Source organism: Euleptes europaea, chromosome 17, assembly GCF_029931775.1.
Source record: "Euleptes europaea isolate rEulEur1 chromosome 17, rEulEur1.hap1, whole genome shotgun sequence".
Classification (NCBI taxonomy): domain Eukaryota; kingdom Metazoa; phylum Chordata; class Lepidosauria; order Squamata; family Sphaerodactylidae; genus Euleptes; species Euleptes europaea.
In genome coordinates, this window is record NC_079328.1 from 47333016 (window position 1) to 47398950 (window position 65935).

The following is a 65935-nucleotide window of genomic DNA, read 5'->3' on the forward strand; positions in this document are numbered from 1 at the left end:
AATGGGTCAGACCCTGGGGATCGGTTCTGCTAGTGACGGTGCTTTTCTCCAGCACAAGGTGGCTTCCTCTGATGTATGCATCAAGGGAAGGATCTTTGCACCAAAAGGGGGAAAAAACAGCGCTGGAGGAGAACGTTCATGGGTGGAAACTCTACATAGATCACCTGAACATTGAGACATTCCGAGATTTACCTTAGAAGTGCTGGCAACGTGTGGGACACTCTTGCATATTTATCCAAAAATGCTATGGAAACCATAGAGGTTTTTTTGGGGGTTGGTGGTGCTGGAGCATCACCAGCACTTCTGGGGTAAACCCAGATGAGATTCCTCCCCACACACATACATTCACGTGAAGCTGCCTTATTCTGAATGAGACCACAGCCCTATCAACATCATCTTGTCTACTCTGAAAGGCAGTGCCTTTCCAGGGTATCCAGTAGATACCGTAGAATCATAGAACTATAGAGTTGGTAGGGACTATCAGGGTCATCTAGTCCAACCCCCTGCACACTGCAGGAAATTCACAACTACCTCCCCCACACACACCCAGTGACCCCTACTCCATACCCAGAAGATGGCCAAGATGCCCTCCCTCTCATAAGCTGCCTAAGGTCACAGAATCAGCATTACTGACAGATGGCCATCTAACTTCTTAAAAATCTCCAGGGAAGGAGAGCTTACCACCTCCCGAGGAAGCCTATTCTACTGAGGAACCAATCTAACTGTCAGAAAATTCTTCCTAATGTCTAGACGGAAACTCTTTTGATCTAATTTCAACCTGTTGATTCTGGTCTGACCTTCTGGGGCAACAGAAAAACAACTCGGCACCATCCTCTATATGACAGCCCTTCAAGTATTTGAAGATAGTTCTCATATCTCCTCTCAGTCTTCTCTCTTCAGGCTAAACATACTTAGCTCCTTCAACCTTTCCTCATAGGACTTGGTCTCCAGACCCCTCATCATCTTTGTTGCCCTCCAATAGGATGGCAAGGGGGAAATGGGAGGGGTGAAGCTGTGTCCTATGGTTTTACCATAGAGTTTTGTGTGAACCCTAGAGCGTCCTGCAGCATGGTGATGTCACTTCCAGTTACTCAACCAGAGGTGTTGACACGGTGTCAGTGAACGCTGTTTCAGTGAGCCCTGCCCTTCACAGTCTCCGGGGCAGGTTGAGCGCTTTCACGTCACCTACTACCTAACCCTTTCTTCAGTTTGGAGATACCAGGGGATGAAACATCTGCATGCAAAGCAGATGCTCTACCACCGAGCCACACCTCCAGTACAGTGCGTACAGAGCTAAGCTTTTGAGCAGATGCTACATGGCCCATGTAGGAAAGAAACGGGGTTATAAATGAAAAGATTTGTTAAAAACATCTCTATAACACAGAGATGCTTCTGCTAAGGAACAATCGTTGTATCGTGCTGGTCCAGAGAAATATTTCATCACCTCGCTCGGCTTATTGATTAATAGGCCTATGGGGAGAGGATATTCATCGACGAAAAATATTAACGCCTAGATGGTTCCAGAAATGGTTCCCTCCAGTACATCGTCAATCTAAAGAATCGCAACCTAGTCCTAATGTTCCACAGACGGCTGGAGGTACATATGGTTCCCATTGGTGAGATCAATCTATCCGTTCTTGGCCGGTAGAAACTGTTGATCTTTCGTGTTGCGTAAGGTTATTTGGTTGCTGGTTCAGTAAGTACCCTGAATTTTTTCCCCCATACAAAAAACCAGATGAATACCAAAACGTAAATAATAGATCTGCGATTTCTCAGAAATGACGTCAAACGTATTCCAATCTATAACCTACAGAGGGAAACAACACAAACTATCAACACCACCCAACATTTTATCATTTGCAACTTTCAGCACCACAACTTTCCAAGCAGTTACATAGCATGTTGACCATCCACAGGTGGTTGTGATGGTCACATCTAACCATATGAATAGGATTGTTAGCTTTGAGGTGGGAAATTCCTGGAGATTTGGGGTGGAGCTCGAGGAGGGCGGGGTTTGGGGAGGGGAGGGACTCATGACAGCCAGCGTGGTGTAGTGGTTAAGAGCATTGGTTTGGAGCGGTGGACTCTGATCTGGAGAACCGGGTTTGATTCCCCACTCCTCCACAAGAAGGGCAGAGGCTAATCTGGTGAACCAGGTTTGATTCCCCACTCCTCTCGATGAAGCCAGCTGGGTGACCTTGGGCTAGTCACACTCTCTCAGCCCACCACCTCACAGGGTGTCTTTTGTGGGGAAGGCAAGATGATTGTAAGCCAGTTTGGGTCTTCCTTAAGTGGTAGAGAAAGTCGGCATATAAAAACCAACTCCAACTCCTCCTCCTCTTCCTCTTCTCCTCCTCCTCCTCAATGCGGTATAATGCCACAGAGTCTACCTTCCAAAGCATCCATTTTCTCCAGGAGAACTGATCTCTGTCACCTGGAGATCAGCTATAATTCCAGGAGATCACCATCCACCACCTGGAGGTTGGCAACCCTACATATAAAGAAAGCCAGAAGGAGCTGATGAGCTTAGGACTCTTAGGACTCATGCCAGTCATGCCCTGATGTCTTGGAATGTAGACTTAGATGGATCTGCTGGTGTCTTCATCAGCCCCTGCAAGAGAGAGAAAAAGGACGAGACAGTAGATCCCATATCAATGAAATTGTCTTATAAGGCTTATGGCTTCCTCTTTTGCATTGAAGCAGAAATTTTTTTAAAAAGTGATTTGTGCAGCCTCCTCTGTTCAAAAGCAACATCCTCAAAGGTTTGGTACCAAAGCTTGCTTTTTGGGTTTTTTAAATCAAGATTTCTAAACTGGACTGCAAACAGGGGAGGTGATAGTAAGTCGGTTTGATTCTTCCTTAAATGGTGGAGAAAGTCAGCATATAAAAACCAATTCTTCTTCTGCTGCTGCTGAGATCAGGCTAGCCTGGGCCATCCAGGTCAGTGCAAGAGACTAGGATGTTTGCCATTGCGTGCCTCTGCTTAGCGATCTTGGAATTCCTTGGTGGTTTGTTTAGGTTTTGGGGGTTTTGCCATCAAATCACAACCAACTTATGGTGACCTTGTCAGGTTTTTCAGGTAAGAGACGTTCAGAGATGGTTTGTTATTACTTGTCTTTGCTCAGCAACCCTGGACTTCCTTGGTGGTTTCCCATCTTAGTACTGACCAGAGCCAACCCTGCTTAGCTTCCAAGATCTGTCGAGATCAGGCTAGCCTGAGCTACCCAGGTCCAGGCTGGTACTCAGTACCATCCTCAAAAAAGCACTGGACATCCTGTTCCTTTTGCATTCTGGCAAGCCTCCACTTTCTAAAGAGTCCTGGATGTGAGCCCCACAAACTGGTGGGAAAAGATGAACAGGATGGTCATTAATGCTGCAGGCTGCGGTTGTAGCAAGAATTTTTTGTCAGTTATTAACTTTTGACCAAAGAGATGTAGACGTTTGTGGCAACTAGAGGAATTTCACAGGCAGCAGTAACTCCCATAGCAATCTCCCTTGCTTTTCTTCAATTGACGGTGACTGATTAAGTATCGCTGTCTCTTTGACTTCTGGTTTTCTCCCCCTCCACTGCACCCAGGGTGTCTTTTGATGAGTCCTCTCAGCAGACAAATTGTGGTGTAGTGGTTAGGTGTGGCGGACTCTAATCTGGCAAATTGGATTTGATTCCCCACTCCTCCACATGAGCGGAGGACTCTAATCTGGTGAACCGAGTTGGTTTCCCCATTCCTCCACATGAAGCCAGCTGCTGACCTTAGGCTAGTCACAGTTTTCTCCAAACTCTCTCAGCCCCATCTGTCTCACAAGGTGTCTGTTGTGGGGTGAGGAAGGGATTTCACCATGCGGGCACATGCAAAAGTGGATTGCAAGGCAGAAGGAAATTGAATTTGAAACATCCCAACTGCCACATAGCCACGAAGCTGTTCGGCAGCTGGTTAAGCCAGATGGTGGTGAGGAGGACTTCTGAGACCTGGCTCACGAGAGATCCCAGCTGTTGAACACAGTATGTTTCCTGGCTGAACCTGTATATCGTGACACTTGAGGTATTCCTAAATGTTAAGTCACCTCCCATGATGATAGATATAATCCCATCTATCCATTAAATTGAGAGCAAGTGCCAACAGAGGCCAAGCTGAATACCACTCAAAACCTTGTTTTGAATAATTGCGAAGAAATCATTAATGCAAACATATGGGATGCTCTGTTTTGAGATGAAATGGGAATGGCGAGCAGAGTAAGTTCAATTTTTGAAATGTGTCCTTTGTGAAAATTGAAGCGCCGCTACCAAAAACATTCACGAAATACTGCCTTGTTGGCAGTCTTAAATATGACTAAGTGTGGGAGTTATCCTCTCCTCTTATCTTCTCCAAATTAATTGCTTTTGGATTTAGAACAGTTTAGTTTGGGGAAAACAGAAACAGCGAGACGGACTTTATTCGCTGTGCCAGGTACATTCCTTCAAGTATTAATCTATTTTTTTGGCCTCTGAATGTGTCTTCTGGTGGGCATGATTGATGGATTTGAGGGCTTTCATGTTGCCAAGGGCAGATCGCTTGAGGACCCCAGAACTGATGAAGATCAACAAATTAAGCGATAGTTCAGTTGTTGCAGAATTGTATTAATGGTTAGAGAGAAAATATGGATTATACCTCGGAAATAACTATAAAATGCCTCTCATTCAAACTGAAGACTTCTCGAGTAAAGGCTACATCTTTTAGGCCATTTATGCAAGGCTGTTTCCTCATGGTCAGCCCACCTACTACTTCGGGGCTTGGCTTTGAATATGGTTGCATTTTCCCACTGTCAGAGGTCGTCTTGCTCTCCCCACGCATTTCCGAGCATTTCGCCCATGTTTTCTGGGTGCTGGCTAAACACGAATCCAGCAAATGTGGGGAAAACCCATGGGGAGAGCGAAGTGACCTCTGATGGTTGGAAAATGCAAGCATAATCAAAACAGAGCCCCAAAGTAGTCGGTGGGGAGACTGCGAGGAAACAGCCAGGCATAAATGGCCTTGGTTTGCTGGATTTAGTATGGAAATAGAACATGGCATCAGAGGTTATACCATAGTACCATCAGATTTACCAGCAAAATAGAAAGACTTGCTTAAATATGCCACAATGGCAGCGAGAGTAGTTCTTGTAAGGAGATGGAAACAAATGACTTTACCAGAAGTAGACAAATGGAAAGAAAAGATGTTGGAATATGCAAATATGGCTAAGGTGACTTACTTGATGAATTTAGACAACATGCAAAATGTCGAGCAATTTAATGAGAAATGGTTACCATGGTGTATATATATGTCTTCAAATATTTAATTCTAGCTTAATCTCTCTCCTTTTTATGTGAGTAAATGTTCTCTTTATGTATAAATATATTCGGTTCACCTTAACGATGATTACCTTTAGAGAAACTGACCACGGTTTATCTTCAATACTATCTTATTTTCTACTCTTTTTTTTCTCATGTTAGTGGTTGTCTAATATGTTCAAAAATATATCCGATTACTTTTTTATCAAGCAAAAATAGAATAGAAACCAATATTCTGAACCAGTTGTAGCAAGTATAATCCCTGTATTACGTGTGTATATTATTGATTGAAAAAATAGCGTTTATTGCAAACGGATGCAAATCTTCCCCCCTTCCCCTTCTTTCCCTTCTGTATTCCTTAAAATATAATAAAAACTTTTTTAAAAACAAAAGAAGAAGTGTGGTGCCTGCTGATAACAGACCGCCTTACAGACCCTTTACATTTATCACAGATCTCTTAGCCCCTTGTGCAAGGTTCTCTGGGAAGGTGACAGGAAAATGGCAGCAGCAGCAGCAGCAGCAGAAGAGTTGGTTTTATATGCCGACTTTCTCTACCACTTAAAGAAGAATCAAACCAGCTTACCATCACCTTCCCTTCCCCTCCCCACAACAGACACCCTGTGAGGTAGGTGGGGTTGAGAGAGAACTGCGACTAGCCCAAGGTCACCCAGCTGACTTCATGTGCAGGAGTGGGGAAATCAACCTGTTTCACCAGATTAGCATCCGCCGCTCATGTGGAGGAGTAGGGAATCAAACCCGGTTCTCCAGATTAGAGTCCACCACTCCAACCCACCGCTCTTAACCACTACACCACTCTGGCCCTCTTTAGACACACCAAAGTTACCAATTTAATTGATCCATGAGAACTTAAAATTTCTGTTAACCCAGGCCCTGGTCCAAAATCCCCCTATTCTTATTCATGGGACAATTTAAGGGAATAATCTTGGGAGCGCACAAGTTTGGGAGATAGACTTACAATCTCTGGAAAAAGTAAACGGGAAGTCCATTCTGTCATAACGTCTTGTCTGGGATAACAGGACAATTTGCAGAATTCTGTGGACATGATCACAAGAACATAAGAAAGGCCCTGCTGGATCAGACCAAGGCCCATCAAGTCCAGCAGTCTGTCCCCACAGTGGCCAACCAGGTGCCTCTAGGAAGCCCACAAGCAAGACGACTGCAGCAGCACCATCCTGCCTGTGTTCCACAGCACCTCATATAATAGGCATGCTCCTCTGATCCTGGAGAGAATAGGTTTCAACTGGTGTATCCCAAAAGGGGGAGCTACAACTGGCATGGGGAACTTCACATGTGCTGCTAAAACTAGAGTGTTCTATAGGTTCACAGAATACTGCAATAAATGTTGGGAGTGCCCATAGCTCTCCCAGAACTTTGCCTATCAGTTATTTCCTCTTCACTGTTTTGATCACCAGGAGTCCGTTCCAATTTTATTTCTCCCTTGTGTGAATGAAATCTGCGGCTCTTTATCTTTGCAACATTTTCTGTCTCCTCGGGCCAAACGTTTCCCGTAAAAGGTTTTTGTTATTTGTGCATCAATAAATCAGCATTTATTTATTTTTTTGCTGTCAAGTCGCAGCTGACTTATGGCAACCCCGCAGGGTTTTTCAAGGCAAGAGATGTTCAGAGGTGGTTTGCCGTTGCCTACCTCCACGTCACGCCCCTGGTATTCCTTGGAGGTCTCCCATCCAAATCTTTTTGTATATGTGTATAAACGATGTTCCCTTGTATGTATAACCATTATATACATGGTACAGAAAAAGCATATAACACGTACAGAAACAAATCTACCAAACCACCAACAAGAAGCAGAAAATGATAAATGAATGTAAAGAGCAATGAAATTTATTTATAGACATTTAAAAAAATAGTTTGCCTTTCTCGCTGAGACTAAAGGCAGATTACACACAATCCTATCAAATCTAATAAACAATTAGTATTGGGGGTGTGGGAAGGTATGGTATAGTTCAATCTTGTCAGATCTCGGAAGCTAAGCAAGGTCAACGTTTTGATGGGAGACCACCAAGGAAGGCACGGCAGAGGAAGAACTGCACAGATGGGTTGCACCAGCGAAGATGAGGGCAGAACACAACGAAATGTGTACAAAAATCTTCTAACATGTAAACAATGTTTATTCAGTGGTCAATATTCAATATTCTTTTCTGATTGCTCCGTTTTTTGTTTTTTGTTCTTGAAATGCTTTTTTATGCGGCAATTGGATTTGGGGGAGGGAACTTTTCTCTCACTACAGCCAATTACTAGCAGCATTTCAAGGGGCGGGCATTCAAATGCTTCTTGATTTGAGCTTGAAGACTGTTGGTGCATAGACTCCCAACAGGAAGTGTGGGTCCAGTGAGCAACAAACCTCAGGTAAAACTTCCATGCATAAATGACCATAGTGAATTGGGGAATACTGATTTTCCCTATGTGGCAGGAGTAGGGTTGCCAGGTCCCTCTTCTCAACCGGCAGGAGATTTTGGGGCAGAGCCTGAGGAGGGCAGGGTTTGGGGAGGGGAGAGACTTCAATGCCTTAGAGTTCAATTGCCAAAGTGGCCATTTTTCTCCAGGTGATCTGATCTCTATTGGCTGGAGATCATTTGAATTAGCAGGAGATTTCCTGCTACTACCTGGCAGTTGGCAACCCTAGGCAGGAGAGGGCAGAGAAACTCCTTTGCGCATTGAACTATTATGTATACATTGGAGCATCTGCAAGTGTATTGAGCTGCAGTATTGGGGCCAACATCTGATCAGAACTGGCTCTAAGTTCCTGTTTAGTCAAATGACTGTTATGATCGTCAGAGTATTTTGAATAAGTGATACTTTCTGTTTTCTTTTCACCCTGTCCCCTTCACAGACAGATTATACACATGCGTGCACAGAGAGAGCGATGTGCATACATCAACCACAGATTAAAACATGGTCTTTTTACAATTCACCACCCTTAACTTTAATGACAGCTTTGCTAGCAATGGGGGAGGCATAACCGACACCAGGGAGAGATCCTGGCCGCTTAAGCACATTCCAGGAATCCTTTCTGCAGAAAATACATCTCAAGCTGCTCAAAATGATATTGTTGCGGCAAGGCAATCATTGACGCGGCCATCTGGTTTGGGGTAAATTGATTCTGTCTGCAAGTTATAAAATTAGCGGCTAATGATTTGATTTCGCACCACTGAATACTGCAGCAGCCCACTGTTTCTAATTATATGCGCCTCCCCAAGACAGAATCTTTTATTGGCGTCTGCATTAACTCGATTGTTTCTATCCAACAATGAGCTATTTCATTTGAGACTATGGCAATTGTTGCCTCTGAGCCACCGATGGCAACATATCATTGGGGCGTGACATGGGGTGGGGTGGTGGTGGAGGGATTTCACCTACCTTTCCCCCCACCCCCAAATAATTTCATTTTTATATATGTACAGAAATATGTATATTTTATATGTATTTTTATATGTACAGAAAAAAGAAAACGGGGGGGGGGGGAGAAAGGGGGGAAGTCAGATGAAGGAATATGTCTGTGTCCAAACTTCAGTGTAATAATACATACATGCACCCATCATCAACTTTAAACTTAAATTGTTAGTTTCTAATGCTAATTATTGGTTTATCATTCTTCTAAATTGCCCACTGAAGAACAAAAAGGTTGGAAGCACTTCATTAATAGTTAATAATCAAATGATGGCTATTATGATACAATAAGTACATACACATTTCTATATCAATTAAACTAAAGCTACAAGCTTCAAATTCTACATAGTAGTTCGGCACTCTTACTTCTTTACAGACTAAAAAACAAAGGAGTTTGAGGCACTTAAATATTTATTGTATAGTGGCTGCCATTTCAACTTAAAATCATCTATTAAATTCATTTTTATCAAGTGTGTTAATTTTGATATCAAAGCAAAATTAAATAGTTTATTAATCCATTCAGCCATATCTGGAATCGTAGATGTTTTCCAATAAGTTGCATATAGAATTCTAGCAGCAGTAGTCACGTATTGAAAGAGTTCTCTGTAAGTTGAGCTCGCTTTAAGGATATTATACCCAACAGCATGTATTTAGGATTTAACTCAAAATTCACCTGTAACATGTCCTGAATTTCTTTGTGTATTGTCTTCCAAAATTGTTGACTTTTTTTACATGTCCACCATTGATGATAAAAGGTTCCCATTTCCAGCAATTAGCTTGATTTGTCTTATGCATCTTTTGAAACTCTCAAGGTAGGTGAAATCCTTTGCAAGTCCTCTTGGTAGATTTGCCAGTTGTGGATTGGGAAATTCCTGGATATTTGGGGGCAGTGCTTGGAGAGGGGGGAGTTTGGAAAAAGGAGGGGGCTCAGCAGGGATGTGATACTATAGAGTCTGTGTCCCCCCCCCCCCCGTCAAGAACTGTCATTTCCTCCAGGGAAAGTGATCTCTGTAGATCACTTGAAATTCAGCAGACTCTCCAGACCCCACCTGAAGGATGTCAGCCGGGTGTTCTCTTATTTATTTATTTATTTATTTATTGGTATGCTGCCTCTCCAGGTATCTGGTGAAGGGGACTGATAAGAGAAAGAGAATTAAAACCATAAAGAACACCAATTAAAACAACAGATCAATAAAACAGTAAGAAAAAAATTATGAAAACTAATTCCCCTGCAATAAAGCCATTGCCAACTACACCCATGAAACCCTCAGCCCATAAAACCAATAGCATCTCAATGGCATCAAACAATCTGAGGAGCATAAAACAAGGCCATAAAAACATCAAAGGGGAAACGCAGGCCAAGTTCACAAAAATGTAACAGCTAAAAGATGGGATAACATTTTAGTTCAAAGCCTGGTGAAGAGAAATGGCTTTATTTTGGAATCTCAATGCTAATGGGATAGGTGCCAGGTGCAAAGCAAAATATGTATTCAAATACATAGGTGAAGGTAGTTCCCTGTGCAAGCACCAGGTCATTACTGACCCATGGGGTGACATCACATCCCGATGTTTACTAGGCAGGCTATGTTTATGGGGTGGTTTGCCATTGCATCCCCAGTTGTCTACACTTTACCCCCAGCAAGCCAGATACTAATTTTCCAACCTTGGAAGGATGAACGGCTGATTCAACCATGAGCAGGCTACCAGAAACTGTACTGTCAGGATCAAACTCAAGCTGTGAACAGAGCTTTTGACTCCAGTGCTGCAGTTTACCACTTTGCACCACGGGGCAGGAAATCGCAAACCACCCCGTAAACATAGTCTGCCTAGTAAACGCTGAGATGTGATGTCACTAGGGTTGCCAACCTCCAGGTACTAGCTGGAGATCTCCTGCTATTATGACTGATCTCCAGCTGATAGAGATCAGTTCACCTGGAGAAAATGGCCACTTTGGCAATTGGACTCTATGGCATTGAAGTCCCTCTCCTCCCCAAACCCTCCCCTCCTAAGGCTCCGCCCCAAAACATCCCACCAGTGGCAAAGAGGGACCTGGCAACCCTAGATGTCACCCCATGGGTCAGTAATGATCCGTGCTTGCACAGGGGACTACCTTTACCTTTCCCCCCCTCCCAAACGGGGACCTAAAGGGGCTTAGAACGTCATTCTCTCCTCCTGCATTTAATCTCACAACAGCCGGGAGGCCGAGAGGAACTGACTGGCCCCAAGTCATGCAGTGCCAGTGAGCAATTTGGTGGCAAAAGCATTGGTACCCAAAACAACCTAAAGAGAAGAGTGAAAGGTCAAAGGATTGGAATGCCTTCATCAGGGGTTTGGGGAGGGGAGGGACTTCAAAGCCATAGAATCCAATTGCCAAAGTGGCCATTTTCTCCAGGTGAACTGATCTCTATCAGCAGGAGATCAGTTGTAATAGCCAGAGATCTCCAGCTAGTACCTGGAGGTTGGCAACCCTAATCTGACTCTGTGTAAGGCACTTTCATGTTGTCATGAGGTTCAAAAAACTCTGAGCTGCATGAGACAGAATGGGTTATAGGACAAGGCGAGAATGGTAGCCTGCCACATGGAGTCTTCATGGGAACCACACAGCTTTGTGATACCTAGGCATTGCTGAGGCATGACTCTGACAAAGACACCAGACATAGGGCATTTATGCAGGGCTGTTTCCCTTGCAGTCACCCCGCTGACTGCTTCGGGTCTTCCTTTGGATTATGTATGCCTTTCCTGTCCGTCAGAGGTCCCCTCGCTCTCCCTGCGCATTTCCGTGCATTTTGCCCATATATTCCAGATACTGTTTTAGCCATAATCCGGAAAATACAGGCAAAATGTATAGAAACGCACGAGGAGTGTGAGGTGACCTCTGACTGTCGGGAAAGGCATGCATAATCAAAAGGAAGCCCCAAAGCAGTCGGCGGGGATGATCGCGGGGAAACAGCCCTGTATAAATGGCCATATTCTGTCAGGAAGGAATCAAGATCATTGTACAAATAGACTTAGGCTTATACCTGCCATACTTTCTACCACAAAAAGGGAAAATAATAGGTTCTTTGTCACTTCCAGGAGCAAGCTAAATGTTTCTGAGAACTGAGGTGGCATTCCTGAACTCTTTCTTCTCCCTTATCTTCCCATCGTGCATGTGCAGTTAAACCAAGTTACGCTCAGGTTTCTCAACCTTCAGCTGCAGAGGCCAGTACCAGGAGGAGGAGGAGGAAGAAGGAGGAGGAGAAGGAGAAGAAGAATTGATTTTTATATGCTGACTTTCTCTACCACTTAAGGAAGAATCAAACCAGCTTACAATCACCTTCCCTTCCCCTCCCCACAACAGACACCCTGTGAGGTAGGTGGGGCAGAGAGAGTATGACTAGCCCAAGGTCACCCAGCTGGCTTCATGTGTAGGAGTGGGGGAAACAAACCCAGTTCTCCAGATCAGAGTCCACCGCTCCAAACCACCGCTCCTAACCACTACACCACGCTGGCTCTCATGAAACCATGATAACAATGAGATTGCATCCTATGTGCCTCCTTATAAAGTGTGGGTTGGGCCTCAATGTACCATAAAAACGAAGGAAGCCGAGACACAGGTATGAAAAGATATGGTGCGGTGGCTTCCCCCTTAGAAGATGCAAAGTCCACACCCCGGCATCGATTTACCATTTGTCGTTCCAATATGTGTTTAGTAATATTTTATGGTCTTGACACTCCAGAACGGAGTGATAATGCCTGTTTGAATCAATCTGGGTCCCGACCTCCCTTCGTGCTTTACAGCTAGGAATGTTCAACTTCTTCAATGATGGCCCTTGGCACTGACATAAAGAAAACACCAGAGACGCCAGCCACCCAGAGAGAGAGCCATTTTTCTCCGGGAATACTGGAAATGTTCCGATGACCTCGGAAATGGGAACATTTGCTCCTTCGTAATCCATCTCCTAGCCAGGTCTACGAGTGTATCCAAGGAGAGGCAGGATCTGTGTGAGAACATGTTGGAGCTCCAGCAACTGGAACAACAGGAAGTTCTATCCAATCCCACCTCCGTTGACCTGCAAAAGGGAAGTCTTGCGTCACCCTTCTTGGGACATTCGTGCGCTGCCCCTCTCTCTAGAATGCGCACATCTCTATGGTGGATCAGGCCTAACACATTAAGAATCTCCATTGAGAATTGCAAGAATCAGCAGAACTACTAATTATCGACTAACTGAGCTGATGCTGGCATTACTGGAAGCCTCGGTACATAGTCCAAGGATTTAAAAAAATAAAAAAATAACCTCTTATCTTTCCAAGGAGTTGATTGTGCTGGGTTTATTCTTTTAAACAAAAGGAAATTGATTGCACAACTTAATTATTTTATATCTCACACATGGCAATAAAACACAGTGAAGTGCTCTGACGTGAGGATAGATTTTTGACTTGGTTTCCATCCTGGGCAGATGGCCGACAGATCCCGTCTTGCCATGGGCCATCCGTTGACATTGATATTAAGGGGTTGTTTTTCTTACCATCTTGAATCATTTGAAAGCCAAGACTAGAGAGGTTGGTTCTAGCAGCTCCTGGCAAATGGTAATCCAGTCGGAGGACTCAATTGAGGTCATAAAAGGGGGGGGGAGAAGACCTCACATTGGCTTTGACTGCTCCTATTATTTGCTTTATTAAAGGATTTATTAGGTTAAAGTAGGCCTCCCTGTTAACGGGGTTGAATCAGAGTTCAGGCTGTTTGGCAGTGAAAGAAGCTGACAATCCGCTTTTCTTGGCCCCAAACCTTCCTTCTGGAAATTGCCTCTCCCTGTGTTGTCAAGCTTGCTTGCTTTCTAAACGTGACTGTTTCAGAATAGGATTACATTGTGTAAATAACAACTTCATCATTCATTTCTCCACCGGTGGCATTGTTGCAGGAAGCCTATGAAATGCTGCGTAAGCCTTCGCTGTTACCTTGGGCAATAGACATCGATTGTGGATTCCTTCCAGCTCCAAAGCTCTACACCTCCTTGTGATGCCGATCCAAAATTTATTACCTGCACTGGTTGCCTCTAACTGCTGCTCCCCCTCCTCTCCAGCGTGGTGTAGTGGTTAAGAGCAGCGGACTCTAATCTGGAGAACCCGGTTTGATTCCCCACTCCTCCACTTGAGCAGGGGACTGTGATCTGGAGAACAGGGTTTGATTCCCCGCTCCTCCACATGAGCAGCAGACTCTAATTTGGTGAACCAGGTTGGTTCCCCCACTCCTCCACATGAAGCCTGCTGGGTGACCTTGGAATAGTCACAGCTCTCTCAGAAATCTCTCAGCCTCACCTACCTCACAAGATGCCTGTTGTGGGGAGGGAAGGGAAGGCAACTATAAACCGGTTGGAGACTCCTTATAGATAGAGAAAAGCGGGGTATAAAAACCAATTCTTCTTCCACACTTCCTCTACCACTTTTGCCATCTAGATTAGAGATGCATAGGCTCACAATAGGGTTGGCAACCTCCAAAAACAAATGATTAAAAATCCCTAAATTACCTTTTGTTGGTAATGCTATTTGGTCTCTTGACACAGTGTAGGACTCCACATTTCTTAATCCAGCCCCGTGTCAATTTCGGCAGAGTTTTGTGAGACCTAGCTTTTAAGTCATTCCTCCTCAGAGCTGAAAAAATGTCATTTTCTAGCAAAATGATGTCATCATCAACAGGGTTGCCAGGTCCAGGCTGAGAAATACCTGGAGATTTTGGGGGTGGAGCTTGAGGAGGGCAGGGTTTGGAGAGGGGAGGGGCCATGGCTGGGTGGTAGAGCCTCTGCTTGGCCTGCAGAAGGTTCCAGGTTCAATCCCTGGCAACTCCAGTTAAGGGATCAGGTAGCAGGTGATGTGAAAAACCCTTTTCTGCCTGAGACCCTGGAGAGCTTCATGTGCTCCTCTAGCTGTGATACAAAGAGGGTTTGGGTTACCCCTTTGTTGTCTTGAGAAGGGATTTCCCTTTGGTGCAAAAGCTGTTTCCCAAAAGCAACAGCAGGGAGCACGGCTGTGGAGGGGCAGAAGGCAACTCCAGGGGGCTTGAAAAAGCAACTCCACTTGAGAAACAAGAGGTTTACATTTGGAGCAGGACTTTTAGGGGAGGGGCTGTGGCTCAGTGGTAGAGCATCTGCTTGGCATGCAGAAGGTCCCAGGTTCAATCCCCAGCATCTCCAGTTAAAGGGACTTGGCAAGCAGGTGATGTGAAAGACCCTGGAGAGCTGCTGCCGGTCAGAGTAGACAATACTGACTTTGATGGACCAAGGGTCTGATTCAGCAGAAGGCAGCTTCATGTGTTCATGTGACTTCAATGCCATAGAGACCAATTGCCAAAATGGCCATTTTCTCCAGAGGAACTGATCTCTGTCACCTGGAGATAAGTTGTACTAGCGGGAGATCTCCAGCCACCACCTGGAGGTTGGCAACCCTAATTATCAACCATGAAAGATTTATTTTAGAAGTGGTCATGGAAAAGAAGAAGAAGAAGAAGAAGAAGAAGGATTGTTTTTATATGCCGACTTTCTCTACCACTTAAGAAGAATCAAACCGACTTACAATCACCTTCCCTTCCCCTTCCCACAACAGACACCCTGTGAAGTAGGTGGGGCTGAGAGAGCTCTAAGAGAACTGTGACTATCCCAAGGTCACCCAACAGGCTTCATGTGGAGGAGTGGGGAAACCAACCTGGTTCACCAGATTAGCCTCCGCCGCTCATGTGGAGGAGTGGGGGAATCAAACCTGGTTCTCCAGATAGAGTACACCGCTCCAAACCACCGCTCTTAACCACTATACCACACTACCTTACACTGCAGGGAAAGAAACACGATGAGGGTAGAATTCCACAAAACACTTTGTGCCTGGTGAAGAAAAACAGCCACCTTGGAACATCTCCGGGCCTGCACTTTTCAAAATGTTTACTCAAGGATTGCCATAAAGCATACACTATTGAACTGTGGATGCAATCCACGTTGATTTAGACCAGGTCTTATCTGCAATTCTGCATCATATAATCATGAGCCTGGGCACAGGACTCCAAAGGGACACGAGAGAGAGCCATAAAGACTGGGTCGTTCCTACCGCCCAACCTTCCATTAGTATTGAGAGGGAATAGGGGGCGGGGGGTTAGGTAATGATTTGTCATCCTGAAAGCTTGGGGCAGTCGAACGGGAAACCCTGCCTGTGATTGACAGCAGGGCTGTGGGGGCCCTGCCCGTCTCTGTTGACAGTAATAATGAAGCTTTGTCAATCCCTAATGGACATGGAAATGCCAGATTACACCGAGTCTCTCGACTCTTCGTACACCATGCTGGAGTTTGAAAACCTCCGGGTGCTGCCCACAAACTCATCAGGTGAGAAGGGCTCTTCGGTTTCCCCTCTCCAATCAACTTCTGTTACCTTTGCTCAAAAATTGCCCTTTTGGGGGGGACAAGGTGGAGCTTGGTCGAAGGGTGGAAGGTGTCACGGTTTGTGCCGGTGAACTCTCTGCCTTGTTTAGAAGCTGGAATTTATTGAGGTTTTTAATATGGTAGCCCGGGGCTTCTGTTGAAAAGGTTACTGTCTTATGGCTTACGGCTCCAAATGTGGAAATTTGACAAGTGGAATTTGCTCAGAAAGCCTGCCTGTCTCCCTCCCCAGAAGTCGCCATGATTGTGTTCACATCTCAACACGACAAAATAGTTACCGACAACAATAACTATTTTATATCACGCTGGGGAAGGATATACTGTTCAGATATTGTGTCTCAAGGAATATATGAAATATTCTACATTCTATACTGTTGCCAGTTCATGATTCTGCACTGAGGAAGCGGTTCCTCAGTCGAACAGGCTTCCTAGGGAGGTGGTAAGCTCTCCTTCCCTGGAGCTGGGTATGTTTAGCCTGAAGAGGAGACAACTGAGAGGGGATATGAGAACCATCTTCATGTACTTGAAGGGCTGCCATATAGAGGAGGGTGCCGAGTTGTTTTCTGTTGCCCAAGAAGGTAGGACCAGAACCGACGGGTTGAAATTAAATCAAAAGATTTACCGTCTAGACATTAGGAAGAATTTTCTAACAGTTAGATTGGTTCCTCAGTGGAACAGGCATCCTCAAGAGTTGGTAAGTGCTCCTTCCCTGGAGGATTTTAAGCAGAGGCTAGATGGCCACCTGTCAGCAATGCTGATTCTATGATCTCAGGCAGATGATGAGAGGGAGGGCATCTTGGCCATCTTCTGGGCATGGAGTAGGGGTCACTGGGGCATGTGGGGGGGGAGGTAGTTGTAAAATTCCTGCATTGTTCAGGGGGTTGGACTAGATGACCCTGGTGGTCCCTTCCAACACTATGATTCTATGATATTCCATAATTGGGACAGAATGGGATGTATTTTTCAAAGTTTCTTGAGACAGACTTCTAATGGAGAACCAACCACTTTGACATAAAAGCTTCTCCACTCTTTGCCGCCATTCCTCATCCCAACTCCTAAAACTATCTTCCCTAGAACAAGTAGCCAGTCCGGTTTTCTCATTCTTGTTTGCATGTAACATAATGGGGGAGGGGGGTGGGATGAAAACCTTGAAAAATAAGGAGATGCTTTTTTGTGTGAATACAACACATAAGACGGGTTGGAAGTCTGGAAATTTTAGATGACATCTTTCCCATAAGGCTTCTTCACTTTAGAGGAACAATTCATTTTTACGGTGTATATGGTTGGCCCTCTGTGATCCTACCATTTCTGGGCAAGCCACCTGCTTTCCCTCAGCAGTTCACCTGCGGGTCAGATTTTCCTCCCAAGATGAATTTTTAAAGTGAATTTGGAGGTCGCTGCTTGAGTGGAAAATCCCACAGATTTTGAGGCATGGGGTGCGGGGAGGAAGAATTTTGATATGATTAATGACTTTCTCAGAAAGGTTCTGCACCGTGCTTATTTGGTACAAAGAAAAGGTAGCTGTACTCATACGTAAAGGTGCAGAGATTGCCACCGATTCCCCACTCAGGACTTGGAGTACATCAGCACTGCCCCCCTCCAAAAAAAAAAAAAACAACCCCGGTTTGGAAGATCCCTTTTTCTACCAAAGTGAGAAACAAGTAAGGACAATAAGGTTTTTAAAAAGAATCCACTTCTTTCATGACTTTAAAATAATCCCGTCAATCGCTTCTCTACCTTTTGAGCTAAGATCAAGTGTGTAAAATAATCCCGTCTATAATTTTAATTATCTAATTTTTTTCCATACTGTGGAAATAACGTGCTCCATTTTCCTAAAGGTGAAGGCTATCTCAGGTTGGCATTGATCTATTTGCTGACATGTTAATAAGTAAACCGGCCTGCTCAGGAACTAGCTGTTTTGAAATTGGCCTGTTTGTCTTGGGTAAGCATCCTCTTCGGGAAATTGTCAAAACAGCTTTGAGCAAAAAAATAAAAAAAATAAAATAAAACCAAAGCTTCCAAACTTGGACATATTTCATGAGCAAAGATGTCCAAATGGTTCTGGTCTATCCACAGAGCTTTGCAAAACATTACAGTAGAGAAATGGCCACCATTTTATAGCATCTAAGGGGCAGTTGTAGGGTTGCCAGATCCCTCTTCCCCACTGGTGGGAGGTTGTTGAGATGGAGCCCTAGGAGGGCAGTTATGATAAAACTAGGGTTGCTGACTCAAGGTTGGAAAATTCCTGGAGATTTGCGGGTGGAGTGTGGGAGGGCAGGTTTTGGGAGGGGAGGGCCTCACTGGTGCCATACAGTATACCCTCCAGAGCAGCCACTTTCTTCACAGAAATTTATCTATGTAGTTTGGAGATCAGTTGTAATTCCAGGAGATCTCCAGTTTTGAATCTCTCACCCTCCGTCTTCAGCAGATGACCCCACGTTCTGGTACGATGAGAGAGGGAGAACAGCTTCATTTCCATTCAACTTAACACCTGCCTCTCTCCTTGTTTCTTCAAAATTGCCTTGTTACAACTTTGGCAGAAGTGTTGCATTCATTGGATCTGCGTTGCCAAACGGCTCATAAACAGATGGTCCCTTATGAGAGAACATTCCAAATATTTTCCCCAATCCTAAAAGTTCGCCATGACCCTTTGCAAAGCTGCGCGGAGGGCCCCAGCTGTGCTCTGACCCTGGGCGGTTGCCCGATGGAGCAAGTTCAGCCTTATTCTGAAGCTGCACTGCAAGCAAGACTGAGCATCTTGAAAAGTGTATAGCTTTGGGTTGCCAACCTCCAGGTGCTGGCTGGCGACCTCCTGCTATTACAACTGATCTCCAGACGACAGAGATCAGTTCCCCTGGAGAAAATGGCCGCTTTGGAAGGTGGACTCTTCGGCATTATACCCCACTGAAGTCCCTCCCCTCACCAAACCCCGCCCTCCTCAGGCTTCACCCCCAAAATCTCCAGGTATTTCCCAACCCCGAGCTGGACAACCAGCTTGTTTCCATCCCATTGGTTAACACAGTGGAGAAGCTCCATCATTAAAACAATCAGGATGCATAGGATTGCCAACTCTGGGTTGGGATATTCTTGGAGATTTGTGGGGAGGGGATGAAGTCAGGGGAGGGCAGGGTTTGGGGAGGGGAGGGAACTCATCAGGGTATAATGCCATGGAGCCCACCCTCCAAAACATCCCTTTTCTCCAAGGAAAAAAAGTAAAGGTAGTCCCCTGTGCAAGTACCAGGTCATTACTGAAGAAGAAGAAGAAGAAGAAGAGGAGGAGTTGGTTTTTATATGGCAAATTTTTCTACCACTTAAGGAAAAATCAGACTGGCTTACAATCACCTTCCCCTCCCCTCCCACAACAGACACCCTGTGAGGTAGCTGGGGCTGAGAGAGTTTGGAGAGAACTGTGACTAGCCCAAGGTCACCCAGCAGGCTTCATGTGGAGGAGTGGGGAAACAAATCCAGTTCACCAGATTAGCCTCTGCTGCTCATGTGGAGGAGTGGGGAATCAACCCCGGTTCTCCAGATCAGAGTCCACCGCACCAAACCACCACTCTTAACTACTACACCACTACCAACCCATGGGGTGGCATCACATCCCAATGTTTACTAGGCAGACTGTGTTTATGGGGTGGTTTGCCATTGCCATCCCCAGTCATCTACACTTTACCCCCAGCAAACTGGGTACTCATTTTACCAACCTCAGAAGGATGGAAGGCTGAGTCAACCTTGAGCCGACTACCTGAAACCGACTTCCATCGGGATTGAACTCAGGTCATGAGCAGAGCTTTGACTGCAGTACTGCACCTTACCACTCTGCACCATGGTGCTCACTCCAAGGGAACTGCTCTTTATTACCTGGAGATCAGTTGCAGTACTGTGAGATCTCCAGGCCCCACCTGGAGGCTGGCAACTCAATGCAGTATGTTGAATTAGATGTTATGGAAGGAGAGAGAAGTGGGCTCGAGGCATCTGCATTTAAAATAATTCTGCACGTTTCCACAAAAAGCTACTGCAATAGAAGCAACAAAGCCCATCCCGCTGAGTGCTGACTATCAATTACACATTTTCACATCGAAACATGAGGCCTTGTAAAGAGCAACTATAGACGCACTTCCTCAAAGCATGATGGAGTTGGAAGGACAAATTCATGTCCTCCAAAATTAGGTTGTAAATTCTCGACCTCCACATGGTGCATTTGTCCCAGCCAAAATGCGTGTGGATCTTGGACCAAGAGGATGATTTTTCTGCCAAAAGATTCTGGTCACAGATTCATCTCAAAGACACTCCAAGTTTTTTTTAAAAAATAATAATCTAGGAATTGCTTACCCCAAACATAATCCAGTTTCTTAGATGGCATCCTACTGCTATTGGTCTCTGGCTAGAACTGGAGAGGTCTGGGGTAAAATTCAAAGATTTGTCATAGCAAAGTACTTTCTTCTAAGGATCTGAAAATAATGTTTGGGATCAAAAACCCCATGCTGCAATAAAGCTCTGATGTACTGCACCTAGCAAGATGCAAAAGTTTTACTTCTAGTGAAATCTACCCAGAGATTCTCTTCAATTAGGGAGAACATTCTTAACAGTGTACAGCAGGGGTGTTGAAATCAATTGTTACGAGGGCCGGATATGACATAAATGCCACTTGGTCGGGCCGGGCCATGCCTTCCCAGTCCAGATTGAGTGTGGGGTAGGGTTTCCAGGTCCCTCTTTGCCACCGGCAGGAGGTTTTTGGGATGGAGCCTGAGGAGGGTGGGGTTAGGGGATGGGAGGGACTTCAATGCTGTAGAGTCCAATTGCCAAAGTGGCCATTTTCTCCAGGTGAACTGATCTCTATCGGCTGGAGATCAGTTGTATTAGTAGGGTGGCCGAACCACCAGGTACTAGCTGGAGATCTCCTGCTATTACAACAGATCTCCTGCCAATTGGACTCCATGGCATTGACGTCCCTCCCCTCCCCAGACCCCACCCTCATCAGGCTCCCCGCAAAAAACCTCCCGCCAGTTTGAAGAAGTACCTGGAAACCCTATGTAATAGCAGGATATCTCCAGCTAGTACCTGGAGGTTGTTGGAAATCAAACAAAATCACTAGTGCCTTACAAGGAAGTTAAGCAAAGCAAGAGTAGGCACTTATGGCACAAAAAGCACTACAAAAGAATGCTGAACAACATGTTTGTAATGACAAATTAAACAAACAATACAACCAAGAACAGAAGGAAATTCCTGTTACATGTGTAGAAAAGTCACCACGTTCCTGCAGTGTAGAGAGGTAAGTGAAGTGACTAAATATCAAAGTCCTGGAATGCCATGAGTAGAGAGAAAATAGGCTTCCGGTAATGAGTCCTATTTCGCGGGTGCTTTGTCAATTCAGGCAATACTGTGACGTTCCGTGCGTCAAGGTTCCACGGAACATACGTTCCGGACAAGAAGGCATATAGCCTGACAGTACTAACGGATGGTGAATCTGCGTCATCCTGGAGGTTGGCAACCTTAGAGTGGGGGTTGGCTGCCTCGACTGCCTCACGGGCCGGATAAGAGCTCTCAGGGGGCCAGATCCGGCCCGCGGGTCTTATCTTTGACACACCTCTGATGTAGAGTATAAAAGCTTTCTTACACACACGATGGAAGTCAGCCTACTTATGACGTAGATGGCGTCGTTTCTGGCCATCTTTCCAGTGTCCTTATTTTCCACCCTTCACTAGGAAGCCTGACCGACTCCGTTTTGTTTTTGCAGAAGCCATTGCTTCAGAGTCACCCAACGGCAGCTTGCTTGCGAATGGGATTAGCTCGCTGTGCGCCATCTGCGGAGACCGCGCCACTGGGAAACATTACGGCGCCTCCAGCTGCGACGGCTGCAAAGGGTTCTTCCGAAGAAGTGTCCGAAAGAATCACGTCTATTCGTGCAGGTGACTGAGGCTCGAAGGGGATTCTGGGGATTTCCCAGTGGTGGCCTCTAATCTGGAGAACCGGGTTTGATTCCCCACTCCGCCACATGAGCGGCGGACGCTAATCTGGTGAACTGGGTTTGTTTCCCCCACTCCTCCACATGAAGCCAGCTGGGTGACCTTGGGCTAGTCACAGCTCTCTAAGAGCTCTCTCTGCCCCACCTACCTTCACAGGGTATCTGTTGTGATTGGGGGAAGGGAAGGTGATTGTAAGCTGGTCTGATTCTTCCTTAAGTGGTAGAGGAAGTTGGCATAAAGAAATCAACTCTTCTTCTTAACTCCAGCCATATCTATGTATAGGGTGGCTTTCAGTGCAATCCTATGCAGAATTTTTGGTAGGGTACAAGCTTTTGTGAGTCACAGATCACTTCTTCATGAAAGGTCATATCCTACCAGAACTTTTGTTAGTCTTTAAGGTGCTACTGGACTCTTGCTCTTTTCTACTGCTACAAACACGGCTACCCATCGTAATCCTATACTTACTCCAGCATAAAACCATTGAAATAAATATGCTTAGACTGGAGTAGCTCTCCTTTGTATTGCACTCAGTTGTGATTTTCTAAGACCGAAAATGTACAAAAGGGCCCCTTGGAGGTTTGATCCCCAAGTAATTGTGTCCCTTTGGGATTGTCTGAACTAAAGAGTTTATATGTCATCAAACCATGTGGTTTTGGTCAATGACATCACAGCTCTAAGAGAGGGGTCTCAAAACTGCAGCTCCAGAGCCGCATGCGGCTCTTTGGCCCGTTGAGTGCAGCTCTCTCCCCTGCTCTTGTGTCCGCTCACGCCGGCAGCCGGGCTGCGGAGCCAGCACGCATGAGAGAGAGAGAGAGAGAGAGAGAGAGTGGGTCTCCCTTTCCCTTGCCCTCAATAGTTGGGAGGCTAAAGCCTCCCCTCCCCTCTAGCCGCGCGATTGCTGGGCGGGCGGCTCGGTGGTTCCTGCCCCCCCCCGCCTATCAGCTGTTGGACGGGGCGGGCTTCCTTTGGTAGACCTGGCCTCCGGCTGAGTCCCATTGGGAGGCCATGTCTACCCACTGGCTTTCTTGGCAGTAGACCTGGACTCCGAGGAGGGGAAAAAAGTCCCCCTTCAGAGGCCAGGTCTACCAATTGGCTTCTATGGGCCTCTGGAGGCCAGGTCTACTGCCAAGAAAGCCAATGGGTAGACCTGGCCTCCCAATGGGACTCTGCTGGAGGCCAGGTCTACCAATAGGCTTTTATGGCGGTAGACCAGGCCTCCAGATGAGGACTCCGGATGGGGAGGGGGAAATGGCAGGGACTTACAATTAAATTTTTATCAATAAATAAGATCACTATTAAGTATGATATCAAGTTTTATTCAGTGTACCTATAGTTTAATTAAGACTTAAAACTTAAGTTTATTAAGTTAATAAACAGTGTACCTACCTATTCTAGCTGTATCTGAAGAAGTGAGCTGTGGCTCACAAAAGCTCATACCCTACCAGAAAATATTTTTGTTAGTCTTTAAGGTGCTACTGGACTCTTGCCCTTTTTGACTACTGCAAACAGACTAACACGGCTACCCACTGTGAATTACCTACCTATCTAGTTTAAGTTTAAGAAATTTGGCTCTCAAAAGAAATCTCAATCGTTGTACTGTTGATATTTGGCTCTTTTGACTAATGAGTTTGCCGACCCCTGCTCTAAGAGGATGACATCACAGCCACTCATAAAAAGTTGGTCATTCCTAGAGATACCATTGAATTTCAAACCCCCCTCCATTTTAACTCGAAAATACCTGTTTTGACCATTTTGACTCCTCATGCAAATCAAAGTCATGAATCTTTGTTTTTGCACTGTTTTCTGTTTCGTTGTATTGACTTTAAAGACTGGGAAATTCCTGGAGATTTTGTGGAGGAGTCTAATGAGGGTATGGTTGCCAACTTTGGGATGGGAAATTCCTGGAGATTTGGGGTTGTATCCTGGGGAGACTGTGGTTTGGGAGGGGAGGGACCTCAGTGGGGTATAATGCAGCCACACACACACCCCAAATCGCCATTTTCTCCAGGGGAACTGATCTCTGTTGTCTGTAAATCTGTTGTAATTCTGGGGAGGGGCTGTGGCTCAGTGGTAGAGCGTCTGCTTGGCATGCAGAAGGTCCCAGGTTCAATCCCCGGCATCTCCAGTTAAAGGGACCAGGCAAGTAGGTGATGTGAAAGACCTCCGCCTGAGACCCTGGAGAGCCGCTGCTGGTCTGAGTAGACAATACTGACTTTGATGGACCAATTGTCTGGTTCAGTATAAGGCAGCTTCATGTGTGTTCATGTGAGATCTCCTGGCCCCTCCTGGCGGTTGGCTACTCTGTTTTCAGATATCTGCCAAAGGGAGCTATGAGTCTTGAAAGCTTGTACAACAAAAATCTTCTTGGTCTCTAAGGTACTACTGGACTTGAATCGAGATTGTTGAAGGTTTAACAGATGTGAAATTCCTGCATTTGCTGTTGGGGAGGGGGAAAGTAGGGAGGAGTTCCTTTGCCAGCAAGACCCCAAAACTACAGCAAGTTGAGGAGAGGGTCCCACTTTAGAAGTGTGAGGAGGGCTGTGTTAATAAGAACAAGGAGGCCCGGCCTGGAATCGACTGGGGAAATGTTCAAGGCTCCACCTCTGTCCTTTTCCAGGTTCAGCCGACAGTGCGTGATAGACAAGGACAAAAGGAATCAGTGTCGATACTGCCGGCTAAAGAAATGCTTCCGGGCAGGAATGAAGAAAGAAGGTAGGCAGCATCTCCCCACTATCCCCCTGAATCTGAATCTCACGTGTGCTCAGATAATTGGCCTTGTAACCAGGAGCTGGTCACTGCCTCCGGCCGAGTCTGTGAAGGAGTCATGCTGAGTCATGCTGAAATGCCACATCGGCAGATTCCTTGGCAGCGCCGTTTGCAAGGGCAGTGCTGAATCACAGCGACGTGGAGCTGGCTCAATTTCTGCTCGGGGATTTTAGGCCACTGCAAGGGACTCGACTAGGGTTGCCAACCTCCAGGTACTAGCTGGAGATCCCCTGCAAATACAACTGATCTCCAGCCTATAGACATCAGTTCACCTGGAAAAAATGGCCGCTTTGGCCATTGGACTCTATGCCATTGAAGTCCCTCCCCTCCCCAAACCCCACCCTCCTCAGGCTCCACCCCAAAAACCTCCCATTGTCGATGGCAAAGAAGGACCTGGCAACCCTACTGAAGCCCTTGCGCGACCTGAAGCACCTTCTGCCACGAGCAACCGAGCAGATGCTTCTGAAGCAAACAGTGTCCTCCACAAGAGCCAAGCCACACAACACCCACCCATCCCGGCCTCCAACCACTGGCCAATCTGAGCAGAGAGACAACCCCTTCCCCAAACCGTCAATGACCGTAAAAGCTTGTTGACAAAGGATCTCACGGGCACGTCTAACCAAAGTTTGGGAAAGTTACTGATTTGCCGCCTTTGACGTAGATGTGGCATCAATTGTGACATGTATTGATTTTTCTCTCGTCTCCATCCCCCGGTCCCACCACTTCACCCACAGAAAGGACAGGAGGCTGGGGACATGGAGCAGTTTGGATGATGGCAAACACTGTCCTGTTTATCTATGCTGGGAGGTGCTGTCAGGTTTTACCATGGGATGCTCAACACTTTCAAGGAAAGGGAAGCTCGGAAGATGAAGCATCCAGCCACGTTCTGCGAGTGGCAGGAAATATGTTTGTTTTAGCATCCGATTCTCTCCCATTCATCCCCATCCCCAGTCCGGTACATCCCACACTCTTCTGTGACATCACTAGGGTTTCCAGCTCCAGGTTGGGAGATACCTGGAGATTTTGGGGGTGGGGTCTAAAGAGAGTGGGGTTTGGAGAGGGAAGGAACTTTAAAATGCCATAGAGTCCAATTGCAAAAGTAGCCATTTTCTCCAGGGGAACTGATCTCTTGCTGGGTGACCTTGGGCCAGTCACAATTTCTCAGCCTAAGCTACCTCACGGGGCTGTTGTGAGGATAAAATGGAGGAGAGGCGAACGGCATGAGACACGTTGGGTCACCCCTGGAGAGAAAGGGCAGGATACAAATGAAGTGAAATAAATCAATCAATCACCCATGTGCTAAGTACACCCATGAGCTGAGTGTGAATTTGAACCCAAGCCTTCCCTAAGTACAAGTGCACCACTGCAGACTCCAGGCCCATGCTCTGATCCTGACTTCTAAGAAATAATAGGCCCAGTCAATAACCTTTAAAACAAATTGCCCCAGTGGGGAGAACGAGCACAATCCACCACCCACTCATAACTTAATTTTAGTGTCGGTAAAATATTAACTCTCAAGGGTATGTGAAAGCATTTCTTCCAAGGTATCTTTTGTGATAACGCTGAAATCATCTAGAGAGCGCCACACTGTGCCGTCCAGTTACATTTGAGGGCCGCTATCAGCAGAAATGAGAAAACTCTGAAATACCTGCTATAAAATTCCTTGGGAGAAACTCACACGAGATAAACCAAGAGCCTTTCCCCCTCTCTCAGATGGGCTGTGATTCTGATAGGAGCATTAAGAAAACCCAGCCTGACCGGGATAGGATGCCAGCTCCGGGTTAGGTAATACCTGGAGAATTACCTGTTTCATGTGCATGGGTATAGGGGTGGGACAGGTATAATGACCTCACGAATCCATTGCTTTGATGGGGTGGTTCAGATGAAGTTCTGAGGTGGGGGGTCCCCAACGTGGCAGCCATGGGTGACTCAGTGCCTACTGATACATTTCCTGGTGCCCACCAAGTGTTTTTAGAAAGTGGGTGGAGGCTAGGGTTGCCATCCTCCAGGTGGTGACTGGAGAGCTCTCAGGATTACAACTGATCTCCAGGTGACAGAGATCAGATTGCCTGGAGAAAATGGCCACTTTGGAAGGTGGACTCTATGGCATTATACCCTACTGAAGTCCCAACTCTTCCCAAACCACACTCTTCTCAGGCTCCACCCCAAAATCTCCAGATATTTCCCAACCTGGACCTGGTAACCCTCGTTGAGCCCCTACCCATAGAGTCCAATTGCCAAAGCAGCCATTTTTCTCCAGGCGAACTGATCTCTATTGGCTGGAGATCAGTTATAATATCAGGAAATCTCCAGCTAGCACCTGGAGGTTGGCAACCCTAGTTGGTCCTAATAAAGGTTATTATATGGATTGGGTTCTTGGTTTCTTGGATTTTACATCTGGCCTGTTGAAGAGTTCTGGTAAGCATGAAATCTTGCAAACTGTTCTGTGCCATTGGATTGGTCCTAATAAAGTTTATTATATGGTTTTTGTTCTTGGATTCTTGGATTTTATTTTTGGGCTGGCCCAATTGTAAACAATTTCTTTGTATCTTCCTAAATCCCTGCTTGATTCCCACTTAAGGGCTTCCTGCTTCAGCTCAACTGTGCAAAATGAATCTTTGTGAATCTCACAATTTTGGTTAATTTGATCAGCTCCGGAGTTCCAGCTTCACAGAGTTCTTAGCATTTGACCTGGAAGAACGAAAGCTCAGTGGAAAGTTATCTAAACCTTGGAAACGGGGTTGCAGGTCATACCCGTGATCTGTTGGGATCTAGCCAAGCCAGCACCTACTTGAGTCTAGGGTTGCCAGCTCCAGATTAGGAAATACCTGGAAAATTTGAGGGTGGAGCCTAAGATTAGGAGAGAGGCGGGACCTCAGTGAGGCATAATGCCATAGAGTCAAATTGCCAAAGTGGCCATTTTCTCCAGGTGAACTGACTTATATCGCCTGGAGCTCAGTTGTAATAGCAGGAGATCTACAGCCACCTCCTGGAGGTTGGCAACCCTATGCATAATTCTCTTCCTGTCTCCCTTGCAAGCTGTGCAGAACGAGCGCGACAGAATAAGCATCCGCCGAAGCAGCTATGAAGACAATGGGGCTTTGTCTATCACCGTGTTGACCCAAGCGGAGGCGATGGCCCACCAAGTAAGAAAATTTTCACTCTTTCTCTTCTTGAATAACTAGGGTTGCCAACCTCCAGCTACTAGCTGGAGATCTCCTGCTATTACAACTGATCTCCAGCTGATAGAGATCAATTCACCTGGAGAAAATGGCCGTTTTGCCAATTGGAGTCTATGGCACTGAACATTTTGGGGTTTCGAGCACAGGCTGGAGCTTCTGGACGAGTGATTAAAGTCAGTGATAACAGACGCCTAAGAATAGATGCATCTAAGAAAAATCCCCAGTGTCCTGCTACTACCAACTCTGATTGGGCTGGGTGGTCTAAACAAAATCATTTCCCGCTTTGGTTTGCTTTCTGATAGAGAAGAATTCTTAGCATTAACCCACACGGTCATTAAAAGAGTTATGATCTATCGCCACCTTCTGGACAAAGAGGACATTTGTCGTTCTGTGAATACCTGGGCAGCTAGATGTGTGTGTGTATTAAGTGTTGTCAAATTGCTTCCAACTCATGGGGACCCTATGAATCAGTGTCCTCCAAAATGTCCTTTCATTAACACTCTTGCTCAGGTCTTGCAAACTGAGGGCTGTGGCTTCTTTTATTGGGTCAATCCATCTCTTGTTGGGTCTTCCTTTTTTCCTGCTGCCCTCAACTTTTCCTAGCATGATTGTCTTTTTGAGCGACTCTTGTCTTCTCATAATGTGACCAAAATACGATAGCCTCAGTTTAGTCATTTTAGCTTCTAGGGTCAGTTCAGGCTTGATTTGATCTATAACCCACTGATTTGTTTTTTTTTGGGGGGGGGGGCAGTCCACGGTGTCCATAACACTCTCCTCCAACACCACATTTCAAAGGAATCGACTTTCTTCCTACCAGCTTTCTTCACTGTCCAGCTTTAACACCCATACATAGTAATAGGGAATACGATTGCATGAATTAATTTAATTAATTTTGATGGACTCTGTTTCTGTGGCTTGGAATAGCTCTACTGATATCCCATCTGCTCCTGGTGATTTGTTTCTCCCGATTGCTCTCAATGCAGCTTTCACTTCACTATCTAAAATTGTAAGTTCTTCTTCAAAAGATTCTTCTTTTATCCTTTCATCTCTTCTGTATAGTTCTTCAGTGTATTGTTCCCACCTTTTCTTTATTTTGTCCTGTTCAGTTAATGTATTTCCATGCTGGTCTTTCAGCATGCCTAACCATGCTTTAAATTTCCCTTTGATTTCTTGGATCTTGTGGAACAGATCTCTTGTTCTTCCTTTTTTGTTGTTCTCTTCTATTTCTTTACACTGGTTATTATAATAGGTCTCTTTGTCTCTGCGTGTGAGTCACTGGAACGTTGCACTTAGACTTTTGATTTTATTTCTATCACCTTCTACTTTTGCTTCTCTATCTCTGGCAATTTTAAGAGTTTCCTCAGATATCCATCGAGGTTTTTCTTTTCTTTTGGCTACAGGAACAGTCTTTGCACATTCTTCCTTGATAATATCTCTAGTTACCACCCATAGTTCTTCAGATTTACATTCACTTGAACTCAGTAATGCAAATCTGTTCCTTACATGGTCTTTCAACTCTTCCGGAATATTGCTTAGATTGTATTTTGGTGCTATGAATGTTCTGGTATTTTTCTTAAGCTTTATCTTAATATTCGATATTAACAATTCATGATCTGTACCGCAGTCGGCTCCTGGTCTTGCTTTAGCTGAGAGAATAGAGTGTCTCCATCTTCTGCTTCCAATTATATAATCTATTTGATTTCTATACTGGCCGTCTGGTGATGTCCATGTAGACAATCATCTATTTGGTTGCCTGAAACATGTGTTTGCAATGAACAGATTCTACGAGGCGTTCTCCTGCTTCATTCCATGCTCCTAGCCCAACATTTGATTCTGCTTTGTTTCCTACTTTTGCGTTCCAATCAAGGAATATACAAAAGTTGAAATTAAAAATACTTAGTAATAGGGAATACGATGGCATGAATTAACATGATCTTGGTGGGCAGCTAGATAGCCTTATTTAAGGAGTGTGTTTGTGTGTAGGGGGTGTGTTCAAGAGGCAGAAAGTGGCCAGATGTACTGTGTTGAGGGGCCTGTCTCACTCAAGTACACTCCATCTTTTTGCTTTCAGTATTCGGCTCTTCGCCCAGTACATAGTGCCGATATCGCCATGAAGAAGATCGCAACAATCAACGACGTGTGTGAATCCATGAAACAGCAGCTCTTGGTCCTTGTCGAATGGGCGAAATACATCCCAGCATTCTGTGAACTTCCACTGGACGACCAGGTGAAAAAAAGAGAAGCGTGGCAGAGGTGGCTTTGCATTCGTTCTTCGAAAGCCAGTTGCAAAATAGGCGAATGTGATTTTAGACTGCCTTTGTAGAAGCACGGCTCCCAAGTCCAGAGCAACATCTGTTCTATACTAGTCCGTGGGAGACGGTTGTCCACATCAGCTGCCGCTCTTTAAAAGGGATGCAGACAAACTGAGATGGGTTCAGGCTCAACAAAAGAGTTTCCATCTAGACATTAGGAAGAATTTTCTAACAGAGCGGTTCCTCAGTGGAACAGGCTTCCTCGGGAGGTGGTAAGCGCTCCTTCCCTGGAGGTTTTTAAGCAGAGGCTAGATGGCCATCTGTCAGCAATGCTGATTCTATGACCTTAGGCAGATCATGAGAGGGAGGGCATCTTGGCCATCTTCTGGGCAGGGAGTATCAGTCACTGTGTGTGTGTGTGGGCGGGGGGAGGGGAGGTAATTGTGAATTTCCTGCATTGTGCAGGGGGATAGACTAGATGACCCTGGTGGTACCAACTCTATGCTATGTCCAGTTTATTTACTTATTTGAAAGGTTTCTGTGCCACCTGTTCAGATTTTGCTCAAGGCTGCATACAAATTAAAAAGACAAGCAGCATAAAAATCCATAACAGAAGACTTGTTAGGACTTGTCTTCCATACCAGTGACCATCCTCACCACCTGCTTCTGAACTCATTCCAATTTGCTTACGTCGTTCTTAAAGTATGGTGCCCAGTATTCACCACAGGACTCCAGGTGATCATACCCACATTCAAATCTGAGCTGCAAAACATTTCAAAATTCAGAATTTCAGTTAGAAATTTAAGAAATCCAGCACCTTTTTTATTTTGAGAACATTTTGACACACACATGGCACATGAAGTTGCCCTATACTGAATCAGACCATTGATCCATCAAGGGCGATATTGTCTACTCAATCTGGCAGTGGTTCTCCAGGGTCTCAGGTAGAGGTCTTTCACATCACCTACTGCCTCAGCCTTTTTAACTGGGGATGCCAGGGATTGAACCTGGGACCTTCTGCGTACCAAGCAGAAGCTACCGAGCTGCATCTTCTTCCCAGTATGAACACATGAAGCTGCTTTATACTGAATCAGACCATCGGTCCATCAAGGTCAGTATAATCTATGCAGACTGGCAGCAGCTCTCTAGGGTCTCAGACAGAAGTCCTTCATATCACCTACTGCCAGATCCTTTAATTGAAGATGCTGAGGATTGAATCTGGGACCTTCTGCATGCCAAGCAGATGCTCTACTGAGCCACAGAGGAGGAGGAGGAAGAGAGTTGGTTTTTATATGCCGACTTTCTCTACCACTTAAGGGAGAATCAAACCAGCTTAAAATTACCTTCCCTTCCCCTCCCCACAACAGACACCCTGTGAGGTTGGTGGGGCTGAGAGAGCTCTAAGAGAGCTGTGACTAGCCCAAGGTCACCCAGCTGGCTTCATGTGTAGGAGTGGAGAAACCAACCCAGTTCAGCAGATTAGAGTCCATTGCTCCTGACCACTGCTCTTAACCACTACACCACGCTGGCTCTCCAGAACTGCAGCTTCCAATATATAAGGCAGCTGATTCTTCTCTCTTTTGTGATTTGCAGGTTGCCTTGCTGAGAGCCCACGCCGGGGAACACTTGCTGTTGGGAGTGGCAAAACGTTCTATACCGTACACTGATTTTCTGTTATTAGGTAATGTCATTCATTCCCATTCCTTGGGCTTTCTATTTTTTATTTATTTTTTGCAAGATATCACTTCCAGATCTTTCTCTGCCTCTTTTTTAAAATTTTATTTTAAACATTTCTATGCCACCTTTCCACCCAAATAGAGTCCTGACTTTTAAAAATTATTATTCTCGTTCATTATTGCTGTTATAACAGAACTGTGGGTCTCGAATGTCTCCCGTAGCTACCTAATCTAATTTCCTACACTACTGCTGCATTCATCATTCCTCCCACTTGCTTGCGATAGACTAGTTGATATCAGGCTGGCCTGCTCTTTACCTCCTGGAGTTTGTTGAAAGCCAGTGTGGCATGAATGTAGACGACGGAATAAATACCAGTTCGTTATAAAGTGTCCCATCCATAACAAGAAGTACAAAACTGAAATAATATGAATACCCACTAACTCTCCCCTAGGGTTGCCAGCTTCAGGTTGGGAAATACCTGGGGATTTTTGGGGCAGAGCCTGAGGAGGGCAGGGTTTGGGGAGGGGGGGGACTTCAATGCCATAATTGGCTGTAGTGAGAGAAGAGTTCCCTCCTCCCCCGCATAAAGAAGCATTTAAAGAGCATTTTAAGAACAAAAACGTAGCTATTTGAAAGGAATGGGGGTGAGAAACCCAAGCCTCATTTTTCAAAGCCTTCTGATGAAGCAGGAAGCATTTGAATCCCCGCCCCTTGACACGCTGCTTTGTAATTGGCTGTCTGCTTGCTGTGAGAGAAATCAAGCTTCTGTGTCCCGCGCTTTGCCTTATGCATGGGGATTTCACCCAGCCTGAGCTCAGGGTAGAGGGAAGAATCAGATTAATAGAGGGATGGGAAGTCCCAGGATTTGCAAGGGCTGGTAGCGAGGTCATCTCTAATGGAGGGAAAACTCATGCATAACTCCAAGGAACAACCGAGACAGAAGGGGGCGGGGTGAATGTTAGTGAAAGTGCCCATGCATAAATGACCTTTGTCTTCCTCTTCTCCAGGAAATGACTTCATCATCCCAATGCAGTGCCCGGAGCTAGAAATCGCCCGGGTGGCCATTCGGATCCTGGATGAGCTTGTGAAGCCCTTGCGAGAAATTCAGATTGACGACAATGAATATGCATGCCTCAAAGCGATTATATTCTTTGACCCAGGTACGCTTCCCTGACAGACCGTGGCAAAACGATTTATCACCACAGATAGTGGGAAATTTAAATGGCTGGGGTCGCCAGAAGGTTTCTGGACCTCATGCATCTGAAACTCCCTCTCAGAACAGCTAGATTTGAATCCAGTAGCCCTTTAGAGGCCAACAAGATTTCCCAGATATAAGCTTTTGAGAGTCAAAGCTCCCTTTGTCCGATACCTTTCACTTCTCAAAAAAGTATACCCCCAAAATTTTGTTCGTCTTTAAGATGTTACTGGACTCGAATCTAGCTGTTCTACTGCAGACCAACACTGCTACCTTTAAGGAGTCAAACCAGCTTCCCTTCCTCTCCTCCCAACAAACACCTTGTGAGGTGGGTGGGTCTGAGAGAGTTTGGAGACAACTGTGACTAGCTCAAGGTCACCCAGCTGGCTTCATGTGGAGGAGTGAGGAAACCACTCTATGGCGTTGAAGTCCCTCCTCTCCTCAGGCTCCACCCCAAAAACCTCCCGCCAGCGATGAAGAGGGACCTGGCAACCCTACATAGCCCATTTGCCAAAGTGGCCATTTTCTCCAGGGGAACTGATTTCTATCACCTGGAGATCAGTTATAGTAGCGGGAGATCTCCAGCCACCACCAGGAGGTTGCCAACCCTATTCCAAGATCTGATGAGATCGGGCGAGCCCATGGAAGCAAAACTGACCATGGCCACCATTTCTTTTCCCTCCCAGATTGCAAAGGCCTAAGTGAGTCCGGGAAGGTGAAGAACATGCGTTTCCAAGTGCAGGTGAACCTGGAAGATTACATCAACGACCGGCAGTATGATTCGCGAGGGCGATTCAGTGACATCCTCCTCCTCCTGCCCCCACTCCAAAGCATCACCTGGCAGATGATCGAGCAGATCCAGTTTGTCAAGCTCTTTGGAATGGCACGGATCGACAGCTTGCTGCAAGAAATGCTACTGGGAGGTACGAAACTACAGGGTGTGTGTGTGTGTGTCTTCCTTCCCTTGTCTGTCTTGGAAAACATAGGCAATGGTGCACTGGGTTAAAGCCAGAAAGCAAGATCAGTTTGTTCTAGTGTTGCGCATACTGCACACAAAGCACTTGGCAGAGAGAGAAGAAAATGAATACTGAAGGCTCAGAGCACACAAAAAGAAGGTGGAAAGGGGAACTGCACAGATCTTGTTAAAATAGAATAAAACATAAATACGGTGGAGTCAGGGGGATTCTTGTGTTTGATGTTTGAGCATGAACATTGGCTGAACGTCTTGGTTTTATTCCCTTTCTGGTAGGAACTACCATGGATGTTCCGCAATACCAATCGGGGCCTTCCGGCCTTAACGTTGAGCCTCTTCCAGGTCATATCGTGTTACCCAGCAGCATCGGCTCCGTAATTCACACCATCTCAGTCCGTGGGTATCCAATCTCCTGTCCACTTCACTATAGGAACTGGTCAGATTGCTGGCCGATGTGGAGTGTCATCTGAAGTATGAATATTTGAGCTTTGAGTTTGCACTAGAAAATAACAGGGTCTGTCCTTTCCCCAAGGTATATAAATTGCAAAGGGCTGGAAAGGCTCCAATTTCGATGACAAATGCCAAAAATACCAGAGGCTTGAAGGTTTATATGCATAGAATGGAAGGTTCAACCTTCAACATTCAACACTTTGGGGAGGGACTTCAATGCCATAGAGTCCAATTGACAAAGCAGCCATTTTCTCAAGGGGAACTAATCTCTGTTGGCTGGAGATCAGTTGTAATAGCAGGAGATCTCCAGCTAGTACCTGGAGGTTGGCAACGATAAGGATAATGCTCTTGCAGTCTTCCTGTTCGTGGTCTTCCTAGAAGCAGCTGGTCGACCACTGTGTGAACAGAATGCTGAACTAGATGGACCTTTGGTCTGATCCAGGAGGGCTCTTATGTTCTTATGCGCAGCCTTGAATGAATTACATAATTTGTACGTGACTGCAGATGGGGGGGGTGGGCTTATAGGTGGATTTCCTTCCCATCTGTGCAGCCAAAGGGGGAAAGGTGTGGAAGAGTAAATTCGGAGGTCCAGCCCAGAATCCTTTCATTTCATTTCACTGGGAACAGGAGAAGTCTTATATCACAATCCTGATATCAAAACAGCAGCATTCTGAACATCAGCATGGTGTAGTGGTTAAGAGCAGTGGTTTGGAGTGGTGGACTCTAATCTGGTGAACTGGGTTGGTTTCCCCACTCCTACACATGAAGCCAGCTGGGTGATCTTGGGCTTGTCACACTCTCTCAGCCCCACCTACCTGGTTTGATTCTCCCTTAAGCGGTAGAGAAAGTCGACCTATAAAAACCAGCTCTTCTTCTTCTTCTTCTCCATGCGGCCATCCCTAGGGAAGTCCACAATTCCAGCCTTTCCATATTAAGTCACAAACAGGCAGCCTGTGAAAATAATAAACATGGCCCCAAACCGCAGAACATCACGACTTACTTTTCCCTCTTCTTCCACAGCATCTCCTGAAACGTCCCTTCCTTCTCCTTCCACCAGCACCGGAAGTGAAGATTACAAGCTAGGCCCCAGCCACAGCTCGGAGGCAGCTCCGACACTTATGCCGCAGGCAATTATACCCAAACAGGAGATTCTATAAAGCGGCACCCCACGGAAACCAACCACAAACATACAAGTCTCTGTCTCTGAAATCCAACCAGCCCACCTCTCACACTGGCAAGTCAACCATCACCTGCCGGAACCAGACTTCGGGGCCCTTCCCTGCCACCCAACATTCGGCGGCATTCGGCAAACACCCAAGGACTTTCCTGTCAACCTTCTTTTCAGTGTTTTATGTTGTTGGGGGTTTCCCTCCCCCTAACACCATCTTGTTCCAGCAGATCGATTCTCCGTTCATGGAGCTTAAAACGGTGCCCTCTACAGCGGGTGTCGATTTTTCCCCTTGCTTTTTGTGCGTGTCCTCCCACCTTCGCCCATGTACAGACAGGGCTTAGAGCGCTCACAGGCCCAAAGAAATACAACCAAAAAAAAGGACTAAAAGGACGGTGTATTATAAATTGACATTCCCATGCCCTCCATATTGCCCAACCCCACCCCCCCCCCCCGCCAAAAGAAGCCCATGGAGAAACCACAGATGTTCTACCACATGAGAGAGAGACATATGTACCTCTGTGGCTGCAACTCACGAAAGCCTGATGCAACCATCAATGTACCATAAGACCTTGCTCTCAAGGTTCAGGTGGGATTCCTCCGTTGCTCCGAAGTATTCTGTATACTTTGCTTGCATTGTATTGACATTATTAGCATAATAGACCTAAAAGCCCCATTTCCGAGCTATGTGTAGATTACTACTAAGAATGCTGTACATCAAGAATTGGCAGAGTGCAACCTATTTTCTGTTAAAATTCAAGTACACTCCCATCTGTTGTGTGGTTGTTGAAACAGAATACAAGAGTATTTTGGAAATAATCCAAAACAGACTAAATGGGGGGCGGGGGTGGAGGTTGGCTCCACATAGATTAAAAACAAAAATGGGATTTATATACATCCACTGCTAATACTTGTGATTCACTGAATGGCTTCTCTTCCATTTTTTATCTTATTTAATCACAATTAGGACCGACCATGGTTTGTATAAAAAAATTTAAAGCAGTCGATCCTTGGTACACAAAGCAGTTGAAGTGAATAAATTCGTAAGGCATACTAGACTAAATATCTGATTTAACGTCTTGATATTTTCACCATTTCCTAGTGGCTGGTTGGAACTCTAGAAAGTGACATGGGAGGAGTGTTCACCTAAATTTTATTTATTCGTTTAATTCATTTGTATCTCATCTTTCTCCCCAATGGGGACCCAAAGAGGTTTACACTGTTTGCCTCTCTTCCATTTCGTCCTCACAACCCTGTGGGTAGGGCTACCAGGTTCCTTTTCGACACTGGCAGGAGGTTTTTGGGGCAGAGCCTGAGGAGGGCAGGGTTTGGGGAGGGACTTCATTGCCATAGAGTCCAATTGCCAAAGCGGCCATTTTCTCCAGGTGAACTGATCTCTATCGGCTGGAGATCAGTTGTAATAGCAGGAGATCTCCAGCTGGTACCTGGAGGATGGCAGCCCTACCTGTGAGGTAGGTTAGGCTGAGTGTGTGTGACTGGCCCAAAGTCACCCAGCAAACGTCTATGGCAGAGTGGGGATTGGAACTTGGGTCTCCCAGATACTGGTCTGACACTCTCAACCACTACAGCACACTGGCTCTCTGTACATATATAAAATATGTAAGGTGTGAATGCCACACATCATTAAGCTGACTTGAGTTATATATTTACATACATACACATGTAGTAATGGGATTCACTGAAAGAGAACACAACTATTGACTGAGAAACGTCCCTTGATAGATGGGACGGAGGATTGTGGTCTACAAACTGCTCCTGGGGAGAAGTTGGTTTTTATATGCCAACTTTCTCTGCCTTTTAAGGAGTCTCAAAGTGGCTTACAATCATCTTCCCTTCCTCTCCCCACAACAGACACCTTGTGAGGTAGGTGGGGCTGAGAGTTTGGAGAGTACTGTGACTAGCCCTCTCCTCCATGAACACGTCCACTCCCCTCTTCAAGCCTTCCAAGTTGGCAGCCATCACCACAGCCTGAGGCAGGGAGTTCCATTTCAGTGAATGGTTCCAAGCAGGGGGAAATCATGGCTGCCCGCTCACAAACAGCCGACGTTTCAGCAACTTTTCAGCACCCTTTTGCTCTGCCTGAACAGCAGAATAAAACAGCAAAAGGATACAGGCCTTGCACAAGGAAGATCCAGCGGTGCTGGTACATGGACAGATGATGGACACGTGAAGCTGCCATTTACTGAATCAGACCCTTGGTCCATCAAAGTCAGTGTTGTCTACTGAGACTGGAAATGGCTCTCCAGGGTCTCAAGCAGAGATTTTCCTTGTCACCTCTCATGTAACCCTTACTGGAGACGCCAGGGATGGAACCTGGGATCTTCTGCATGCCAAGCAGATGCTCTACCATTAAGCCCTTGATGTAAGGTTGTGACTTATGCAGCCCAGGTTTCTATGACTGGCTGCAGCTTTCCAAGACCTCCATGATCATTTATGCATGGGTACTTTCACTCACGTTCCCCGCCCCCACCCCCGTCTGAATTGGTTGTTTCATGGAATTATGCATGAGTTTCCCATCAATTAGAGACGACCTCACTGCCAGCCCTCACAATGTCCGGGTCTTCCCATTCCTCTGTTAACCCGACTCTTCCATCTTCCCTCAGCAAAGCCTGGGTGAAATCCCTGTGCAGAAGGCAAAGTGCGGAACATGCAAGCTTGGTTTTGCTCACAGCCAATTACAAAGCAGCATGTCCAGAGGCGGGACATGCTTCCTGGGAGCTCTTTCTAAGCAGAAGAAAGGCTTTTTAAAACTGAGGCTTGGATTTCTTTGCCCCCCCCTTTCAGATTGCTCCTTTTTATTGTTGTTGTTAAAATGCTTTTTTATGTGGCAATTGGGTTTGGGGTGGATTTTCTCTCACAGTAAGCTCTACAAAGTAAGCCATTTACAAAGCAGCATTTAAAGGGGCGGGACTTGATTTGAGTTGGGAGACTGCTGGTGCAGAGATTCCCACCAAGAAAGTGTGGGTCCAGCCAGCTACGAACCTCAGGTAAAACTCCCATGCATAAACGACCAATCAGAAAGTTCTCCTTCAGCTTGCAAAGGATGCCAAGAGCCGTGCCTAGGACTAGTGCCCCCCCCCCCCAACATGCATAACCACGCAGGCAAGGGAGGGAAGTTAAACACCTAACAGGAAGACTTCAATTAGTCACTTTATTTTACATTTTAAAAAAAATTACAACAGAACAAGGGATCCAAAAGCCAAGAAACTCCATTTTCACACACGCCACTCACACATACACGCCCGCCCGCTTGCTAGGTCACGTACAGGATTGGCCGCTTCCAAAGGGATTTGCTGAATTCCAGCAGTGTAGCTTGTCAAACGAGGAACACCCAGATGATCGGGATGGCTATAATCAATTCCCCGAGGAGATGAAGGTGCCCAACAGAAAACGCTAACAGGGTCTTCTTGGGAGCTGCAGTTTTCATCCCTCTTTATGTAAATCATGTGAAGTTTCCTTCATCCGCTTGCAATGCTTGTTCAGAAGTGCCCCCAAGAATATGTGCAGAGACTTTATTTTAAAAAAACCACAAAAACAAATACATAAATAATAAAAATGAGCCCTGCAGTGTTTTTGTTAATGGGCTGAAAGGAAAGTGACAAGGCCCATTTTGGCATCGCCTGCATGGAATTTTTTTTTTTTTTTTTAAACAGTGGCCATTTATGCAGGGTCAATTTTGATACTCGCTCAAAGCTCTTTTTTTTAAATGCGACCTTTAAAATGCCTATTCGCGGTCCCGACGCAAAAGGAGTAATTCCACCCCCTCCATTCACCTGTTCCTTCGTTCCTTCCATTAGCAACTGCCGTTTGCATAGCTAACGCACGGTTGTGATTTTGCATGCTTCCTTGAGGGGATTCTTCAAGGCGGGGGCGGAGCAAACAAAAAAGATCGCGTTAAAGGAGCTGTTAAGAAATGCAAATCAGGTATGCACCAGCTTCACAGTCACTTCCTGAATGATGGTTCAGAGTGAAAAACAAAAAAATATGTGGGGCACTTCAGCCGGGCAACCGATTTATGGGCTGGAATTCGACCAATGCACACATGCAGGGAGAGGGTGGTGGCATTGGAACACCGGCGCGGGCAGCAGCACCTGCTTTTCTCGCAGCTGTCATTGCGGCGGCTGCCTCTGCAGAAGAAGCAAGCCATCTTGCAGAAAAAACTATTTGTCTTATCAGTGATAGGAAGCGCCGGGGCAAAAAGTGGTAAGCGGTGCTCCAGCAATGCATGGGGTGCCGAGACACAAACACACAGATACACACACACACACACACACACAAACATCTTTTTTGGACTCCAGCCATGGGATAGAAGATCCTTCAGCACTGAAGCACTGTGGTGCCACCAGCAAAGCAAATGTCCAACCCTGATAGGTTTAAGGCAAGTTTTACAATAGGAAGTTCTGTATATGTTTTTACCCCCCTTCCAGGTACACCCCCCCAGATTTGAACCACTTCAATCCTTGGGTGGCGAGTCAGTCAAAGAATGGGGGCAGGAGGGGGATGACCAATTTAGTACCCTTATTCAGCATACCCTCTCCTCTGGCTCTGTTCCATTCCTCGTTGATTTAAGAACACGTTCAAAACGGTTGTGCCTTTTCCCCGTCTCTACAAAGGGCAGTCAATGCTGTTTATATATAACTCATTTCTCCACCTTGGAATCAGTTTTGCTAGCGTGGTGTAGTGGTTAAGAGTGATAGGTTCTGATCTGGAGAACTGGGTTTGATTCCCCGCTCCTCCACATGAGCGGCGGAGGCTAATCGGGTGAACTGGATCTGTTTCCCCACTCCTACACACGAAGCCAGCTGGGTGACCTTGGGCTAGTCACAGCTCGCTTAGAGCTCTCTCAGCCCCACCTACCTCACAGGGTGTCTGTTGTGGGGAGGGGAAGGGAAGGTAATTGTAAGCTGGTTTGATTCTTCCTTAAGTGGTAGAGAAAGTCGGCATATAAAAGCCAACTCCTCTTCTTCTACTACTTTTTTTTTTGTATTGTTCATGGAGGGTTTTAAAATCTGCCATATGCACTTCTTTCGTCCCCTATCTGTCGGGTTCGCGTCTCACACCTCATTTCTAAAGATACCTTCCCCGCCTCTCTTCGTGAGACCGGTAAGCAAATGCAGCTCCACGAGGATTGTACAAAACATTACAGTTCTAAACACATGGCAAGCTTAATCCCCAACCCCCCCTTTGCACATCTGGGAGCTCTGATACACGCCGGGTGCGCTCACATGGGCTAGAGCCCACTGACACCCACAAAAAGCAGGGAAGTGTCACGCGCAAGTCTCTTTGCGCATGCAAAGGTGCTGCAGCTGCCAAAGGGAACACAAAAGCTTGCACATGCATGAGCTGGGTTCGCATAGAACTGTGTGCCTGTGAAGTTTAGAACCGGACCCACAAAGGCAGCAATTAAGACCCTCCAGAACCAGAAAGGCTCATTTCTAAATAGCATGTTAGACTCTAGGCAGAAGCCAACTTGCCTAAAGAGATGCCCCACTTCAGAGTTGTTGTTGTTTTGCAGGTCACGCCATACAACCGAAATCACAGAATCGAGTTGGAAGTGGCTATAGAGGTCATCTAGTCCAACCCCCTGCTCAATGCAGTATCATCCAACAGCGTCCCTGACGAGTGTTCACCCAGACGCTGCTTGCAGACTGCCAGTGAGGGGGAGCTCACCACCTTAGGCAAACCTCCTCATTTTGCCTGGAGTGGCAACCTTGCTGGCACTGGCCCTGAAGTATGGGCAGCTTTTGGCAACGTGCGCCAGAGGTATCTGCGGGGGGGGGGGGGGAATCGCATAACAAAATTGGAAGTGGTCGGCTGCGTCGAGAGCTGCCCAACCTGCAAGACGTTCACTTCGTGGGGAGCTTCTGGCCACAGCTGCCCCGCATACTATCTGAACGTTGGAACCGAGTTCCCTTCTATTGTAGTGATGAGCAAACATTTGAGGGTGTAAGATACAATGGGACAGCTGCCCGTTTAAGGATTTAAAATTAAATTCCCAATGGGATTCAACCTGCTATGAGCCTAGGGAAATTTGGGGGCGCTCGTCAACTCTGAGACCAGGGTTGTCAAACATAAGGCCCGGGGACTGGATCCGGCCCCTTGAGAACTCTTATCCAGCCCGCGAGCCAGACAAGGCAGCCACCCCTCACTCCACTTCGATCTGGGCTGGTGAAGTGTGGCCCGGGCAAATGGCATTAATGTCTTTGCCTGCCCTCGTAACAATTGAGATCGACACCCCTGCCTTAGGCAGTCTGGCGATGCAGTTGTGGATCACAGGCCTTTGGCAGATGTTTACAATAACAGAAATAGAGCTCGGCGGACTCCAAAGAAAGAAGAGAAAAAGTTACATTGCGGGAACTTGAGCTTTGCTTGAAACGGTCGGGAAGCGGGGTTGCGCTTGACGGAGGGTTTCCAGCATTTGTAGCTTACGCATCATGATTGACAACTTCACCTCTGCACACGGTCTTATAAAAAACAGCAGAGATAAACTCTTTAAAAAAAAAAGACATATCAAATAAAAGGGGTTTTGACAAAAAGAAAAAGAAAAGCATAATTAGTCCTGTAAATAATAAGTTACAGTAGTCAGATGATATTTTGGCTTCTTCGGTGTGACTGTCCATCTTTCTCAGGATTTTCGTTTTTGCTTCCTGCTCAAAAGCCACACGCGGGAGCATCCGGTCGACGCTTCTGGGAATTAATGAGATGTTGGTGACTATAAACGTATAAAATTCTGCTTGCTACAAGCAAAATGTCTCACTTGTGTCAACCTCCATCGGCCACAGGTTCAATGAGGGCAGATCCTTGTCTCCTGGCCCCAAATAAATACTATATACTACTTTTTTGTATGTGTGGGATGTCAGTTCCAGCATGATTTCGAGGGCAGGCTCAGACAGAAAACTCTGGACCTCCTTTCTTGGCTCTCAGCATCAGACGCTTGATCCGGAATCCTGCAAAAGGGTTGATCCACAGCAGGGAAGGTTGGCCCCCAAAGACGGATTTCATTCCTTCCCAGCGTAGCCTCCGTTCCCAGGTGGGCTTCTCACTCTTCAGCCTTTCAATCTCCTGTGAATGAATGAATGAATACAATATATTTTTAAAAGGCAAGTTAGCCAGTATAGAGACTGCACTGGGCTCGACACCTGAACACACGAAGCTGCCTTATACTGAATCAGACCCTCGGTCCATCAAAGTCAGTATTGTCTACTCAGACCAGCAGCAGCTCTCCAGAGTCTCAGGCAGGGGTCTTTCACATCATGTACTCACCTAGTCCCTTTAACTGGAGATGCGGGGATTGAACCTGGGACCTTCTGCATGCCAAGCAGAGGCTCTACCACTGAGCCACAGCCCGTCTAGTCCAACATGTGCAGTGTGAGTATGTGTGTAGGGGCTAGGTTAAGATAGGTTTGGAAGGCCCAGGTCAAGTGCCCATTCAGACAAGTAACTTGCCAGATGGACCCAAGACCTGAGACCCACATATTTGAAGGACTGTGTCCTTCCATATGTCCCTGTGGAGCAACTACATTCACCAGGCAGGCAATTACTGGCTGTCCTACCACTTAGGGTGGCCTGTCTAGCATTGGCCACAGCCCGGACCTTTTCCATCATGGCTCTGGCTTTATGGAATGGACTCCCTGAAAAGGTGAAGAGGGGCCCTTCCTTGGAGACTACCTGTTTGCCAGGGCATTTGCGGGGGTTAGTCCTTAAGGTGCTATCGGACTCTTGCTCTTTTCTACTGCTACAGACAGACTAACGTGGCTACCCATCATGATTTCACTATTATTATAAGCTGCCTTGAGCCACAAGGAAAGGCTGGATATAAATGTTTTAATTAATTAAATAAAACAAGGGCCACAACCGGACCTTGCAAATAAACCAGAGTCCATCTGTCCTGGCTTGCTGCTGCGCTCAAGCTCTCCCTCCCTCCTCTCGTGTGATGCCTGCCTGACAGCTCCCGTTCATGGGTGGGATCTTAACAGAACCAACGCTCACAGCCCAACATCGAGCACACTGTTCGGATCTTACCGTTTCGTCGTTGCATATCGAGTGGATCTGGGTGCCGAACATCACTGCGGTGAACGTCAGAAACAGAAAACCCTCAAGGCACAAGAAAATCAGCAGGATCACAGTCACGGGCGGGGAGAAGTCACTGCACTCTGGGGAAGGGGGGGGGAGAATCAAAATTGGTTGCAGGAACCACACTGGGAAGAGGACATGGAGAATTCTAGAATTTAGGGACAATCCGCTTGTTATTTATTCGAGGTGCTTTCGACTCTCCTCTGTCTAGCGGTGGGCTCAAGGTTGCTCAAGTTTAAAACATTACTCAAACCATGAAAACACCAGTATCAAAACCACCAATAAATATTACAGCATATGATCATACTATCAACTGTGATCATACCATCCAAGAAATTTAGCCATGTACTGGAGGGGGGGAAACATACTAAATTCTGCCTTGCACAGACTTTGTAGATGCTTTTCTGACCTGCTCTGGAAGGTCATTCTATAATGTGGGGGCCACCACGGAACAGGCCCGGAAATGGGCAGCAGCTGTTTCAATATGCAGGGACTGGTGTGTAAATCTTGGTTGGAGGTACAAAGTTGCTACACAGGTGCATAGCAGGAGAGGTGCCCGGCTAGTGTGGGGCTCCCTGGACATGAAAGGTTTTAAAGGTAAAGAGGCAGTGGAAACCATTTGTTCAATGGTATTTGGTTGTGTTTTTTTCCAGCCTACATCACTTACATGCAAAGTCCATGACAACCAGCCTGCTTTATTTTGGGAAGGGGAATCAAAGAAAACAAATCCCTGGGATTGGAAAATATCTTGGGCATATTTGCAGTGAATGACCTCACATATTTTAATTTCTTGCTGAAGTGTTTGCTTATTTTTCTTTTCTAGGGAAGAGACATTACGAAGTTACTCGCCCAGGGACTAGTCTTTTGAGAAAGGGACTGCTTGGCCTCTGATCACTCCATCTATTCCTAAAAGATTAAAGGAAGTGCAATTTTCTTAATAATTGTGGATACCTGCCACACCAACCCCCATCCCCGCTCCCTGAAAGAAAAGAGTGAATGTGCATGAAAAGGAACCACAGTTCTAGATGCTGGAAGAGAGAGAAAGAAGCCGACAGACAGCTGAGGGGCTAAGGCACTAGAATCTCCCTCTCTCTCTGTAGGGGTGTCTCTGTGATTTGCCACTGTAAATAAAGCAAACTTTGCAAAGGAAGCCTTGGTCTCCTTCAAAGGGTTTAAGCGGTCGCCTCTGGAACGTCTCACTGCTCCAGGAAGAGGGATGAATGGAACATCCAAACGGATGGAGAGTTCTCGAGAACACGAAAGCAAGCACTATTCACTCCTGTGTTACTTTGGTTGGTCTGCACTAACGGTTATTGTTTTCGGAATCTGATCATGAGAGAAAAAAAAAGCTCGGTCTTGCACACAGCAGCTACTTTGTAAAAAAAATTATTAATTGTTTTAAAATACTCTTTCGCTCTCTAAAATAATTTTTAAAAATCCCATGGTGGCTTAAAATAAGTTAAAATTACACCAGGAGAACACTAAAACTCTCGGTGGCAGCAGAAAACATTTCCGATAAAAACATCAGACCGAATGCTTCTAGTCTGACTGGATTCTTTGTTTTGTTAATGGCTGAGTTAGTTTTTATTTGGGTATGATTACCACTGTTATGAATTTCTTAGTGGGTTTTTAGGGTTAAGTGGTTTTTATTGCCGGTTTCCACTTGTTTATATAGATTCATGCTGTTGTTATGGTTTTCAGTGTTTGTGTGTGTGTGTGTTAACCTTTCTTTGTACTTTAAACTGACCTGAGTATTTAGAAGGAGGGAGGGAAACCAGTAAAAATAAATGAAGAAGCCCAGCTAAAAGGCCTGCTCTGGAAGAACTCTGCTTGGACTAAATGAACTCTTCCTTATGTAAGCATCAGCCCTTCCATTCAACGGTTCAGGGTTTCTCACTAGGAGGCCCTTTCTGCAAAAGCAAACTCCATATCAAAATATTGTCGAAGGCTTTCACGGTCAGAGTTCATTGGTTCTTGTAGGTTATCCGGGCTGTGTAACCGTGGTCTTGGAATTTTCTTTCCTGACGTTTCGCCAGCAACTGTGGCAGGCATCTTCAGAGTAGTAACACTGAAGGACAGTGTTTTCAGTGTCAAGGGTGTAGGAAGAGTAATATATAGTCAGAAAGGGGTTGGGTTTGAGCTGAGTATTGTCCTGCAAAAGTAATGTGCTAATCATTGTCCTGTAAGTATCAAGATAATGTGCTAATGAGGGTGTGGTATGTTAATATGGAACCATTGTATCCTGAAGTGATCTGTTAATGTGTGTAATCCAAAGCTAATCTGCATGGCTATTGTTGAATGTTGTCTTTGTTAGTCTGGAGGTTTTTTTTTTTTTTTTTTTAGAACAGGAAGCCAAGCCTTATTCATTCTTAAACTCTCCTCTTTTCTGTTAAAGTTGTGCTGATGTTTATGAATTTCAATGGCTTCTCTGTGCAATCTGACAAAATAGTTGGTAGAATTGTCCAGTCTTTCAGTGTCTTGGAATAAGACCCTGTGTCCTGTTTGTGTCAGTCCATGTTCAGCCACTGCTGATTTCTCAGGTTGGCCAAGTCTGCAGTATCTTTCATGTTCTTTTATCCTTGTTTGTATGCTGCGTTTTGTGGTCCCGATGTAAACTTCTCCACAGCTGCAAGGTATACGATATACTCCTGCAGAGGTGAGGGGGTCTCTTTTGTCTTTTGCTGATCGTAGCATTTGTTGTATTTTCTTGGTGGGTTTAAACACTGTTTGTAGGTTATGTTTTTTCAAAAGTTTCTCCATCCTATCAGTGACTCCTTTAATAAATGGCAAGAATACCTTTCCTATGGGAGACTGTTTTTCCTGAGTTTTCTGATTTTTGTTTGGTTTAATGGCCCTTCTGATTTCATTCTTGGAGTAGCCGTTTGCTAGCAGTGCGTGATTTAGATGATTAGTTTCTTCCTTGAGAAACTGTGGTTCACAGATCCGTCTTGCACGGTCCATTAATGTTTTGATTATTCCTCTTTTCTGTCGGGGGTGGTGGTTGGAGTTTTTGTGTAAGTAGCGATCTGTGTGAGTTGGTTTCCGGTAGACCTTGTGACCTAACTGAAAGTTTGTTTTACGGATGACAAGGGTATCAAGAAATGGGAGTTTACCCTCAATTTCCTTTTCCATGGTAAACTGAATGTTTATCTTCAATCTGACAGACCGACAACTCTCACCTGAAGAAACTTCCATCTTAGCTAAGGGAGGAAACTTTGCAGTCACTCCCACCCAAATTCCAGTGGAAGACATCATTGCAAATGTAGAACCTGCCATTCGTAATCTACCTGAAGAAGATGCTGAGGAAATAAGAGGAGAGACAGCAAGAATTCTACGAAAAACAAAGCCCCCTGCTAGCAATATAACACGCAAGGAGAGAAACGCCATCAAGACCCTCAATGCAGATCCAGAAATCATTATTCTACCAGCTGACAAAGGCAATGCCACAGTGATCATGAAAACAGAAGAATACAAAAAGAAGATTGAGGAACTTCTGGACCCTGCCACATACAAAAAACTAAAACGAGATCCAACTTGCAAAATTACCAGGAAAACTAGCATTTTGATCAAGAATTCCACTCTTCATCCCGACACACACAGAAAACTATGCAAGACAGAAGCACAACCACCACGATTATATGGACTACCTAAAATTCATAAGGATTCCGTTCCACTCCGACCCATCGTGAGTGCCATTGGTTCCCCAACATATGAATTAGCTAGATATTTGACCACCCTCCTACAGGACCACATTGGAAAAACCACTTCTTACATCAAAGATTCAACTCACTTCATCAAAAAAATCAGTCCGTTGAGACTCAATCCACAGGATATATTAATCAGTTTTGATGTTGTATCCCTCTTTACCAAGGTTCCAGTAAAAGACACAATTTCATTGATTAACCAGATTTTTCCAGAAGATATAACAGCCTTATTTCACCATTGTTTGACAACAAGTTACTTTCTATGGGATCAAGAATTTTATGAACAGATTGATGGAGTAGCTATGGGAAGTCCACTCAGTCCAGTAATAGCAAACTTTTACATGGAATATTTTGAAAAGACAGCATTAGAATCGGCACCTTACAAACCTACAGTCTGGTTCAGGTTCGTAGATGATACATTTACTATTTGGAGCCATGGTGAAGAAAAATTAATGGACTTTCTAAACCATCTTAATAATATCCATCCAAACATTCAGTTTACCATGGAAAAGGAAATTGAGGGTAAACTCCCATTTCTTGATACCCTTGTCATCCGTAAAACAAACTTTCAGTTAGGTCACAAGGTCTACTGGAAACCAACTCACACAGATCGCTACTTACACAAAAACTCCAACCACCACCCCCGACAGAAAAGAGGAATAATCAAAACATTAATGGACCGTGCAAGACGGATCTGTGAACCACAGTTTCTCAAGGAAGAAACTAATCATCTAAATCACGCACTGCTAGCAAACGGCTACTCCAAGAATGAAATCAGAAGGGCCATTAAACCAAACAAAAATCAGAAAACTCAGGAAAAACAGTCTCCCATAGGAAAGGTATTCTTGCCATTTATTAAAGGAGTCACTGATAGGATGGAGAAACTTTTGAAAAAACATAACCTACAAACAGTGTTTAAACCCACCAAGAAAATACAACAAATGCTACGATCAGCAAAAGACAAAAGAGACCCCCTCACCTCTGCAGGAGTATATCGTATACCTTGCAGCTGTGGAGAAGTTTACATCGGGACCACAAAACGCAGCATACAAACAAGGATAAAAGAACATGAAAGATACTGCAGACTTGGCCAACCTGAGAAATCAGCAGTGGCTGAACATGGACTGACACAAACAGGACACAGGGTCTTATTCCAAGACACTGAAAGACTGGACAATTCTACCAACTATTTTGTCAGATTGCACAGAGAAGCCATTGAAATTCATAAACATCAGCACAACTTTAACAGAAAAGAGGAGAGTTTAAGAATGAATAAGGCTTGGCTTCCTGTTCTAAAAAAAAAAAAAAAAAAACCTCCAGACTAACAAAGACAACATTCAACAATAGCCATGCAGATTAGCTTTGGATTACACACATTAACAGATCACTTCAGGATACAATGGTTCCATATTAACATACCACACCCTCATTAGCACATTATCTTGATACTTACAGGACAATGATTAGCACATTACTTTTGCAGGACAATACTCAGCTCAAACCCAACCCCTTTCTGACTATATATTACTCTTCCTACACCCTTGACACTGAGAGACACTGTCCTTCAGTGTTACTACTCTGAAGATGCCTGCCACAGTTGCTGGCGAAACGTCAGGAAAGAAAATTCCAAGACCACGGTTAAACAGCCCGGATAACCTACAAGAACCAATAAACTCCATATCAATTTTGCAAATTAATAAAGTAAACGCACTCCGAGCACGGACTTACCAGTCCACTGGCCTCTGACACAGGAGAAGAACTGAAACCCACACAGGATGAGAGCATGAGCGGAAATTAGAGCTATGTACATCTGGAAGCAACAAGAGAAGCAGTTCACGGTCAGTATTAAAAGGCGCAGCCAGGTCGCAGACGGAGAAAAGAAAAGCATCTCTCCCTGATCCTTCTTATACGTCATGGCCGGAATCCCAAAAGACACCTGAAGTGTTTGTAAGAGCCAGAATGCATGTAGCAGAATATGTGATTTTTTAAAAAATATATATTTTATGGCAGCTGACCGCTGCCCCATATTGCATTTAGAAAATCTGCTTGGCTCTGTAAGAAGGCCGGAGCGGGATCAGACAACAGGCCCAGGTAACCCAGCCTGCTATTTCCAACTCCCCTAACCAGATACTTCTGGGAAGTCCACCAGCGAGGCAAGAAGGCAAACACCTTCTCCTGTTCCTTGCCCCAGCAATGGACATCAGAGGTATACTGCCTCTGAAATTGGAAGTTCCATTAAGCAACTATACGTTACAGACATTAACAGACCCACCCTCTGTGAATTTATATAATCCTCTTCTAACACAATGCAGGCCAAAGGCCGTCACCACATATTGGGCAGAGAAATCAAAAGGAGGAGAGGGGAGGAAAGTGGCTTTTTTGAGAGACCATCAAACCAAAAGAAGACTGAGAGGTGATATGATAACCATCTTCAAGCACTTGAAGGGCTGTCATATAGAGGAGGGTGCCGAGTTGTTTTCCGTTGCCCCAGAAGGTTAGACCAGAAACAACAGGTTGAAATTAAATCAAAAGAGCTTCTGTCTAGACATAAGGAAGAATTTTCTAACAGTTAGAGCGGTTCTTCAGTGGAACAGGCTTCCTAGGGAAGTGGCAGGCTCTCCTTCCCTAGATGTTTTTAAGCAGAGGCTAGATGGCCATCTGTGAGCAAGGCTGATTTTATGACAATAGGCAGATCATGAGAGGGAGGGCATCTTGGCCATCTTCTGGGCACGGAGTAGGGATCGCTGGGTGTGTGTGAAGTAGGTAGTTGTGAGATTCCTGCATTGTGCAAGGGGTTGGACTAGATGACCCTGGTGGTCACTTCCAACTTTATAATTCAAAACAGATCTTGGCCAACCTGCTTGTGTTACCTTAATTCACCGGCCCTTGCAATCCAGCCGCCACCAAGCGTCTTTGCCATGTTGATTTTCTCTCCCCATGTTCCTGCACACTCCCGAGTACACAAAGGGTACATGAGAGATTTACTGCAGTTTGTACCTTAACACCAATATGAAGCTAAGCTGTGGTTCTGTTCTCTACCAAACCGGTGGCAGATCGTACACCCCAGTTTGCAGGTTTTTATCCTGACATTGCCTTAGCCAGAGGTGGTTTTTGGTCTGGAATAAATAATTCCCTACTCACGGTAAACAGCACAAAGAACCTCTGGTTCCTCTCCCCGACACAATTGTTGACCCAAGGGCAGTGATGATCCATCTTCCGAATGCATCGCTTGCAAATACTAGTGGAAGGACAGAAAAAGAAATGCTACATGCTCTGGATGTTTTTGCCTTTGGTGGCAGGAAAAAAAAAGGTCGTCTATCTGAAGATCAAGGCTACTGCCATGCATGGTATACATTTATTTGTTTAATATAAATATTTATACTCCAAACGGTCAAGACATGTATTTTCCCAAAGCAGAAAGGGGAAGGAAAATGGATTTTGAAACTGTGGCACACCTTGGGTCAATTCAGAATACCGATGGAGCTGCTCAAACATTACTTTTGAAAATTAGCATATGCTGAAGATAGCCCAATGGCATTACAGGATGTGAGAAAACACGTTTCCAGCAGGTAAATATAAATAAATATTTATATTGCTTTCCCTTGAGAGCCAGTGTGGTATAGTGGATAAGAGCGGCAGACTTTAATCTGGAGGACCAGGTTTGATTCCCTGCTCCTCCACATGAGCAGCAGTCTCTAATCTGGTGAACCGAGTTTGTTTCCCCTCTCCTCCACATGAAGCCTGCTGAGTGATCTTGGGCCAGACACAATTCTCTCTGAACTCTCTCAACCCCACCTACATCACAAGGTGTCTGTTGTGGGAAGGTGATTGTAAGCTGCTCTGAGACTCCTTTTGGTAGAGAAAAGCGGGGTATAAAAACCAACCAAGGTCACCCAGCTGGCTTCATGCAAAAGAAGGAGGAAAACAACCTGGCTCACCAGATTATAGTCCGCCGCTCATATGGAGGAGTGGGGACTCAAACTCGGATTAGAGTACTCCGCTCTTAACCACCACACCACGCTGGCTCAGGGTCATGCCAAGCTGCTGCAGACAAAAAGGAAACCACATGAATGGCAATGGCCTTATCTTTCATCCTGGCACAAGCAGAAAGGAAGGGCGGGCAGCTCAAACCACTTTGAGAAGACAGGCAAACAAACAAAAAGGCTTCAGACAGACGAAAAAAATGCTTCAGGGAAGCCTCTTAAAGACGGGCCCAGATGCTTCCTAAGTTTTTTTAAGTCCTCTGGATTTGTAACATGGCAGCCAAGCGTACCTGCAGTGATGGGCACGCTCCGGTTTGATGCTGCAGCATTTGGGGCATTTGTAGATCACCTCGCCGGGTTTCAGCTGCAAACTCTCCATGTACTCTTTCGTGGCGTTTCCTTTGGGAACGGCCCCCTAAGGCACGTCAAAGGGAAGACAGACAGAATCTCATCAGCAAGAAGACGCACAACCATTGACGGAGTTTCATTAACGTACTAGGCACTTCAACGGAGTAACCAAAAGGGTAGGTGCCTGCCTTGGGCAGTGAACTGTCTGCGTTTTGACCAAAAAGGGAGAAAAATCTGCTCCAATGCAGTTGCGTGAGTGGAAGGTGAGGACAACACGGGTTCACAAAAAAACAAGATTACGTTTGGAGGAGGGAGAAAGAAGGCACCATGTTAGGAGTCAAGAAGTGACTCGCCCACATAAAACTCAGCAAAAGAGAACAGGCGAGTCCACTAAAGATACCAAGGACCTGAGAGTTGCAGAGACAGGGCAGCAAAGGTTACTGGCAGGGAGGTAGTGGAGTCTGAGAGCTGAGGGAGTGACTGGCAGAGCAAACTATACTTCGAGACTCTCACAAATGCAGCAAATTCCCATCCACATAGCCTTTATTTCCAGGCCTACAACTGAGGGCAGCCACAGGTGATATAGTGCTGGCCTCCCTGCTCTTCCCCCCCATACCTGTATAATTGTTGGTGGTGTGTGTGTGTGTGTCTACCGACTTGATTCTGGCATTTCCACTTCTGCAGCGGTTAAGAGCAGTGGTTTGGAGTGGTGGACTCTAATCTGGAGAACCGGGTTTGATTCCCCGCTCCTCCACATGAGAGGAGGAGGCTAATCTGGTGAACTGGATTTGTTTCCCCACTCCTTCACATGAAGACAGCTGGGTGACCTTGGGCTAGTCACGCTCTCTCAGCCCCACCTACCTCACAGGGTGTCTGTTGTGTGGAGGGAAAGGGAAGAAGATTGTAAGCCAGTTTGAGCCTCCCTTAAGTGGTAGAGAAAGTCAGCATATAAAAACCAACTCTTCTTCTTCTAACTGGCATGCCATCTGTTTTAATAGTCTTAATAATTCAGGTAATTGTTATGGTTTTCAGTGATTGTTTATAGTTTTAGCTGTTTTTTATTGCTTTGCATATATTGTGATTTTAGTGTTGCTGCTCGCCCTGAGCCCAGCCTTGGATAGGGAGGGCGGGCTAGAAATTCAATCAATCAAGGCCAGGGGAGGACTTTGAAGGTTGGATCTCTGAGGCTGGGCTGGATACAGAACTGGAAATGAAGGCTGAGTGGATGGGAATTCGCTGCATTTGTGAGAGTCACAAAGTACAGTTTGCTCTGCCAGTCACTCCCTCAGCTATTAAATCCCAAAGCTACAGTTTAACCCAACACGTTGACAACACCATATAATACTAATGATTTGTGAACATTAAAAAAAAGAGGGGGAGGGGACACAGACCCTTTGTGCTGGGATAAAAAAAACCGCAGATACTTATTAGCAATTTGGTTATGAACATACCCTGTGCCCGAGAGCCTGGAATGAAGATAGATACACAAGGCGTTTTATGCAGCAGCTGTCGGGGGCTCATACTGAGCCGCACAATAGAGCAGCTTCTTGGAAGTCCAGCCACAACGTTACACTCTACTGGTTCAGTCTTTGGAAGCTGAAAAGGTGACTCCCCCCCACCAGGCCAGGAGAACACATAGGCTGCGTGAACAGCTAAGTTGTTTTTTTATTTTCCAGCACAGAGCCCTGGCGTGCATATAAATTGGCTCTCTGGATCCCGTCGTCAGCCGCCAAGTTGGCAGTATAACTGAAAGGAAAGCTTTGAACAACAACAAAAAACCCCACTAAATCCATACCTATGGGCACTAGGACTTAGGAGGAATCCTATCCTAAGTTAGGGAGACAGCAGGAAGTGGAAAATTTAAAGGGACAGGCCAAGGATAAGCAGAGCAGATGTCAAAAGTGGATGCTGCAGACCTAACCGCCTTTTGCAGCCTTTCATTTCCACACATCCTTTTCTACTGAGTTCTCCCATGCCTTTCTCTTGATGGAAGTGAACATGTGAATATATGAAGCTGCTTTATAATAAATGGGACCTTTGGTCCTCCATGCTTAACAGCGTCCACTCCGACTGGGAGCAATTCTTGAAGAGTGAGGAAGTGGTCACGGCAGCCTAGAGGTAAGATATAAAGGAGCTTCAGAGTCTATCTAAACAAACCCGCTTGCTCAATGCAGGAAATCCAAACACAGAGCATTCACAACAGGCAGGCCTCCAGCCTCTGCCTGGAGACCCCCACCAAACCTCTAGGTAACTGGTTCCTGGGTCAAACCACTCTCGCCATTAGGAAGTTTCGCCTGATGTCCCGGTAAAATTTTTAGGAAAAGTTTCTTAACAGTAAGGGTCGTCTTTCCCAGCATCTTCCTACCCAAGGGCCATTTAACCGGGGATGCCAGGGACTGAACCTAGAATCTTCAGCAATGCAGATCATGCGCTCTGCCAACTGAGATACAGACCCTACCCCATAAGTGAAGACGTCACAAGCAGCCTAAGAATGCTGGAGGAAAGGGTAAGTTACAAAGAAAAGGTGTCACAGGAAACACACTTGAACAGTGAACAATATGTAGAAAGGTGCCGTTTTCATTCCGTTTTCTTTACCTGCCTAGTTTGGGGCTTTTCTTTAATCAGACTGCCGCTCCCTTGGAAAGGTGGTTTGTACTGCCAAAGAAGTGTTAAACCAGTCTGCCTACAAAGAATTCACGGCACGAGATGGTAAAGGGATGGCAGAGGAACGTCTGTACTCACGGGATCAGTCAGCATCGTTCTCAGGTGAGAGGACAAGGCCAGCACCGCCAGGCAGTTGAAGAGAACCCCGTTGACGAGGGAGTACCAAAAGTCTTTGGAAGGCAGCAGCATGACAAACGTCACTACGAAATCTGCATAGACAACGAGGAGCCAGGTCATCACGGCGCAGACCATCCCGCAGCCGTCGCGGATGAACCAAACCTTGTCGGCCGCCTCAGCCTCCGAGGAATCATAGCTGTCATTTTCGGCAAGCAGCGGGTGATGCTCGACGTCACGAAACCTGTGCCCAGATGACTGCATGGTTTTCTGGACGGGCCCTGCAGAAAAAAATATAACGAGAGGGTAGTGATGCGCTACGGCACTTGGACAGCACATGTCACGTTTGGTTATGGTGGGACGCAAGTGGCTCTCGTCGCAGAGGTTATATCCTTGTAATGAACTTTGAAAGCTAGGCTGTAACAGAAAGGCTTTGGACTTCCAACTGAAGTGGTCCTGGCATCTTGCCTCTTTCCTTTCTCTCCCTCTTGCACACACAATTTGTCCTTGCCATCAGGGCACATGTGCAGCTTGTCCAGAGGTACACAATCCAAATCAGCCCGAGGCCCACCTGCACATTTTTGCAGACTCGGGATGGCATGGCTGCGCTGACCTTGAGAAAGCAAGAGCGTGCGCTATACAGAGAGAGAACATAATGAGAGAACTAGGCAGAAAGGGAAAGAAGAGAACACAAACGGTGGGGCAGGAGGGGAGGAATGATTTTAACAGACAGAATTCTAAATTATAATGGTAACACAGGCTGCATCCACACACAATTGGAGGTTGGGCTTCTGTTGCATTATAGCAATCATTTGCAACCGGATTATCCTGTGTGGAGGGGAGGGGCTGTGGAAGCTAAGCAGGGTCGGCACTGGTTCATGCCTGCATGGGAGACCACCAAGGAAGTCCAGGGTCACTATGCAGAGGCAGGCAATGGTAAATCACCTCTCTTCGACCCTTGCCTTGACCTGCACGGCCCGGGCTAGCCTGATCTCACCAGGCTTTGGCCCTGGTCAGTATATGGGAGATCACCAAGGAAGTCCAAGGTTGCTCCGCCAAGGCAGGCAATGGCAAACCACCCTTGTTTATCTCTTGCCTCGAAACCCCTACGGGGTCGCCGCAAGTCAGCTGCGACTCGACGGCACTTTTCACCATCATGGGAAGGCTCTGAACGTTCCAAAGTGCTGAAGTCAATGCTGAAAATGATTAAATGCTGATTCAAAACGTACTTCTGTGTAGCGAGAAGAGGATGCAGTTGACTCCATATGGCGCTGGCGAGTCCAGCCGCCAAGGCTTGCCCAGCCCCCCCCCCAAAAAAAGGAGTCTCAATTTACACAATGACTCAGCAGAAAGAGGCAAAAGGCTGAAGACACGGCGGCAGCCGCAAAATCAATGCAAGGGGCTGTACCCAGTGATTTCAGCTAGTAATTTAATCCTGGCAACAGATGTTGGTCCTTCAAAAGCGCAGCACTTGGTGGAGTCGGTTGTCTCTTCCCTGCCTTATGGAGCAAGGTCTTCTTCTTCTTTTTTCCTAGGAGAGAGCTGCTTACAGCAAAACACTGGTTTCATACCAGTTCTTGGGCTGAACTGCTTTGAATCAACTCAATCGATGGTTTAAATCACTGAAAACAACCACCTCGGTGACAAGAGTGATTTATACTGTCTTGATAGTCACTTTGTTTACTGAACAACACAACGATTGAGGGCCACAACCAGTAAAGCGTATTGTTGCTAGTAAACAGAACCGTTATACAACTAAAGATCAGGATTTAAAACCCCTTGCCTTGCGGCCTACGTGGCTTTCGCACTGGAGAATTATACCTGCTTAGGGACAAGAGAGAAGCGAAGTTCAGATGTCCCAGGAAACCTCCAATAGCTCCTTCATGGCTCCCTCTTTCTTCTACGCATGTCTCAGTGTGTTTGATAGATGTTCGTGCATCAGTTTCAAGAGACGGCGACTTGCCTGCATTAAAGGGAGACTCCCTTCTACTCAAAAGCGTTTTTACAACCAAAGACTGTAACCGAAACCTTTTTTAAAAAAGTTTTTAATTGCCAATTTTTACTGAACCGGGTGGCTCTACTTCTGCAGACTGCAGAACAGTGCTTTTTCCAGCAAATGTTCTTCTCTCTCTCCCCCTCCCCCCATCCCCCTTTGCTGGCAGGATCTCTGAACTACATTTGGTTGCCTTCTGCAGTGCTACAAGGGGCTGTGTTGCATATTGCCTGGTTAAAAATCACATTGCAGAGGCACAGGAAAAAGGTCCCTGAGAGTCTACATCAGCGGTTCCCAAACTTTTCAGGCCCCCGCCCCCTCGGTTCCACAAACTCAACCCCAGCACCCCCTACCCTATCCTGTTAAAAAGCATTGTTCAAAACAGGAGCTTGTATGACTCACTAATAAAATTTCAAAACAGTAACAATTAATTGCACATCTATTCAAAATCAAATTAAAACTTTTTAGTTGAAATTCATTCAACAAAACTGATGAACTTGATCCAATGGTACCAGCTGTTCAAAGTCTGGAAAAAAAAATTCTGACAGTTTCCACCAAATTTGCCAGCATGGTGCCATAGCTTAATCTGTTGTAAATTAGTGAACAAATTGCTAGTCCTTAGGGGCATATGAGGTTGCCAGCTACCTGGAGGGAAGATGTCCTCCTGTCCCTGCTACACAGGATTGATGGAATGTTATTTACTTCCGTGCCGTAAAAAAACTCCAGCTGACCATTTCCAGACAATCAAGCAACCATAGTGACATAAATCACACTGGAAGCCTCTGTCATGTTTTGATGCAACAGATTGTCAGAGCTCCCCTGCACAATGCAGTCTAAGATGCACGTTTCATCAGTTTGAGCACGTCCACAGTTTAAGGACTTTCAAGAGGGAAGATGCTTCCCCACATAACAAGAGAGGGCCCTTGTACATCAAGAGGATCCCCTTTGTTTTTAAACCACTTTGCCGCCATCCGATAACTTTAGGAATACAAAGGGGTCCAGCAAACAAAGCAATGGCTTGTGGGGGGTACAGAAGATTCCAGTTCAAAGAGCTGCTCGCGGAAGCTCCCTTGCTTGACCCCCCCCCAGCCCTCCGGAGAAATGGCAGGACAAAATTACAAATGAATCAATGGGGCTACGCAGCCCAGCAGAGCTCCGATTGGCAGTCAAGGGTCTCAAGCATAGCCTGGGGGAGGGCCTATTGTTAATGCATGGCATGAGCTCTACCAGGGAGCTGTGGCAGGCGCAGGCAGCCCCCAACACACGTGCTGAACAGCAGCACACCACAACCATTTTGCTTGGCATGCAAGGCCAATTTTGAACACCTGAAGCTGCCTTATGCTGAATCAGACCCTCGGTCCATCAAAGTCAGTATTGTCTATTCAGACTGGCAGCGGCTCTCCAGGGTCTCAGGCAGAGGTCTTTCACATCACCTACTTGCCTAATCCCTTTTAACTGGAGATGCCGGTGATTGAACCTGGGACCTTCTGCATGCGAAGGAGATGCTCTACCACTGAGCCACAGCCCAAGGGACCAAGGTGAGCCTCTAGTAGCAGTTGTCATGAGCCTCCTAAGGCACTGGCAGCACTGATGGGGGCTGAGCTTTGCTTCCAGGGCACCCCCCCCCCCGGGCACAACCAGGGCACCCACCCCCCAAATTTTGTTTGCCAACATGCCAACGTCTTACCAGGTAGACACTGCAGGATTTTTGCCAATGTGGCCAAACAACAACAACAAATTGCCCTACGCTGAGCTACAGCTTTCCTAGGCAAACCACACATCGGGGGAAAAGGCACAACCCTACCAGACAAAAAAGAACTCTTCGTGAAATAAATATAATATGCACCACTCAAGTCTAAAATGTGTTGAGCTGGGAAATGTTAAGAAGAGTTGGTTTTTATGAGCTGACTTTCTCTACCACTTAAGGGAGAATCAAACCGGCTTACAGTCACCTTCCCTTCCCCTCCCCACAACAGACACCCTGTGAGGTAGGTGAGGCTGAGAGAGTGTGACTAGCCCAAGGTCACCCAGCAGCCTTCATGTGGAGGAGTGGGGAAACCAACCCGGTTCACCAGATTAGAATCTGTCGCTCATGCGGAGGAGTGGGGAATCGAACCCGGTTCTCCAGATCAGACTCCACCGCTCAAAACCACTGCTCTTAACCACTACACCACGCTGGCTCTTGGGATAAAGCCAGCCCAGGGTTCTCTTGGACAATTAGATTTAGTTCAGTAATGCACATAACACGTGCTTGGGATTGTCAGGCATCCAAACGAAAGGGGCTTCCTCTACGACATCTCATCCCTATTTACTCTGTAAGCAAAATGTTTTATTTATGAAATTAGCATTAATAATCCACTAATTTGAGCCATTATCAAATCATTAGTATGCCGTGGAAAGGCTTAAGATCACACTTATCTGCTCGACAATAATGAAGAAGAAGAGTTGGTTTTTATATGCCGACTTTCTTCACTTAAGGAAGAATCAAACCAGCTTACAATCGCCTTCCCTTCCCCACAACAGACACCCTGTGAAGTAGGTGGGGCCGAGAGAGCTCTAAGAGAGCTGTGACTAGCCCAAGGTCACCCAGCAGCCTTCATGTGGAGGAGTGGGGAAACCAACCCGCTTCACCAGATTAGCGTCTGCCACTCATGCGGAGGAGTGGGGAATCGAACCCGGTTCTCCAGATCAGACTCCAGAGCCTACCGCTCTAAACCACAGCTCTTAACCACTACACCATGCCGGCCCCTTGACTTGCTGTTCACTGCATGAACAGCAAGTTAGCATAATATCCAGGATTAAGAAACACCGGTCATTTTCTGCAAGCAATTCACCTGCTGGGCAGTTCTCCAGAGCAAACATTTAGTTCTATTGTTTTATTTGTTTTTATTCCCTGAAGGCAATGACTACATTGCAAGCCCGATTGGCTGAGCCAAGGGAAGGAAAGCACTACCAATTAGCAGACAAGTATGACATGCTGAATGCCGGGAAAGACTTTTGATTGTGGGTGTGGGGGGAATACCCAACTGAGCATTACTCGTTGGGAGGCACAGAGCTTACACAAAAACATTACTTCAAACCCCCAAATCTTTCAGGCAGAGCACAACAGTCCTTTGTGGCTCTATAAAACTACGAACCCATTTGTGTGAAGAGTCTTCATGCAGCATGACAAAACAAAGGCCCAAAAGCCAAGATGCGCCCTTAAGTGATTGTTGCGTAGTGCTTCTGAGAGCTCAAAACACTTTGTGTATGTTGCATTTTGCTCTGATCTTCACAACAGGTACGTCAGCACTGTTATCTTCAGCTGGGAGCAAGTATGAGCAAGATATCCTAGCCTAAGGCTACCTAGTGAGTTCATATAGGAGGCAGGGTTGCCAGCTTCCAGGTGGGTTTAGTAGCTAGATATCAAGAAGTACAAACGTATGCTGCAATAGCGGGGCCTGGAGGTTTGAAACTGAAACTAATGTCCGCAAGAAAAAGATCACTTCCCCTGGAGAAAATGGTTGCTTTGGGGGGCTAGAATTTATGGCATTATATCCTGCTAAGGTCCCTCCGCTCCCCGAGCTCCACCCCCAAAATCTCCAGGAATTTGCCAACCTAGAGTTGGCAACCCAAGGAGGACGACAGATTTGAACTGGGAACTTTCTGGTTCTTCACGCCATATCTCAGTTGGTCAGCTAATCTAGCAATACACAACGTGAATCATATAGGCAGCTTTTGGTAATCTACTTCACACAAACTATAGACCACAAGGCCTGGGTGTGAGGGGTGAGAGAGCCAATGTTTATTCTGTGTCTGTGCGTACTTAGAGCCAAATCCAGTAGCACCTAGGGTTGCCCACCTCCAGGTGGTGGCTAGAGATCTCCCACTATTACAACCGATCTCCAGGCGACAGAGATCAGTTCCCCTGGAGAAAATGGCCGCTTTGGCAATTGGACTCTCTGGCATTAAAGTCCCTCCCCTCTCCAATGCCCATCCTCCTCAGGCTCCACCCCCAAAATTTCCAGGTACTTCCCAACCCAGAGTTGGCAACCCTAGTTGCGCCGTAGAGACCAAAGGGAGCCTTGACTTTCCCCAAAAACCCTGTAAGCCTCTAAGGAGCTACTGGACTTAAGCCAGCTACTGCAGACCAAACACAGCTAACCTCTGAAACTGCCTGAGTGAGCGCATACACGCATATGCACAAGAGAGAGAATGCAGAAAGGCAGAGGCTCAGCTGGCGGAAGATGCAGCAGCCACATCCTGAAGGTGTTTTCAGCACTAACGGCTCAACTTACCACAATTCAATATAGATGGACTGCTGGGTTGGGTGGGGAGGAGGGGGCTCAATATCCCATGAATAATACAAAACTTCCAGCGAATGCCAGTTATATCTACCTAAGCTGTGTGCTATTTTAAAATGGGGGGGGGGGAACCACCAAAACAAACCACAAGCCTGGTGGCTGCAACATGGCGGTTGCTTAAAGCGCAACTGAGCCGGAGTCGCTGTGTGGTGGGCCTGCCAGCCGACGCCAGCAGTGTCCTCCGGACCACCGTTTTCTGATGGCACAGAAGTCGTTGCCAGTTCGTTCACCTGGCACTTGCACGCAAACTGCTTACTGTACGGCAGGGCCTCCCTACAGGGACATTTTAAGGTGTTCTGTTGCGGCTTGTTCAAGGGCGCCCTGCCTCCCTCTGCTGTTCTGTTTGCATAATTCTGAAAGGAATCCCGCCCGGGGTCAAAGACTTCCCATTAGGGAGGCGCAAAGGTATTTAAACGTTTGCATTTTGCATCTGCGACCCACCCTAAGACTCCTCCGGGGATAGGCTGAGTCGAGCATTCAAAACCAACACATACCTGACGAGGATCCGAGAGCGTTACTCTGACATCCCGCCGTTCCTTGGGGCTTCTAAGATGCGCGCAGTCATAGCTGATGTAACCTGCAGAGACAGAATAAAGCCACACATTAGCCACCACCACCGTGGAAGAGGATGGCCAGCCAGGCATCGTCTGGGACGGAAGGGCAGCACGTCTGCAGAACTTGGAAAATGGCATGCTGATTTTGTGAGGGCTTCAGTCTCGGCCTCCGATTCATTGCAAACGTTTACAAGCCCCCTCTGGAAGGCTGCACCTCGAGAAAAATAAATGTAGGGACTCTCTTCATTTGCCTGAACAGAGACTGCTCTTGACATTAAGCATTATATGCCAACAGCTGTTTCGGGAAATCTGAGGTGCAAACCATTTGCCCTCCCCATCTGTTGTCCGGCTGTCAGCCCCCTTTCCCCTCCATACCATGGCTCAGTGGTAGAGCATCTGCTTGACATGCAGAAGGTCCCAGGTTCAATCCCTGGCTTCTCCAGTTAAAGAGACTAGGCAAGTAGGTGATGTGAAAGACCCCTGCCTGAGACCCTGGAGAGTCGCTGCCAGTCTGAGTAGACAATACTGACTTTGATGGACCGAGGGTCTGGTTCAGTATAAGGCAGCTTCATGTGACCCTGTTCATGTGTGTGTTCATGGGAGGGGCTGTGGCTGCCAGTCTGGGTAGACAACACTGATCTTGATGGACCCAGGGTCTGATTCAGCATAAGACAGCTTCATGTGTCTACAAGAATCCCCTAAAGTAGCTCTCTGTATCCCACACACTGAACTGGATCAAAAGAACTGTGACTAGAAGTAAAATAGATATTCATGTTCCTCCACAAGGCACAAGAAGAGATGAATTCTATGAGAAGCAGTTATCATGCTTCCACGTTTTCCTTGTGTGCAAGCAGAAAAACATATTTGAATTTCCTTTCGCTTTTCTCTAGCATAAAACAAGACTTTCCGTGAGTAGATTTTTTCTGCAAGCAGAAGGGGTCCTCTGAATACAGAAAATGCCAACTACTACGCCTGCATCTCTAATGTATTTTCTTGCTTTTTCTTCATGGCTTTATTCTCTTTACGTTACAATTGAAGCTCACTACCAAATATACATAAAGCAGGCTTAAAAACGGTTTTCTCCCACTGTTCCTCAGGCCAAGGTGTCCACAATATTACTGATTTAAGAGCTTGCACTTCATGCCTCATGCAGCATAAGCTTGTTTACTCAAAGGGAAGTCCCACTGAGTTCCATGGGGCTTAATCCTTAGTAAGCATGCTAAGTATGAGAGTGCATAAGATCTATCATGTCTCCTTTTGACAGAACACAGATCAAACAACATGGATCGGCATCTGGACGAAAAGAGTAGCTGGAAAATAAATGGTACTTTGGCTCTTTCTCCCCTCTGGGAAATCTGCACACTCATACTAAGCACATGTGCAACACTCAAACATCGAGCAGACTTTCTCTCCCTATTTCTGCACAAAATTAAAAGGGTAATGGACTAAGCACATTAACAATAGATACGTTATATAACACGGCTTCACTGCCTAAGGAAAAAGTGAAGCAAAATAGCAAGTCTCAATGTGAATTTCTGCACAAATTATTTATTTTTATTTATTTAAAGCATCTATTGGCCTTTCTACCTCACAGAGATTCAATGTAGCTTACAGTGTAAAATTAGACACTACGCAGACATAATGGAAAGGAGAAGAGGCTCATGCCCAGACCAAGATGCCGCTGAGAGCTCTCATCCTCTCCTAGTGCAATCATAAAAAGAATTCAGTGGGCTTAGAAGGGCATACCTCCGCTTAAGTTTGTGCTGCCAGACACTAACTGCCAAGCGTGTGCTTGAGAAAGAACACAGCGCCTAAGTCGGCATCCAAATAATGCAACCACACCATGTGTTCTTAGCCTTGGTTAAATATTTGTCCAAATATCAAGAAGAAGAAGACTTGGTTTTTATATGCCGACTTCCTTTACCACTTAAGGGAGAATCAAACCGACTTACAATCGTCTTCCCTTCCCCTCCCCACAACAGACATCCTGTGAGGTAGGTGGGGCTGAAAGAGCTCTAGAGAGCTGTGACTAGCCCAAGGTCACCCAGCTGGCTTCGTGTGTAGGAGTGGGGAAATAAATCCAGTTCACCAGATTAGCCTCCACAGCTCATGTGGAGGAGTGGGGAATCAAACCCGGTTCTCCAAATTGGACTCCCCTGCTCCAAACCACCACTCTTAACCACTACACCACACTGGCTCTCAAAACCATGGTGAGGATGTAAAACCATGGGCTTGTGTTAACCATTATATTTGCATCTAAGTAAGGGTCAAGCCCGATTTACCAGCTCTCCAGCCTCTCTTTCTGGTTGCAAGGTGCCAAGCAGATTTTGCTGAAGACTCTTGTATTCATTACCTCGTTCGCAATGCATTGCATTTCTACTTATGTAATGCCAATTGCTGCTTGTATAACATGTCTTGTTTAAACTTTGTTAAGATTTCCGCTCTGAAATGTTCCAGATTTCTGCAACCCTAGTCTTAATATACTGCCTGCTAGATGGCTCATCCTATTGAGTGCATTGACTGAACACTGCAGAATCCACCTTGAGCCTCAGTGAGAAAGGTGGGCTATGAATAATGTAACTAAATAACATAAATAAATAATTCTACATGCTTCTGGGCATGTTTGGGATTTTAACCAAGTTGGCAACAAATCAGGGTTACTGATAACCCATTAAACACAACAACCTCATTGAACCTCACGTCAAAAAGTCAACCTCTACTGATCATTACAAGAATAGTGAGACTTGTGGGGGAGGCAGAAAAACTGAAGGAGATTCTCCGAATGATATCACAACTTTTGGCACCTCTGGAGACCTTGTACAAGATTCTGGGACTGCAGACACAACTGGAAAAATTTCATCATGGCCACCACACCTGGACGTCCACCGAAGACTCTGGACGTGGGCTGATAATTCCAGCACAAGCAAGACTATCACGTACAGTTATAGTTCTTTAAAAAAGGATACTCATTAAAAACTGTCTCAGCCAAGTAGCAAGTCGGCATCTCCTCTCACATAAGAAAGCCAGTCGCATTATTTCATGATACTGTATTCCAGGAAAGGCTCTTCTGTGGCAACGGCAGCTGCAAATAGGGGCCAATTAACCCCCCTCCTGATTATTTATTCCGCGTAGGCCCCTCTCAAGGTCACAGTTGCTCTACAGCAGTTAGGAATGGATTTTCTGCAACCAAATATCCCAGGCGATCCTGAAGGAAAAGCGTTAAGCTTATTTGTTAAGAGGGCGAGATGTGCTTCAGGGGAAACCAAAGAATTCTTAAGCGTTTATCTGCCATCCACTTTCCGTATCTCCTTTTCAGCTTGTGCAAGCAATGTGCTTTGTTCTGGCGCATGCACACCCCTTTCAACGGAAGGAGGGGGGAAAGACCACTGCTAATCAGTCGTTTTGAAGAAAACTGTGCTACACACGAGTACAGAAGTGCAAAGGTCCTAGCAGCGAGGGAGAAAAGGGCTAGCGAGTTCAGCAGTCCGCCCAAGGTGGTTCCCCGCCCCACCCGCGCTGGGATGTGATGTCATCACGTCATGAAAGATGGACAAGTCATGAGGGCCTGTCAAAACTCTACTACCCCGGTCACTTCCAGCATCGAGCACCAACCACGTTGTGTAAAACAACAATATCACAGACCCCCACCAGCTCCTATAACTTTGCGGGGAGGGCTGGGGAAGAGACTAGACCCACTTGTTCAACAACGAGATAGATCACGATGGGTAGGCGTAGAAAAGAGCAGGAGTCCAGAAGCATTTTAAAGACTAACAACATTTCTGGCAGGGTATGAGCTTTCGTGAGCCACAGCTCACTTCTTCAGATACAGCTAGAATGTGATTCCAACTATCCCTAAGTTGAGACGAGTGACTTAGATGCCCAATGGCAATGTAAATGTCAAAAGCAAGTAAATGACATTAGCAGGTGTGATTGGATTAGGTGTGATATGCAGAGGGGTAGTAGGCATGGAGAAATCAGCATTGGTAATGAGACAGGCATCCCAGATCTCTATTCAGTCCAGGACAATGCATTGTCTTGAGCTTCATTATTAGTTATAATTCAGCAGTCTCTCTTTCTAATCTCCCTTTGAAATCTTAAATCAGCAACTGAATGTCCTGGAAGGTTAAAATGTCCCCTTGCTGGTTTCTGAATGTTTTGGTTTCTGATGTCAGATGAGTAGCTGTGTTAGTCTGTCTGCAGCAGCAGAAAAGAGCAAGAGTCCAGTAGCACCTTAAAGAATAACAAAATTTCTGGCAGGGTATGAGCTTTCGTGAGTCACAACTCATTTCTTCAGAGACGAACCTTGTATCTGAAAGCAGGTAGGTAAGCTGTGACTCACAAAAGCTCATACCCTGCCAGAAATGTTGTTAGTCTTTAA

At 46.0% G+C, this 65935-nt stretch overlaps 2 protein-coding genes across 2 annotated transcripts; one reads left to right on the forward strand and one right to left on the reverse strand.

Annotated features, from left to right (window-relative positions):
- Positions 1-15942: 15942 nt before the first annotated feature.
- On the forward strand, positions 15943-35749 carry LOC130488920 (hepatocyte nuclear factor 4-beta-like). The gene is made up of 10 exons (XM_056862601.1): positions 15943-16077; positions 21869-22040; positions 24715-24809; positions 27903-28009; positions 30117-30272; positions 31891-31978; positions 32982-33134; positions 33856-34092; positions 34419-34538; positions 35613-35749. Exons 1-10 carry the CDS (start codon positions 15960-15962, stop codon positions 35747-35749), a joined length of 1383 nt encoding a protein of 460 aa, XP_056718579.1. The 5' UTR covers positions 15943-15959.
- A 6897-nt stretch (positions 35750-42646) lies between these two features.
- Positions 42647-54931, reverse strand: ZDHHC7 (zinc finger DHHC-type palmitoyltransferase 7). Its single transcript, XM_056862716.1, has 6 exons — positions 54632-54931; positions 51832-51956; positions 50700-50796; positions 49287-49368; positions 43804-43934; positions 42647-42843 (listed from the first exon to the last, which is right to left on the reverse strand). The coding sequence occupies exons 1-6, from the start codon at positions 54929-54931 to the stop codon at positions 42667-42669; spliced, it is 912 nt and encodes a 303-aa protein (XP_056718694.1). The 3' UTR covers positions 42647-42666.
- Positions 54932-65935: the final 11004 nt, after the last annotated feature.

Bases quoted from the DNA above. Each gene is read 5' to 3' on its own strand.
- LOC130488920 (XM_056862601.1), top strand. From the start codon at position 15,960: ATGAAGCTTTGTCAATCCCTAATGGACATGGAAATGCCAGATTACACC. The intron at 16,078-21,868 runs GTGAGAAGGGCT...TTGTTTTTGCAG, and splicing joins GCTGCCCACAAACTCATCAG to AAGCCATTGCTTCAGAGTCA. The intron at 30,273-31,890 runs GTGAAAAAAAGA...TGTGATTTGCAG, and splicing joins AACTTCCACTGGACGACCAG to GTTGCCTTGCTGAGAGCCCA.
- ZDHHC7 (XM_056862716.1), bottom strand. From the start codon at position 54,931: ATGCAGTCATCTGGGCACAGGTTTCGTGACGTCGAGCATCACCCGCTG. The intron at 49,369-50,699 runs GTGAGTAGGGAA...TGTTGCTTCCAG, and splicing joins GGTTCTTTGTGCTGTTTACC to ATGTACATAGCTCTAATTTC. The intron at 43,935-49,286 runs GTAAGTCCGTGC...CCCCTTCCCCAG, and splicing joins TGTCAGAGGCCAGTGGACTG to AGTGCAGTGACTTCTCCCCG.